Source organism: Cornus florida, unplaced genomic scaffold, assembly GCF_030987335.1.
Source record: "Cornus florida cultivar Cherokee Brave unplaced genomic scaffold, ASM3098733v1 CherokeeBrave_3.0.0_Hap2_Chr11, whole genome shotgun sequence".
Classification (NCBI taxonomy): domain Eukaryota; kingdom Viridiplantae; phylum Streptophyta; class Magnoliopsida; order Cornales; family Cornaceae; genus Cornus; species Cornus florida.
The window spans coordinates 61976472-62048560 of NW_026775581.1; the positions used below are offsets into that span (position 1 = coordinate 61976472).

General features: G+C 37.0%; 3 protein-coding genes across 4 annotated transcripts in view; 2 read left to right on the forward strand and 1 right to left on the reverse strand.

Moving 5' to 3' along the window:
* LOC132285975 (O-fucosyltransferase 37) overlaps positions 1–235 on the forward strand; it is a 3490-nt gene extending 3255 nt beyond the window's left edge. The window contains exon 6 of the mRNA XM_059788219.1: positions 1–235. This exon is cut by the window's left edge and continues 90 nt beyond it. Coding sequence (XP_059644202.1) covers positions 1–126 — 126 coding nt within the window. The 3' untranslated portion in view covers positions 127–235.
* Positions 236–1082: 847 nt separating this feature from the next.
* On the reverse strand, positions 1083–4430 carry LOC132285974 (probable L-type lectin-domain containing receptor kinase VII.2). Its single transcript, XM_059788217.1, has one exon. The coding sequence runs from the start codon at positions 4328–4330 to the stop codon at positions 2288–2290; it is 2043 nt and encodes a 680-aa protein (XP_059644200.1). The 5' UTR covers positions 4331–4430; the 3' UTR covers positions 1083–2287.
* A 14640-nt stretch (positions 4431–19070) lies between these two features.
* Positions 19071–29744, forward strand: LOC132284504 (mitochondrial pyruvate carrier 1-like). 2 transcript variants are annotated; one of them, XM_059786615.1, is made up of 5 exons: positions 19071–19228; positions 28021–28144; positions 28276–28330; positions 28463–28598; positions 29462–29744. In XM_059786615.1, exons 2-5 carry the CDS (start codon positions 28055–28057, stop codon positions 29499–29501), a joined length of 321 nt encoding a protein of 106 aa, XP_059642598.1. In that variant the 5' UTR covers positions 19071–19228; positions 28021–28054; the 3' UTR covers positions 29502–29744. The 2 variants fall into 2 exon arrangements, with proteins under 2 accessions (XP_059642598.1, XP_059642599.1); XM_059786616.1 differs by having other exon boundaries at positions 19087–19228; positions 28030–28144.
* Positions 29745–72089: the final 42345 nt, after the last annotated feature.

Sequence of the window (72089 nt, forward strand, 5' to 3'; positions counted from 1 at the left end):
GAAGAATTCAGCAGCATCATGAGGAAGCTGCACAGGAAATCTCAGGGGCAGCCTGAGCTGAGGACTAACAAGAGAGATCGGGATGTGATTGCGTATCCAGTATCTGAGTGCATGTGTAAGTACTAAGCAAGACAAAACACATTTGTAATCAATCAAAAGAGCTGACTGAGGCTTTTGTAAGCCGTTCGAGAGGATTTGCCTATTCTTCAAGGCCTCTCCTCGACTCTTGTATGTGTAGCATTTTGTTCATATTGTATTGAAAAATTTTCTGTTTATAGAACCCCATGCCACAATTGATCTCTCCCTTGCAGCTTTTGGATCATAGCTTTAATTCCTTATGGTATACATAGACACAATAAGCATTAACTTCGATTCTGTGAGAACTATGGGGAGGATTGCAAGCCTCAAGAGAGTGGTATTAAAATATCAGCTGAAAAATTGATTTGAAATTTGTTTAGAAAAGATGAGCACAGAATATACCAGTAGTTTAAAGAAAATAAAAATAATGATAATCATCATAGAATGAATTTATAGACAAACTAAAGTTGTGAATACTAATCGAAGTTAAAAGTCAAGTTCAGCAGGCTTCAAATAGTGATTTAGCATTCATAGACTTGAGTTGCATATGTATATTGTCATCCTTGACAGATTTTACTACTGAAATAACTTGGATGCAAGCTAGACTACTTTGAATTAAGAATGAAGAAGCAGCATTTGCTTGACAGATTAAATTCACAACGAAGAGCGAGATGGAAAGAGAGAGACATACTCGTGCAGTTTGATTTTATTTGGAACAGAAACATAATGCTGCTAGACATGTATGGTCCTAAGAGGAACAATGAATGATACCCTCGAACTTCCACTTGTAGGCTGGCCAAACCCACACTTAAAGACCCGGAGATATCAAAACAATTGAGTAATAAATGAACACAGAATACAAGAGGAAATAAAATAGAATAAATAACAATGCTGAAAGAAAACTAAATTAATAAATATTATAATATCTTATACAAAATTTCCAAATGATAAATAATGCATCTCCAACATACAACTTGGGAATCCAAATATCATGGACCCCTATAAATCTCGTATTGAAAATGCCTATATTGAACACAATATTAGCAGTGTCCGTGTGACGTCCTTTTGTTTAGAAATTTGAAGCGTTCGGCATATAACATAGCGTTGGAGAGAAGCAATACATTTTCTCTTATATCTTTAATGGACATTTTTTCACATAAGTACATAACAATTACTGGCATAGACATGCATTCATGAGAATGTATTTGCATTCATATGTCTTAAAATATAACAACCAAAATAATCTGTTTTTACAGCAAATGAATATATTGTGTATCCAAAACTAGAGTAAATACTCTTGTTTGGCCACGCATGATTACATAATGAAGCATCATCAAAAAGAGAGAATGGGGACAACCTTTCAAATATATTCCGCCCTCCTCAAGAAACAAGGATCTTCTGAAGAGAGGACCTGAGAATTAACAAACCGTTCAAATGGTGCAACTGTGACATGGAGGTCACGGGTTTGAATTACGGAAACAGCCTCTTCGCATATGGGGATAAGGCTGCATACATCTAACCCTCTCTAGACCCCACAATGGCGGGTGCCTTGTGCACTGGATTAGCCCCTTTTTGGCCTAATGGACCAATTCATGACAAGCACAATGTGAGTATTTCCAAACCCTGGCCAGTTTTTACTGCTGCGGAGACTATTGAAAGACCTGGTACTCCTCAAGATTTCTAGTAACCAAAGGATAACAAGCTTGACCATTCCCAATAGATGAACAACTACTAAAGCAGTTGCAGTTTTTATCCTCTGATTCAGTGAGGCTAATTGCAAATGCATGCAGAGTGGAAATGCCAAAGCTTATGCCAGATGAAGAACCCACATAATGTAGGAAACACAAACAATGCTCTCAAGTCAAACTGGCATTAAAATTAATGTTTCTCCTCCTGTTAGAGAATTTGTGCTTGCAGATTTTCAATGCTGACAGTTCTTCAGGTTTAATAGTCCTCAACTAAGCTCGAGTCCTAGCAAACCGTATGACTTCCATTCTACAATCCTTCAAAAATGTGGGTTGCAGTGCAGATTGAACATAATGCACAAAGTTGCCTCTTTGCAAGCATTCCAACCCAAGCAGGGGGATAATCAAACAGTTGTTACCAATATCATTATCATAAAGGCCTATTCAACAGAGTGAATTCTCATCAAAATTTATAAACCACCCCATCTAATGTAATCACGAAAACCGCAACTAACACAGTGCTATCAACCCTCTGAAAGGATATCTGATACGGAGAGACACATGCTAAAAGAGTGAGCCTTCTTAATTTCCTCATATGTAGGGTATCCTCTGCCAATGTCCTGACGATAATTAGACCACATTGTTGTTGTTTTCATTCTATCAAGCAAACTTGCCTCCATTGCTTCACCCTCAGACTCAGTCCCCTCATTTGTTCCCTCCAACGCCTTCAATATTTGCCTCATTGTAGGCCTACTACTGGGATCTGGATATACACATAACAATCCCAAATGAAGCACCCTCTCAACTTCTTCTTCACTGTACCCACCCTTGGCCTTTAGCCGCTCATCCAGAGCACTAATCAATTCCCCTCTCTCCATCAGCCCTGACACCAAATCAATCAACCCCGGCTTCCCTTCTTGGATGGGACCTCGTCCACACACTACCTCTAGAACCAAGATCCCAAAACCGTACACATCAGTTTGAACCGAGGCACGCCCTGTTCGAACAAATTCCGGTGACGTGTACCCCACAGTGCCAACCACTTGTGTCGTGCTAGGCAATTCTCCCCAATTGTGCATTCGGGCGAATCCAAAATCCCCTAACCTGGCATTCATATCCTTATCGAGTAACACATTGCTTGCCTTAATATCTCTATGCAAGACCCTTGATTCCCATCCCTCATGCAAATACAATACCCCACAAGCCACGTCTTTTAATACCTTAATCCTCTCTTCCCAACTCAACACCATACTATCTTCACACCCAAAAAGCCTCTTATCCAAACTCCCATTTTCCATATAATCATACACCAAAATTAAGCTTCTTTTCTCTCTCTTACACCAACCCCTCAATCCTACCAAGTTTCTATGCTTCAACCTGCCTAAACTTGAAACCTCGGCCAAGAATTCTCTCATCCCATGCTCATTTTCGAGTGAAATACACTTTATGGCCACTTCAACTCCTCCCACCAAAACCCCTCTAAAGACTTTTCCATTCCCGCCACACCCAATTACACTTTTTTCTGAAAACCCATTAGTTGCTTTGTAAATCTCTTGATAATCCATCCGATGAGGCCAATACTCCAACTCCCAATCTTCCAATTTCACTCCCGCTTTCCTTTTCTTTCTCTTGAGCAAAACCACAAACACCACAGCTGCAAATCCAATAACAAACACACTACCAACACTAACCCCCACAATGAACCCTTTCGAACGAAAAACCGAACCATTCCAAGCAACAAACGATGGCAAATTCTTCGTAACCAAAGCGTCACCAATGGAGAAATTCGAATTGCTAAAGCTCCATGACAAAATCATATGAGCTTCAACCCATTTCCCAGTGGCAGCAGAAAACCCAACATACATTTGATCCAAGAAAACATCAGAAAGATCAAGAAACACATTTACCAAAGGCCTTTTAGGCTTTCTCAAGCCCGCCCGAGCCATAGTAACGTTAAGATTCGAATCAAAATAATCAATCCACACTTGATAGTTCTCACCATTGTTGAGCATCACTGTCCGAAACTCTGAACTATCATCATCCCCAACCCAGAACCCAGCTTCATGAGCTGCCTTAGAAGATAGAGAATTCACGTTGACCCCAACATGATTGCCACTAGGATCATTGAATTCTTGGTTCTTGAACACGTCGAACTCGACGGCGAACAAATGGTTATCTGGGTCGTCATTATTGGTGAAATTGAGGAGGCCCAGAAACTGAGCTGAGCCTGCGCCTTGGATTCCGGTAGTGGGTACGAAAATGAAGGCGAAGCCATGGGCGGGGACGCGGTGAGGATAGGGAGAGATGGAGAAAATGAAGGACGTTGAGAAGGGAAGGAGGTGAGATGAGTTTGGGGGTCTAGTGGGTATTGGGTGTGGGTACAGAGATCGGCCTATAGAGTAGGTGGTGTCGTTGGTGAGAGTGAGGATAGAAGATTGGATTAAGGCGTCGCCTAAGAGGTGGAGGATGGACGAATTGAAGCTGTTGAATGTGAAATCGATGCCTGAAACTGAGTAGAAGAAGACGAAGGAGGTAAAAAGAAGGAAGGGGAATGTTTGAGGAGACATTGGAGGACTGAGGAGAAAAGAGCATCCGGACGCCCACCTAGGTAGCAATGTAGCATGGACGAGTAAAATTCAGAAAACACGCGCAACACAACATGGACACTGTAATGTTTGGCAGCACGAACGAAATTGCACCTTGGAGGTTTTTTTAAAAAAATTATTACAAATTTTGAATTAAAATTCCTCTAATATTAAATTTATGGCATCAGTGATGTGACTATGTAAAATGTTAAATTGGTTATATTATAAAAATAGTATATTGAACTTTTTAAATGAATCACTTATTTTGGAATGAAGAAAAATAAAAAGTTGAACCTTTATTTTGAAATGAAGAAAATATTATATAAAATTTGTATTAAATAGTGCAAGTGTTTTGCCCAAATGATAGGAAAATTTTCTATATAAGAGTGTCCATATTTGAGTCTTCTTTAATCATCAATTCTTAACATTTAAAATAAATAAATAAATGTGTTAGAGCATTTGGTACGGGACCATTAATAGAGAAAAAGTGTGAAAAGTAAAGAGGGCCCGGGGTGGGGGGTATTTTGTGGCCGCATAAGTAGAGTATCATTTTCGTGGCCCCATAGAGTCTTCTTTATGCTCTTCTCCATAAACACATAAGTGTTTGTATATGATCTATCATTTTATTTTAATATTTTATTGGCAGCTTCTATCTCTTCAAGTTGATATTTTTATATGTTTTGAAACGGTTCTTTTATTTATTAAATAACTATTTTAATAAATACTAATTCTCATCCTCAATCATTCTTATTTTCAATAATTCTCTTTCTGTGAGCAACTTGTTGGAATTAATTAAAAATTATAAATGCCACTCTATAAATATTAATTGACAACTTCAATAATTCTCTTTATGTGAGCAACTTGTTTGAATTAATTAAAAATTATGAATGCATCCATTTGTGAAACATTTATGGAGTGTCGTCGTGTCCAACACAGTACGTAAGGAAAAGTATATTGGACTCTCCGCACACTTCTGTTGAACAGATTTCTCTTATTCAAATTATATTTTTTCTCCCTTCAAAGTTTAAGTCAAAGTCAAAGTCAAATAATTGAAAAAAGAATCAAATATCTTTTGATATTTGAGCAACTTATAATCAGATTATGAAATTTCCACTTGCCCTGACCGCTAATCTCCCGAGCACGGGAGGAGATTCATTTGTGCTCTTTTCTCTTCCCAAGCCCACTTTTCTCTTCCCAAGCCGTCGCTCCTCGCCTTCCTCCATCTGATTCCTCCCCAGTTTTTATTGTGGGAGCGGGGAAGTGTCGTTCGCTGCTACTCACTGATTAATAATCTCGACATGATGTAAATAGTTTTCTCGGTGGATAATTTCACTCCGTTTTTTGTTAGTTTTCCTTACTATCGTCGAAATTTCACTATGAGCAACGTCTCTCATGTTTCATCGTGAGTTTGTAGATGTAGTATGGCACATAGTGATTTTCTTGCCGGGACAAAAAAAAAATAATAATAAATAAATAAATCTACCGAGCACGGATATTTTTAGGAATGAGTTGTACTTGTATCATATTTGTGATGGACATGCACTCTTTGAACAAATATTTCATATATATGTCCATAAACAAAAATTAAATTTTATTATTTTGGACATTTAACTAACATTTTGGCACACTTCGTTAACTTTTCGGACACTTACATCGATGCATTATACTTCTTCCGTCCCATATTAAAAGTTCACTTCGAGAATTATAACTCACAAATCCGAAGTTGACTTTTAATATGAGACAGAGGTAGTAACATTTAACATTTCTAATATAAGTCTATCAGATAATCTTGAAAATAATATGAACACGTTATGAAATGTTCAACTTTTTTCTTTAAAAAAAAAAAAAAAATAGTATTATACACATGATCACAAGTGAATTATAAAATGATATTTATGTTGGTAAAATATATGTTTCATGTAACTTTTAAGATATAATAACCTTTATACTAATATGATATGAGATAATTAACAATATGCTAAGAAATGATTAATTAAATATACAATTATATATTTAATTAAATATGCAAAATGAAACAATAAATTAATAAATAGTAAATAAAGAACATGTACCGAAGCAAGTATTGAATACTATGTCCTTAAGACAGATTCGCCCCACTATGGTGTTAACAGACTCAGTGGTGTCTATCTCCCAGGATACAATGGTCTACATCCACCAGTAGTAGTACTACAAACTCATGGATACGGCAAACTTCCTTCGTGTAATACTCTCTCTGACTTAAAAATGTATCTATACTATATAAATACTGAATTGGGCCGAACCAAATGGTTCAGACCAATCTTAATATGGCTCAATGAAATTGGATTAGGGTCTAAGTGGTTCGAACCAATTAACCTATGGTTTGAACCCACTTGGGTTGAGTTCAAGTTTAGAGAGGGAGATAGAAGAAAATGAAAATGAATGATTTGCTAATAATCCAAAGGGGGGTATTTATAGACAACAAGGTGCCTTTTTGGGTTGGGTGCAACCCTTTGGAAAAAACTAAAAAATAGTTTTTAATTAAGGTACCTTTTTCGATTGGATGTGTCTTTTCATTATTGGACACAACCATTTATATGTGTCTTTTCACACTGACACATGCACTCCAATTGATTGCAATGGTTCACATGATGTCTGTTCACCAATAGACACATCCACTCCAATAGGTTGCAATGGTTCACATGATATCTATTCACCAATAGACACATCCACTCCAACAAGTTGCAATGGTTCACATGAATAGTTATGTCTGTTGGTTTTGAGTTGCATCTTTTCATCCCATAACCAACCAGTAATCGCACCTGTTCAGTCAAATGAATCTATTGATGACTAATCAAACAATTTTCATTCACAATTTCTAACAATTTATTCATTTGAAATAAAAACACTATTATGGTAAAGTAGTAGAATAACAATATTTATGATATAAGAGTCATTACAATAATGATATAATTTCATTTTCTAAATAATTTCAAAGCCACTCTTAGTATAAAAATCTTAGTATAAATCATAAATGAATTAATTTTTTATAATACCTTTACTCAATAAAGTACAGAAAATCTCTCTCAATTTGTAACATTTTCCAGTAAACCCTCATCTAATTTTTCACTAAAGAACCCCCCTCGACTTGTAGTCATTTGCAATAAATCCCTCTTTTCTAATGTTTTACCAAATAACCCCCCTTAACTATCTAAGAGGGTAAAAGTGTTGATATTTGGACCAAAATGCCCTTTTATTTAAATCTTAATTTTTTTGAACTTCAAAAATTCATATCTCGCAATCCATACATCCAAATATTACAAATAATATACGCACAAAAAGCTTATAAAACAAGAATTTCATAAATATAAGATTTGTTTAACAAAACTTCATAACCAGAGACAAAATAGACAATCTAAAAATCTACTATAACAATCTTATTTTATTTTATTTTTTATAAAATACTCGGGTTATTTGCAAGAAATTTTTTAGAATTATTTATTTTTATATGGAGCCTAACATATGAAAAAATTATCCCCAATGGAGATCGAATATTTATTTTTATTTATTTTTTAAATGGTGAGTTTATAAAAGAATAAAAACACTTTGACACAAAATAAAAAACACTTTGACACTTTTATATATTTTGCTCCGTATGTAAATGAATAATTCTGAATTTTTTTTTTTTTTTTTTTTTTTTTTTTTTTTTTTTTTTTTTTGCAAATATCTCAAGTATTTTATTTTTTTTAAAATAAAATAAGATTGTTGGAGTAGATTTTTAGATTGTTGGAGTAAATAAAATAACCCCACTCGACTTGTAGTACTTTCCAATAAATCTCCCTATTCTATCTTTTTACCAAAGAACCCCCCCTCAACTATCTAAGGGGGTAAAAGAGTATATTTGGACCAAAATGTCTTTTTATTTAAATCTTTTTTTTTTTTTTTAATTTCAAAGATTCATATCTCACAAACCGTACATCCAAATATTACAAATAATATATGCACATAAATTTTATAAATTAAGGATTCCAGAAATATAAGATTTGTTTAACAAAACTTCATAACCAGAGAGAAATAGACAATCTAAAAATCTACTGCAACAATCTTATTTTATTTTATTTTTTATAAAATACTGGGGTTATTTGCAAGAAATTATTTAGAATTATTCATTTTTATATGAAGTCTAACATATAAAAGAATTAGCCCCAATAGAGACCGAATATTCATTTTTATTTATTTTTTAAATGGTGAGTTTATAAAAGAATAAAAATATTTTGACGCAAAATATGATATTTCATTAAATCAATCTCTGTTGGGGCTAAATTTTTTTTATATATTTGGCTCCATATGTAACTAAATAATTCACCTATTTATCTTTAGTTATGAAGGTTTGTTGTTAAAATCTTATATTTTTGGAATTCTTATTTTATAAGGTTTTCGTGCATATATTATTTACAATTTTTAAATGTACGGTTTGTGAGATGTGAATTTTTAAAGTCGGGGAGAATTAAAATTTAAACAAAAGGGTATTTTGGTCCAAATATCAATTTTTTTACCCACTTTAGATAGTTGAGGGAGGGTTCTTTGAAAAAAAAATTAGACAAGTGGGATTTATTAGAAAAAAAATTACAAGTTGAGGGGGGTTATTTGGTAAAAAAATAGACAAGGGGGATTTACTAAAAAATTCTACAAGTTGAGAGGAGTTTTTTTTTGTACTTTACCCCAATAGATATATATAAATAAAAATTTCATATTTATATATAATCGTGTCCTTGTCGTACCCGTATCTTAATTTTTTAAAAATTTGACATGTTGGCATGGCTATGTCGTGACGTGTCCATGCTACATAGCTACTAATTTTTTCTCCCTCTAAAATATCCTAGTTAGGGAATGGAGTTTTTCAAAAATCATTTGAGGGTTTTTCATTCCAAAACCTTGGTTCAAGTGTAGGGACTTGAACATTAGAGAGATGTACGTTAGAGATAGAAAACTCATAAGGAGACTTGAGTAAGTCTCAAATCACTCCACCAAGGATTTGTACAAACTAATGAAGGTCCTTTACCTCTTTCTTCTTCCTTGGAGCCTCACATTTGCTTTTTTAGTTTTGCTTTTAGGAATCACCCATATGACCTCCATTGATGACCTTGGAAGGAGATGAGAAAACCAAACCTTAATGTAGAGAGAAAAAATGTTATTTTCTTGTATCACACTAATAGTGCTCAAAAGCTTATCCCCAATGAAATGCCTTTATATATATAGGCACTTGTCTTGGAAATTTTAATTCTCAATCTCTATAAGAAAAGTGTTATCTCCAATCTCATGGGTCTCCACACCAGTTGTAGGGTATGTGTGAGAATCCATTGGGCTTACTAACCTTTTAATTCTAATAAATTAATAATTGACCGGGTTCAACTACCATAGACCCAATTCAATTAATTGATAAATAATTTCTACCCCACTAAAAGAAATTAATTGCATTCCAGTCGGATAGTAAAAAAATCAGCAAGTTAATATTGCAACTTGACCCCTCTATGTATAATTAACTATCGGATAATTAAAGTCACCAATCTAACCACTAATTAATATATTCATTTTGGTCCGTTGATTATTTTCAATTCGATCACAATAAAACATTTGTTTGACAAAAATAATAATTTTGTAAATAAATACATAAAAAACTATGTTTGTTCAAAACATATTAAGGCCTTCGAGTTTATTTTGTGATCAACAACAATCAATACAAAATAATTACAAGTAGCACCGATGCAAATATTGAGAATATAATACTCTAACTATTAATTAACAAATTACCCAAAGAGTCGCTCATAGGATTTCAAAGGTTCCACCGATCAAATAAAGTAATTATTAATTACTAAAAGATTTTATACATCTCGCGTGCTTGAGAGTCAAATGTCATGATTGTGAAATAGAGCAATTGTATACGACGGCTTTCATAATATACTTCAACTTATCGCGGATCCGGTTCATATCTTAATTAATAAAAGAATCCATCATTTATTACAGACTATAAACCATTTATAATTATTATTTATATACTTGTATTAAATACCATAATATATATATAAATCTCTTGGGCAATTAAGTTGACAACATCAATTCTATAATAAATCGAAACATAATACATTACATTCACCAATTGTATAAATTATTAATATAAATTCGGATAAACAAGAAACATATGTCTCTACAACCTAAATAAAATTTGTTATGCCAAGTCATACAAATAACAACAATCCTATCTCATAAACCCTTAGTTGATGATCAAATCATTTGGACTCACAACCCATGAGGAATTTTCTCCTTTATATCAATATCCCACGCCACTCACCCAATAATTTTTTTTGTAGCTTATTGTCACGCCCTGTAATACCCCTAATTTTAAAAGGGACAGTCCTGGAATTTAATAAATTGTTTAAATAGTATTTTTATTTAATTAATTGTTTAAATTGTATTTTATGTAATCAATTGGTTAAATTGCATTTGTTTATTTCTTTGGTGTGGTTTAATTGTTTTAAATTGTTTTAGGGCATTTAATTATTTATTTGCTTTAATTTAATTATTTTATTTATTTATCTGAATTTAGGGTTTTATGTTTCTAGTTTAGCCGACACTGTTTTAAACCTAGAATATTCAATGGGCCAAGTTATTTATCGATTAGGGTTAATGTTTAAGTCTATAAATATAATCGCATGTGGGTTTAGGGTTTTAGAAAATTCAATAAAACCTATTTACGTAACAAAGTTCTACAAAGAATAGTGAGATACAGAGAGAGAAAAGAGAGGAGGTTTAGACCAAGGTTGGACCAAGAAGGAGGAAGGAGAGGTGTTTTTGGGGTTGAACCAAGGCATTGGAGGAGCAGACTTGCAGTATAGGACACGAACATAGCTTACAGAGACGGTGAATTAGAATTTCAAATCTGAAATTCAAAGGCAAGTTTTGTTATTCTCTCTCCCGTTAATTCGTGTTCTGTGCATGACTAGTTGGACTCCAGCGGTTAAATAAAGGTTAAAACAGATTTAAACCAACATAGTAACATGTTTTATGCATGCATGAATTTAGTTTAATCTTTGAATTAACATCATGAATTATCTGCTTTGAATAATTTTTTTTGATGTTTTGCTATTTGTATCATGTATAGGGGATGTTTCAGTTTTGTTGCGGTTGGGATTAGTGATGTGATTAGATGTCTTGTAATCACTCTAAGACTGAGTTTGAACTCTAGAACAAGTGTTTAGAACAATATTGAATTGCACTAAATTAAACTGAAGTAAATTCTGTTGCTCTTGTTTAAAATTGGATAACAGAGGTTTTGTAATCATAGCTTTTAAGCTTGTGTTCCATGCATGTTTTAGTTGAATATCAGTGGTTTAATATATGCCTAGGACTGAGTTTGAACTTGAACAAAGATTTAAAAACATCTCAGAGACTCTGTAATCACCGGAGTTGGAGCAGACGAAGCTGGATCAGGCAACAGTTGCAAAGGGGAAAGGAGCAGGCTCTAAATTACCAATAGAGCCGGCTCAAAGTGGATGGAGCCGGCTCTATAAAGGACTTGGAGCCGGCTCAATGTTGAAGGAGCCGGCTCTAAGTGAATTTTAGAGTAGGCTCAATGTTTTTGTTGAGCCTGCTCTATTCTTGCCTCGCACAGTAGTGTTTTAAGGGGCTGTTTGGGTTTTCTGGGTTCTACACTTCATTTTAATTGTTTTAAGTGATGTATGGGACTATATAAGACTGGTATTATGATGGAAAAATATAAATTCATAATTGGTTTGAAGGATAGAGCAAGGAGAACCTAAGAGGAAACGGGTAGCTTGAACACTGTCTAGTTGGTTTTAATTACTGTAACTTGGCAAAGATATTTTATATAATTTAATTATATATAATCATATATTTTTTACAGTGTTATGAATACGGTAAATTAATTACATTTAACTATACTTAGCTTGGATTTAAATTGATATTTAATTTGTATCAATTTATTGGCTGTTTTGGAGGATTTAAATGTTATGTCTTATTCTAGCTATTTAAATGATTGGAGCATGATATTTAGATTCTGTAGTGAATACCTAATATTGATATATGTATGAATTTATACAAATGCATATACTAAAGGATGGTTGTTGATTATATAGTGTTGTTTTAATAACTATGCTATATGGAGAATTTGTATGTACCGGTATGGGACGGTGACATATTAGGTATGGATTAGTCAAACACTAAATCCTACCTAATTTGGATTAAGGTATGGATTAACCCTATGAGTTAAGTCCATCACCTACTTGTGTCATATCAATCAAATAATTGAATGACTTAATATGGTTTCAGGATGGATTTGCTTTACATTTATCAAACCACTTTTCAGATGGTTGATATTTTGTAATAGGAGGACACGGACTTTATATATTTATTATATGTGCCATGGTATGAGCTTGAGTCTCAGGACCATGGTTAGGGTGCGTATATTGCCTAGGATGGATAGCTGGACAGAGGTGTTGTTCCCTGGTAGGTCTAGATACACATGATCACAGTATGTGCGATTTGCATGGTATCTCTATTCAGGCTGAGACAGACCTTTTTGGACTAGTGAGCGTCCTATAGTATGTACTTATACATATATGGACTACTCTAGATATTGTTGAGTCTTTCTAGTATGTATCTGCGTATCGGATTCCTGTTTGGATTGTAGTAGATCAGGACTTGCATGTGGGCCTGACCCACCCTTATATTTTTCAGGTACTCGTCAGTTCCAGGGTTAGAGTTTGATCGTGCAGAGCAGATACAGACTTCTATTCTACCAACAACGTAGGACTTCTTTCCAGATATTAGATTTGGATTTTATCTTCAGTTTTCTTCCATGCAGTTTGGGATTTTATTAGGGGTCCACTAGAGATGGATTCCCGAGTTGTTAAACTTATGGAGTTTGGATTGTCAAGGTTTAAATATTTATATTTGAGGATTTATTTTAGTTTCTTTCAGCTTAAATTTTATCTCTTTAATCACTTTTGTATTCCGTGTTCGTTTTAAAATAGTAATTGTTTGATATCCCTCGGATTTGGGCCTGAGCCTGATCAACCTGTGTCTCGGATCCGAGGGGTATCACACGCCCCGCCTATGGAGGTTGTACCACGCAGGCGACACGTAGACGCTGAGGAGGACGCTGCATGGCAAGTGGAGTTTCTAGAGTCTTCCGGAATAGTCTAGAGTTGTGTGAAAGATTCTAGATATGTGTAGTATATTCTAGAAGTGTGTGGAAGGTTCTAGAATTCTCCAGAATTGTGTGGAGTAGTATGGAGGGTTCTAGAATGTTGTAGATATGTATGGAGATGTGTAGAAGGTGGAAGAAGATTCTAGAGAATCAATCTCCACCGTTGGTTAGAATGCATCCTAGCCATCCATTAGGGATGGGGATGCCTATAAATAGGAGTGGGACTTCATTTTGCAACCAACAAGTCCTAGAGTGAGTCTTGAGAGCCTTGTAGAGAGTTTGAGTGCTAGCCTTGTACAAAGCATTCTTTGAAGTAATAGAAGTGTTCTTTCCTTGCTAACTTAAGTGCCTTAGTGTGTGCTAGTGTGCAAGCCAAGTGAAGAGAGGACGAGGGCCACTACAACACTAGTAAGCGCACGAGGGGAGTGTGTTAGCTAAGGTGTGCACGAGAGTTAGGCTGACCAAGTATTTGCGAGAGTGGAAGCAACGTCTTGGTGCCGTACGGGAGCAGCTAGAGTGGTGCTGAAACTCTAAGCCCGTGACAGTTGGTATCAGAGCCAGGTTCGTCAAGGGAGCTTTGTTGGAGTAGACATGGCTAGCGGAGGAAACCACCAAGTCCACATCTTAGAGCAGAGCTTGGAGGAGAAGCTTGCCACACACTTGGTCTACACGGAGACCAAGTTTAATAGGCTCGAGAGAAGAATGGCGGAGCTCTACGAGCTGATTGATGGCATCGCCAACAAGGCGCAAGAGAAAGAAAGGGACTTACATGATCGGGTAGACGACTTGCGTATGGAGATTGTCGAGTATAAGAAGGAGCTCTCCCAGGCGCGCGAGGTCGTGGTGAAGCCAAGGAAGAAGAAGTCGCCGGAGCCCAAGGAGTATGATGGGAAAAGGAATGCGCGCTAGATTGACAACTTCTTCTGGCACATGGAGCAGTACTTCGAGTGCATGGAGATCGAAGATGATGAGAAGAAGGTGCAGACAGGCACTATGTACCTCACAGACACCGCCGCTCTATGGTGGAGGCAGCGCTTCACCGGTAGGGGCGCAAGAGCAGTTGATACATGGGAGGAGTTCAAGAGGCAGCTCAAGAGGCAGTTCTACCTTGAGTGCGTTGAGGACCTCGCCATAATCAACCTAAGGCGCCTGAAGCAGAAGGGCAGCATAAGGGAGTATGTGAAGGAGTACTCCAACTTGATGCTGGAGATCCCAGAGATGCCGGAGCGGCAACGCGTGTGCTTGTTCATTGATGGGTTGCAGTCTTGGGTAGCCACAGAGCTGAGAAGGAGGGAGCCTAGAGACTTGGCATCCGCAATGGCTATAGCGGAGCGCCTTGAAGACTTTAGGCGCGATGACAAGAGGGCCACATCTCCTAGGAGGGACCACGGCAAAGGTGGGGGAGACCGTCGCTTCAAGAAAAGGGGCTCGCCCAAGTCAAGTGATGATGAGCACAGCGATGAGGAGAGACGCCCACGCCATGATAAGGGCAAGGACCATGGAGAGAGGTCTAAGGCTAGTGGCAAAGGGGAGCCCCATGATAAGGGCAAGTGGGAGCCGAAGTGCTACTTGTGCGAAGGGCCGCACATATTGCGACACTGCCCCAACAAGAAGACCATGAGCGCCCTTATGAAGGATAAGGGTAAAGGCAAGGCGGAGGACGATGCGGACAGCGATGAAGACAGGTACATGGGGGCTATGCAGATGCTGAGTAGCATGACGCATGACACCAAGAAGAAGGGCAAGGTGAAGAAGGTAGCCGGGGTGCGCTATGTGGATGCGCAAGTTGGTGGCAAAGCCGTGCAAGCGTTGGTGGACACGGGCGCCACACACAACTTCATTACCCTGGAGGAGGCGCAACGACTTGGCTTGGAGATGCGCAAGACGGAGGGCTGGATCAAGGCCGGCAACTCCGAGGAGGCACGCGTGAGTAGAGTGTGCAAGGAGGTGAAGCTATGCATGCAAGGATGGAAGGGCAAGGCCGACTTCCAGGTTGCGGAGATGGACGACCACGACATGGTGCTGGGGCTAGAGTTCATGGATAGGAACAACGCCGCGCCACTACCATGCCTTGGTGCGTTGATGATACTTGGAGGTGAGGAAGGCAAGGCCGCATGCATGGTGCCGCTCGTGGGCAGGAAGGAGAGTCCAGAGGTGGCAATCAACACGATGGAGCTCGTGAGGACCTCACATCTCCCGAAGGGCGCGCGTACGTTTGGGCCAAGGACATATGCGCAAGTGCTGATGACCTGCGAGAGGCTAGGTCAGCTGAAGAAACCGTGACGAGGGCGTCACGGAAATGGGTGGGGGAGAATGTCACGCCCCGCCTATGGAGGTTGTACCACGCAGGCGACACGTAGACGCTGAGGAGGACGCTGCATGGCAACTGCATGGCAAGTGGAGTTTCTAGAGTCTTCAGGAATAGTCTAGAGTTGTGTGGAAGATTCTAAACATGTGTAGTATATTCTAGAAGTGTGTGGAAGGTTCTAGAATTCTCCAGAATTGTGTGGAGTAGTATGGAGGGTTCTAAAATGTTGTAGATATGTATGGAGATGTGTAGAAGGTGGAAGAAGATTCTAAAGAATCAATCTCCACCGTTGGTTAGAATGCATCCTAGCCATCCATTAGGGATGGGGATGCCTATAAATAGGAGTGGGACTTCATTTTGCAACCAACAAGTCTTAGAGTGAGTCTTGAGAGCCTTGTAGAGAGTTTGAGTGCTAGCCTTGTACAAAGTATTCTTTGAAGTAATAGAAGTGTTCTTTTCTTGCTAACTTAAGTGCCTTAGTGTGTGCTAGTGTGCAAGCCAAGTGAAGATAGGGCGAGGGCCACTACAACACTAGTAAGCGCACGAGGGGAATGTGTTAGCTAAGGTGTGCACGAGAGTTAGGCTGACCAAGTACTTGCGAGAGTGGAAACAACGTCTTGGTGCCGTACGAGAGCAGCCAGAGTGGTGCTGAAACTCTAAGCCGGTGGCATTATGCCCCTCAAATAGGATATCTCATTCTTACATGTTATTTGCTTGAACTTTTTCTTCCCCTGTATGGCACTTTATCCAACAACGATGTAAATCGATCACAGGAATCACAACCTGGAGTGGAATTATTGATTGGGCAGTCACCACTGGAAGTCCCAACAAGCCTCAATTCACGATCTGCAAGATGGCCCTAGCATCAACTGTGTACAATCTATGGAAGGAGAGGAATGATCGATTATTTGCTGGGAAGACCTCATCTCAAAACATGGTCCTTGATCGGATCACCTCTTCGATATCCTCCAAGCTATCAACTGGCATTCTCAAGGACTCTGAATCCTCTTGAAGCCTTCTTATTGACCATCGAATACCATAAGTTGAGCTCTCGACCGAGCTCTTGCCATCGTCCACTGGATGATTGTATATCCATTGTTAATGGAGACCAGGGGTGTCAATTCAAGTCTTCAATCGCCCAAATTCATCCACAAAATTTTAAGTGAGCAGATCACTAACAGGTAAAAAGTTGATAACCCATTACAATTAAGGGTCGTTAAGAGTGACTACCTGTCTTAATTGCTCAAACAAAACTCTTCTTTTTTTTTTTTTTTTTTTTTTTTTTTTAATCTACTGTAAGAATGAACAATTTTTTTTCTGGTATTCAACAACCATAATAGTAATCTTATTAATATTGCTGGAGTTCTAATATTATTAATATTAATATTTTTTGTTATATTAATATTTTATTTACATTTTCTGTTTCTATTTCTCTCAATTCTCGTTTTTATCTCTTCTACCTTTTATCTCTCCTTCTGTTTCTCTTTCCTCCAATTTTTTTTTTTTTAAGTTGTATAGTGACTTTTTCTAAAATAGAAAATAAAATAAAATAAATAAATTGTAACGCGTGAGATTGGAGACCTTCATTACCAATGGCTAACTAAAGATTCTATATTTACGCTCTAAACAGAGATACGGGATATATTTTTGCTTCCTTTGTGAGCCTTCAATGCTTATTTGGGTTGGCCCAATGTTTATTTTGTCCTCGCTGTTTCGGCCATGGCATGTTTGCCTTGGGCCCTATTGGGCAGGGTTGTTTGGCTTCTGTAGCCCTTTCTGTAATTATTTTAAACATGTATACATTGCTTGAATTTCCGGGAAAAAAAGAAGCAGAACGTTACGTTCGTTTAAGGGTTATACTGGGTAGCTGTCTAAAATATTTTTTAAAAAATATATTTTTATTTTTTTGGTACTCGGTTGTCTGCAAAATATTTATGAAAACGATATACTCGATCTCAATCTCGACATAAATCTTTGTCAAACATCGATAAAATAAAAATAAAAATAAAAAAATATTTTTATTAAAAAAAAATTACTTTTAAAAAAATTATTTTACGTCCAAACTGTGTGAAGGTGTAAGATTTTCAATCAAACTAGCCTCTAATCATGGGAAAAAATTTCAATGCTCTTGAGTCTGGAATACTTATTATATACAGTAGTAGTTGGCCAATTAAAACTTCCCATTACGTTGGAAATAACAATTCTCTCCTCGTTGCAAATACTTCAGTAGGATGTAACAATTCTTTCCTGGTGATCGCATTAAATCGGTTCTGATTCATTTTTATTGTACTTTATATTTTGATAAATTTTGGGACACTACGTGTAATTCTACGAGTTGTACTATTTGGCCTGATAAATACAAAACCGATTTCAAGTGACAGAAAAAAAAAAAAAAATAGATCATTTAAAATCAAAATATAAGATGCCTTCCGAAAAACCACTCTTTAAAATAAATCAACAAAAACAACTTTATTTACTAACCAAAAAGAAAAAAAATAAAAAATAAAAATAACACCCAAAAAAAGTAACAATTAAAAATTTAACAAAATAATAACGAAAGAAAACACAAACAAATCAATAAACTAAGAATTTAAGTTCTTCAATCATCGATTCGTTTTAATTTTCAAAAAATTATATGAAATTTTGCTCCTCTATATTTTGTAGAAATAATATTTTTTATAGATATCTTATAAAAGCATTCCAATACATTCAGATATGCGAACCCAATTTGAAAAAATGAAAATATATATATATATATATATATATATATATATATATATATATATATATAAAGACTTTGTTTTTCTATTGTTCTAAATACAGAAAAGAAAAAAAGATCAAAAGAAATTATGCATGAGATGAAATTTTAAAATAATTGAATTATGAAAATAATTATATTTAAATTGGAAGAATTTTAGGATTATTATGTTATTAAAATAATTATATTTGAGTTAAAATTTTAAGTTAATTGCCGTCATATTTTGATATAAGTCTATTTTTATCGTGGTAATTGTCAATCATATTATTTTTCATAATTAATACTTACGTGATACATCTGCAACATTTAAAAATTTCTCGTTATTTGAGAGGGATCCCGTGCATTTAGTATTTACAAATTCTCGTGATTTGACGGGAGTAAGATCTGAATGGTCTTAAACTATTGGATATAAGTCTTGCCACGTAAGCAGTGAGTGTCAAAGGCAGCTATCTCCCATGGTCTCAACCGTACCTAATCATCCCTCCTCTCTCTCAGACCCAACGACTCCTCTTCCTCTTTGCCGCGACTATAAACAGTCGATTTAGGGCCTGTCTAAGCATAAATCCAGTCATCGTCCTATCTTCCCCGGCCACAGATCTCCGATCAAAGGTAAGACCTTTTATAAAGATATGTTATTCATATACAAATTCATACAAATACACGCATATATACGCACGTTGATTGTTTAATGGACTACTATGTGATTTGACTAATTTTGCTGCTGTTGTTGGTACTGTTATGAGTTGGAATTAGAATTAACAAATGAAATTCATGAAGTGAGTAATAAATTAGTGCTAAATTAGGTGAGAAACGTATGTGAATTCTAACTTGATCTGTATTAATTTTTACAATAAAATCGTCCGGTGCTCTTTTCTGAGATTTTAGTCCTTGCTACTTGGGGACCGATTAGTGTTCTTCAAAACGCTTTTTTTTTTTTTTTCCTTTTGAATTGGTAATTTTGCTTTCATTTTTTTGCTTAGTGATGCAAAGTAAAAGTAAGTTCTTACTGAAATGTTTGATTTTATATATATATTGATGTAACAAGTTGATTTTTTTGAGTCAACAATGGTGATGTAACAATTTGATTGAGTGTATTTATTTCTATATATTGTGAATTCCTAGTCAACAAATTGGGCTTTTGCCTTTTATTTTTTATTTGACAGCTTTCCTATGGTGTAAATGGAGGAACAATAAATGATTAAATTTTTTGTAGATGGATTTGACTTTATACAATTTGTTTGGCATTTTTTTTTTCTTTTTTTTCTTTTGTGTTTAGCGGATGTGTGCCAGTGGAAATACTTTGTTAAAAGTATGTTCCATCACATATTAAATATGCATGCCACATTTTTATGCCAATATCTCATTTTCCATACTGAGTTTGTTTGATTTCCGTAGTGGTTAAAGAATCAGTTATTAAGATTGAGTATGTCTGATGCTTTGTGTCAAAGTACGAAGTTGTATCGGTCATTCAGCTCATTCCATTGTTTTTTTTGTTTGTTTGTTAATGTCTTTCTTCGCTGATATGATTTGATTTTCTTTTTTCTTTTTTTTAAAAAAGAAGAAATTCATTTGGAAAAAGGGGATGCTATAAATGAATATTACTTTAAGTGGCAGTTAAGTTTGTGTTGAGAATTCAACAGACTATCTGCACTAAGAGTTTAAAAACTGCCAATTTGGTATCCTTGGTTGAAATGTCAATCCCAAGGTGTTATGCCATCATGCTACCTGATATGCAATTATGCATTTTCATGATGCTCCAGAGGGAATTCAAAATTAATAAATTCATTATCTAAATATATAGATGAGCTGTGATAGGCTCTCCGAAAATCCAAAACCGAACATGAGAAGGGGCTGGTGGATCTAACCGCATCACTGTGATGGGGCCACCAGCACCATATTTTGTTCGGTTTCAGATTTTTGGAGAGTAAGGCATTCCCCTATATTGATTAATATGTTCAGTTTCTAATTTATTGGGCTATTGTGTCAACCTCATTTCGTGTAAAACTTAAACATGGCCTTAAACATCTTTAAAATGGTCTGCATTTTTTAACGTGTGTTCTATGTGAACTTTTCTTCATCTAATAATTAAATTTTAGGGCATGCCTTTTGTTTATTAATAACATGAGAAGGGGCTGGTGGGTCCCACCACATCACTGTGATGGGCCCACCAGCATCCTCTTTTGTTCTGTTTCGGGTTTTCGGAGAGTGAGGCATTCCCCTATATTGATTAATATGTTCAGTTTCTAATTTATTGGGCTATTGTGTCTACCTCATTTCATGGTCTTAAACATCTTAAAAATGGTCTGCATTTTTTAACGTGTGTTCTATGTGAGAGTTTCTTCATCTAATAATAAAATTTTAGGGCATGTCTTTGGTCTATTAATAACAGTAAGGAAGAAGTATTTGCTGTTAACTTGAGCAGTATATTCCATCAACCCTGAAGAGGCGAGAGAGAGAAGAAAAGAAAATATAAAAAACAAATTTCCTTTTATTTTTACTGGGTTTTATTGAGTTGTTTGTAAAACGGGCATCAAAATTATTAATTATTTGTTATTTGTTTGTCTTTTTTCCGTAAAGAAGAGATTGTTATTTCCTTGTCTGGTATTGTTTTACAGGACATCATTCATGTTACATTTTAGGCATTATTTCAGAAAAGTTTAATTTGATCAAGCAGTGCAACAGCTGACGCTTGTACATTTTTTATCTAATATGACATGTTTTCTCTGTGGATTTAGCTTTTGATGTCGGAAAACCGGGTCTACATAGTAGAAGAAAAATTCTATCCCCATTAGTTCTTGTGAATCAATCTAAGAGAGAGAGAGAATAATTCATCACCTTTAGGCAACTTGTAGATTGCCAACTATAAGAAATTCGTTAAAATCTTTAAACTCTTCCTCTCCAACACCAAGCTTTGAGGATCCTCTTCAATAGCTTCTTCTCAAATCTGTGGGCTAACCTTTAGTGGCTTCTTCAACCCCAAATCTTCACTCCTATGACCTTGAATGGAATTCACAAGTTATAGAAGAGTGAGCTCCAGAGGATAGTTGAGATACTTGGAGAGGAAATATGTCGTGTTGTAAAAAGGCTAGGTCTTACATATGTTATTGAGTGCAAGTATACAAGACCACAATACACATATATAGAGTGAGGAGAGAGGTGCGCCACCCCTCTTCTTCTCTTGCTCTCTCCCATTCTCATCCAACTACCTTGCTTGCTTTCCAAGATAGGCTGGGAGTGGGATTTAGATGGGCCTATTCAATACTTGGCTTCCAATGGGCCTCTTAAAAGACTAGCCAACCCCATGACTCAATTAATTAGCCATCAACTTTTAAATTACATGCACTCCAAATAATGAATAAATAAAGGCTCATTGTGTTAAATTACAAGATTACCCCTCTATTCAAAATTAGCTATTAGATATGTAAAACCATCTGTCCAATTACTTATTTATCCTTTATTATTGTCTTCTTGATTAATACCATATGATCACATAAAATATTTATTTTTAAAAATAATATATTTAATAAATTAATATATAATAAAACATTTAATCAAAATCAGTACGTCCAATTTTTTTTTTATTATTTTATTATTATTATTTTTTTTTTAATCAAACTTAATCAAGTCAATCATAGATCCAATCTTGAGAATGCATGTTTCAATGTCTATAATTAATGATTACCTAAAATACCTAGATTTTAGACCCTAGGGCTCATTAAAACAAATCAAAATAACCACTAATCAAGACAAAAGTTCATTACTCTCTCAAACTTAAGAGGAACTTGTTATAACACTGTTAGAGTTTATTTTTTATTATTAAGGACATTAGTGTAATTTTGCTTATTTAATATAAGTAGGAGAGGTGGTGTGTAGAACCTAAAACACACATCAGATTCTCCTTTCTTCTTGTCCTCTTCTCTTCTTCTTCTTCTTCTTCTTCTTCTTTTCCTTCTCCTCCCTAACCCTAAAACCCACTATTATTCACTTTAACTTGGTATTAGAGCCAGACTATGGATCCAGGAACACGTCCAGAGAAAGTTTCAGTAAATCAGCACGTTGATAGTCAAAGTCCAGATGCTGTCAGCATTTACAGGTTGAGAACCATATGGGGTGGCTTGCCTGAATTTTCTGATAATTATGGTGGTGTTTGTTCTCCATTATGAGAGTTGACTTTCCATTTTTTGAAATTTTTCCTGGATTTCGGACAATTTTTTGTCGATATGTTTTGGTTGCTTCATTTGCTTCAATCCAACACAGAGGGATGCGTCTTGGCTATTTGGAACATTGTATAAAACTTGGTTGCAAGATTCAAGGTGTTGCATAGATTTTTAGCAAATCTAGACTGCCACCGGATGTTTTTTTTTTGTTTTTTCAGCACTGTTCATGTGAAGCTTCATCTCATTTGATGTGTTTGGACTGGGAAAGGCTCTAGTTGTTGATTCTTGGATTATGTATTGAATATGGAACAATTTATGTTGCTCTAAAGGTCAGTTGAATAGGTCTTCCGTGGTTCCAAAATCGAATCTACGCTGTTTTTCTTGCTTCTGAGATTTTTCATTGGAATTTCAATTCAGCTTCATTGTTGGCTTTTGATTTGAATCTGGACCAGTACTTTTGCTAAGGCAGTTTGTTTTCAATCCTGTTCACAATTGTTCACGACATACTGGGCCTAAATTGTCACAATTTGCACTTGGACCTGCAATTTTTTTGGCTTTGGAATTCTTGTTTATCCCCTTTTTTTATCCAAATTTTGTTCATGGCTGAAAATAAACCACAATCTTATTTTCGGGCTGGTTATCGTGTTTTTCGTGGTGGTGGCATTCCTAGTAGACAACATAACAGGAAGTCTCAATCACTGCAGCCTTGTGTTTCGGGACATGTAGCTTCTGATTCTAGTTCTCGTGTTTCACTCATTACTCAACTTAGTAGCCTTATTCAGACTTTGCAAACTACTCTTCCATCCACTTCCACTGCTACCACTGCTACCTTGGCTAATACAGGTAATATTGCATATGTGGCTAAATCCTCTCTATCCTCGGTCATTTACTCTGGAGGTAGCTCACATATGTCAGGTACATCATCTCTTTTCTCTTATTTAAATCCTATTAATCATCACATTGTTTTAGCTGATGGTTCTTCTTGACCCGTCCTTGGAAAAGGTGTCCTTCACCCTTTCAATTCGTTATCACTATCTTCCGGTCTCTATGTTCCTAATTTTTCTTTTAATTTGCTTTGTGTAAGTCAATTGACTAAAATATTAAACTATTCCATAACTTATTCTCCCACTTCATGTGTCTTTCAAGACCTTAGGACAAACAAGGTGATTGGTTCGGGACATGAGAAAGACGGGTTATATTAGCTGGATTATGGTAGATCTCGGCTTGTCTTGTCATCAGAATTAAGTGCTACAGTCTCTCTTCTTTAGTGGAACCTTCGTTTGGGTCATCCATCTTTAGCAAAGTTACGATTAGCTATTCCTACGGTGAGTCATATCTTTATTATAGAGTGTGAAGCTTGTCAGTTGGGTAAGCATTATTGTAGTTGTGTGAAGCTTGTCAGTTGGGTAAGCATTATTGTAGTTCTTTCCCGCGTCGTAGTCATAGACGTTTGGTTGAGTCCATTGATTTAGTCCACACGAACATCTGGGTCCTTCTAGAACTGACAGTTTGAACGGATTCCTTTATTTGGTATCTTTGTTGATGATTTTTCTTGAATGACATGGTTATTTTTTACGAAAGAGAGATTTGAGTTACCTCGTACTGTTGCTAAATTTTACAATGAGATGTGTTATGACAAACGCAACGAATCCAAGTTGAATCGAGAATAACGACAGAAAAGTAAACACGCCACACAAAGAACATAAATATTTATATGTGGTTCGGCAACAGCCTACGTCATGGTTGGGATCTAGCGAAAGTTTTCACTATGTATCAAATCGAAGATTACAAGTTTTCAACCCATCGCTTTGTTTCTGTATGAATTTTAGAGTCTCTCTCTTTCACCACTCCAAACCCCAAGCGCTCTTATATGTTGGGCTACAAGAGACTAATTAGGGTCTACGACCCATGAGCAAAAAACGGGTCAAAAAATTTGCCAAGCGGGTCGCAACGCGACCCGACACCAAAATCAGGCCACAATATCACAAAATGCTTACTCACTTGGGTAAGCGTATTAAAAATTTTCGATCTTATAATGCCTTAATACACATTCTATCATGATTTCCTTTTGTGTTGATCGTGGTATTATTCATCAGACTAGTTGTGCCCACACTTCTCAACAGAATGGTGTTGTTAAGCGAAACCATCGCCATCTGTTGGATGTTGCTCGTACTTTGTTATTCAATATGAAAGTGCCAAAACATTTTTGGGTTGACCGCTAATGCGGGTCTTACTACTTGTTATCTCATTAACAGTATGCCCTCTACTTTAGTGAATATCCCATGCTTCCTTTTCATCATCTGGTGAGCATTTGTTACTAGATCTCATATCTACTCGTGAGGGGTGGTCTTCCTTATCTTCTCCTATCCTTCCAATGCGATTGAATCCACATTCTAATCCTCCTTTGCAGGTTTATCAACAATCTCGATCTCGTCCCGTTGTTTTTTATAGTCCGGACACGACATTTTCTTAACTAGAGGTTCTTATTCCTCCATCTTCCACTTCTGCTACTGATGATTTACCACTTGCGTCATCTTCTCAACTAGAGGTTCTTGTTCCTCCATCTTCCACTTCTGCTGCGGATGATTTACCACTTGCATTACGTTGAGGTAAACGTACTTGTACTAAACATCCCATTGCTAATTTTGTATCTTATGATTGTGTTTCCACCTTCTTGCAGTCTTTTGCTTTTACCTTGTCCTCTATCTTTGTTCCCTCGTCTTATGAACATGCTTTATCTATGTCTGGATGGAAACATGCTATGGATGAGGAAATGAGTGTGCTCTTCATAAGAATCAGACTTAGTAGCTTACTGTTCTTCCTTTTGGGAAACAAATTGTTGGTTGTCGTTGGGTTTACACTGTTAAGTATCTTCCTGATGGTTTTGTTAAGTGTTTTAAGGCGCGTTTGGTTGTCAAAGGGTATGAGCAGACTTATGGGGTTGATTATTTAGAGACTTTTACTATGACGGTTATCATAATTTCTACAACTCCTTCTTGATCCTGTTAAATGTGTCGTACACATCAGCATGTACGGTTCTTCTATTCATAATGACTGAGATAAGTTGAGCGTTTTTAATTTTTATACAATTTTACTTGTCAAAAAAAAAATAAAAAAAATAAAAATAAATAAAAGTCATTCTACAAGTAGAAACCTACATGTTACATTCTTACAGATAGAGTGTCCAATTCTATCATGAATGCAAATTAATTTATGAAGATGTAATTTATGTGATTTATATATCCTATGCACATCTCTTTTAGATGCACAAATTATATTACAAAATCAATCGACAATATTAACTCAACTCTAGAGTCAACCAATACAAAGCATTTACCATATATGTATGTAAAGCATGTAAGCTAGAAATAATAAATTCGTTTTTGGGAGGATGTTTGGTGTAGTGACTACTCTTTGGCATGCACCTTTCCCAATCTTTTTCGGGTAGCCCGGGATAGACGAGCCATGGGTTATCAACTACTATCGGCTTGATAGCAATAGGACGACTTGGGATGTGCGGTTCTCTTAACATTTCCAGGATTGGGAGTTGGAGGATGCCTTGGGGCTCTTGGAATTTGTGTATAGTCAGCAGGTGGTGGGTGACGAGTCGGGATTGCAGAGTTTGGGTCCCCTCTTCCCAGTAAGGGTGGCAAAGGGTGGCAAAATTCGACACGATCCGTCAACACGACTCAAACACGATATGAAGCTAAAAGGTTTGGGTTGACCTTAATTGTGTTTTTGTCATAATCGTGTCAACCCGATTAGATCCATTTAATTTATCGTGTTCGCGTTTGTGTTTTGGACCTTAACCCGTTTAACTCAATTAGACCCATATAATTAATCGTGTCAAGTCAACTTGATTACTATTCCTGACAAACCCGACCGCTTCATCGCTTTGGGGTACGGGAATTGTGCTATGGTTCACCGTGTGACCTGTTAAGAGAAATAAGGAAGCATGTGCGGACGGATCAAGAAAGCATCTTTCTCTCCACCAGTTGTTTGAACTTCATGGCTGCCATATAAACCGTAACCTGTTTTAACTCAATTACCATGAACATTTCTATTATTTCCATATAAATTCAATATGGCTATTGCATTAGACTTTTTTGTAATTCTATTGTCCAAATTATTCTCAAATTTTGTTTTCTATTATCTCAAAATTTTCATTGTGTTTTTATTATTTATACTTAAAATAAACGGGTAACATGACTCATTTAAAATAAAAGGGTTATATAGGTTAGCGGTGTAACCTGTTTAATAAAGAGGTCGTGTTCGGATTGACTTATTTAGGAGAATACTCATAAGTTGACACGACATGATTATGACCCATGACCACGAATTGCCACCCCTACTTCCCCAGGAAATTTGACATTCACTCTCTCTATAGATGCCTTTCGGATGGGTCGGGGCCTTCTTTCCCTTGGAAGGCAGTTTGGCGTACAAATTCCTCTCTTAAGGTGGTCTTCTTTACGTGGATGATAGATTTAGGAAGGATTATGACGCTGGATAACCTGAGGAGGAGGAGACAGGTTGTTGTCAACTGGTGTTGTGTGTGTAAGAGGGATAAGGAGTTGGTTGATCATCTTTTGTTGCATTGCCTGGTGGCCTGGGACAGCTGGGTTTGCTTTTGGGCCTGTTCGATGTTTATTGGGTTATGCCTTGTTCTTTGAGAGGCATGATTGAGGTTTGGAGAGGCTGGTATAGTGGGTTTCCAAGCCCAGGATTTTTGGAGGGTGGCACCTTGTGTGTTTGGTGGTGCTTGTGGAAGTAATGGAATAGGAGATCCTTTGATGGTAAGGAGTCTCCTATCGGGGAGCTGATATTCTCTCTTCTTCTCCTTTTTGTTGGGTTTTGGGGAAAAACTGTAAATCCATGGGGGAGGTAGTAGATTTTTTTTGGACAGTTTGAGTGTTTAGTGGCCCCATGTGGCCCTTGTGTTGCTTTGCGGGATGCGTTCCCCGTTTGAATGCTTTCTAATACAATCTCACTTATCAAAATAAGTAAATATACTGTCAAATACAATCATAAATTGGCTTGAAGGACACACTCAACCCCAACACTTGACACCCTGTATTTCTGTGACATTTGTAAAAGCATGTTATACCTTTTTTAATTGTTAAGTTTTAATCTTCATTTCAAGATGTTCGTCTGTGTTTGTTCTTGTGTTTGTTTATTATCTAGCTTTTCTACTTTTGTACATTTCCATATTTCTTTGCTTTCAAGGGTCTGACTTCATGTTTATAGTCATTGCAGAGGTATCTGAGCAGCAGTATCACATATGGCCTTCCGATCATTCTTGAACAGTCCAGTTGGCCCCAAAACAACTCATTTTTGGGGTCCTATCGCTAACTGGGGATTTGTCGCTGCTGTATGCATCCCTACTATAGAATTATGATATTTTCATGTAGCATAACAATTCACTTCAGAGCTTATGAAATCTTAATTGGGCAATCTGTGGCTCATTTTTCTGTTTTAAGTTATTATTGGTGGATTTGGCAGGGATTGGTAGATACACAGAAACCCCCGGAAATGATATCTGGCAACATGACTGGAGGTTAAAACTGTTATTTTATTTCTTTATTATTCTGTTGTGGCTATGCGAGGATAAAAATTTATGATTGAAATGACGTAGATTATTTGCGGTTATTCTTGGGATTCTAAATATAGTTTTTATATGATTCTGTAGTAATGTGCATATACTCAGCATTGTTCATGAGGTTTGCATGGATGGTACAGCCTCGCAACTATCTACTTCTAGTCTGTCATGTCTCAAATGAGTCGGTGCAGCTCTATCAACTTTCTCGCTGGGCTAAGAGCCAGGGGTAAGTACTTAATGATGTTAAATGCTTAAATTCAGTTATACATGGTTCTCCCTGCCTATTTCACTTCACACTATGGGTCATCCTTCTGTATATGCCTCCTTCCTCCCCTGACCCCGTGGCAGACCCGAATCGAAACTCCAAACTAAGCTTCAGTTTCACATTATATATTATATGAGCAATATGATGCCCTTGTATGACTGCAAAACTGACTATGAACGATCCAATGGTTGTACTAACTAAAAAGGTTTGCCTGGCTCACTAAGCATGGAATTTGACTTGTTCTGATCTACCTGTCCTGATTATTGAAAAGAGAGTTGTTGGATTGGGGAGGACAAAAAAAAAAAAAAAACCTATTACCTAGTGTTGGTCCCGCGGCTTCTGCCTATGTGGTGTGATAAAAGAGTGATATTGGGAATATAGACCGAACCTTTGTTATTATTAGCATGAAGTGGCACTCTACGGAAGGGTATACCAATAAATAAAAATAAGACAATGGATGCAAAAAAAAAAAAAAAATGCGAAAGAAATTTTTTTGCTTCTTATTATATATATATATATATATAAAACTAAACAGTATCATTTGCTGATCGTTCATGCTCTGCTAAATCAACAAGTGCCGCTAAATATAACCTGAAACATGCATGCATGACCGTGTGAGAACACCGACTTTGTTTCAAATGATTTTTCGTATTTGAAAGTTATCATTTAAATTAAGACTTTTGTATTTATATCTAGAGCACGATATTGGCCCTTTAGGATAATCCCTACCCATTGTTTTAAGTACCCTAAAAAGGATAATAGATGCATAGTTTGTAAATACTGCACTTTCCATTAGTTTTAATATCCTTTCCTACTTATGATAGGTACTTGACGCAGAAGAAAGACGAAGCTGCATCTCAGTAACTTGTGGTGTTTGCATCTCCTTTTACTTCTGCTGGTTTTGTTGATCTTATGGTGGTTCCTGCAGATTGTGTGTGTGAAATCTTAAAGCAGTTTGTACTTTATGAAATTCCAAGAAGGTCGTGATTTATTGTTTGTATGCACCAATTGTCCATTCATATGGGATTAAGGCAAGAATGATGATGATGACAATTGCACGATCAACTATTAGAAATGACCAGCAACAGGGTTAAGAAATTTGAGCCATATGATGTGATTAAATATCATTCACTAATTTTTTAATTGTTTGTGATCTAGAATTTCCAATAGCACACTACTCTTTCAGCTTTACTATAATTGTTGTTTGGAAAGCCTCTTTTCTTAAGCTTTATTACTAACTTAAACAGTTGATAATCATAAACAAACTCATAATCACCATTTCCACCAATCAATATTATCTTCTATGTTCATAATTTGAACTTCCTTATTGGGCAGACTATTCGATTTTTTCTTGATTTCTCTTGAACACTTCCTCTCTCTGTGTGTATTTGAACACTTGTTGTCAAACCACCCATGACATTTACCTGCTCTTCAAGTTATCTCACAAGTGTCTTACCATCGAGTTTTTGAATGCAAGTTGCACTAGTAGTCTAACTGCACATTTGGACGAGTAGACTTTTTAACCTGCTTTTAAGTTCTCTCACAGCTTAAGACACTCAAATTGGACTTGCTTGTGCAGATTAGTTTGTAATACCATTCTTTCCACTTTTGTTTTCGTAGGAAATACATATAATATAATTTGTGTTATCTTCACTGTTAATTGTTTATATTGGTGACATTGTTTAAAATTTGTGAAATATATTGATTACTGGCTAAAGTCAATAGCACTTTGACAATGTAATAATCTACATAAACCTCCCACTGTAACTATCAAGCACTTATAATCTATACTCAGCAAATGTTTATTGTCCAGACAACTTGTCTCTGATGTAGTGTATTATCAGCATGATTATGATTGAACACTGTTTAATGATGGCATGCATGTGTTTCATGGTGAATCAGATAAACGATCTTTTGGAAGGACTTAGGTTCTCAATTGGGATTTGAATCCTCTCCTGCGCTCGTGAGGGTTTTGTGCTCCACCGAGAGTGGAAATTGCATCATCAAGTGATAATAAGAGTGGACCATCATAGGTGACACTTGGGAGTAGTTCAATCTCCGTCCTTGATGGAGGACAATCTCTGTCCATGTTGTTGGACGTGACTCTCAAATGCTAAAGAGGATCCTTACTCCTTCAACTGACCGAAATTCCATTAGGTTCGGAAAAAGTTATTAGACAACCTGACTTTGTGTTTTGAACGTTTTTATTATTTTTTGGTGAATATTACTATTAATATCAAAATATTAATTGTGTATCATGACTTTTGTTTATTTTTTATTTTTTATATACTAAGTTGTATTTAGATCGTTAAAATATTTCTCATAATGTTTAGATTATAAATATAGATTTTCTCCTTTTTTCAATCTGTTTCGTTCTTTTTAAGGTTTTTGCCCAAGTGACCAACTCAAATCTAGCCAGACTCGATACATAAGTTCGAGCCTCTTTATCAGGTTTTAATCAAAGAGTCTTAGGTTCAAATTTTTTAAATAATTTTCAAAAGTTTAAAAGTAAAAAATTATTTTCAAAGAATTATAAAATAAAATTATTCATAATTAAAATTTTGAAGTAGACCGAAAACCGAACCAACCTTCCATGTAAGCAGGCATATCCAGGGCGCAAATCCTCTGCTGTAGATTTTCATGCTGTCTCCTGCTATAAGTTTTTATGTGGTTTTTGTTTGGCCACGTCATTCACCACTATTCGACAATTGAGACCGTGTTTGGCAATTTCACCACTATTTATAAGTAACATTTCACCACCATGTATAAGTAACATCACATGATCTAAAAAGTAACATCACGGGAGTTTAAAAGTAACATCACCATTTATGTTCATACCTTAATTTAAGGATGAAGATACTTATAAATGGTGGTGAAATGTTACTTATAAATGGTGGTGAATTCAGTTACGTTTGTATGTAACATTACTTAGGAAATGGTGGTGATGTTACTTTTTAGACTATGTGATATTACTTTTAGTGTCCATTAAGTGGAGTAAAACGTGGCCAAACCAAGGCCACTAATTACTCACAGTAAGAAACTGCATGGGAAGTGCACTGTAGAGAATTTGCGCCCGGCATATCCAATCTAGAAGTCGACTTTACCTTTGAATCAAATTGCAAAATGGATCCGATATGAATGTTCTAGGGAAGAGCAGTAAGCATACACGGGTTGGGTTATACGTGAACACAACAAAATTGATTTGGGTTTTAAACAAAACCCAATATACGATCCAGAATGAGTTTATTTCGTATGGATTGAATATTAATATGGAATACATGTATCAATGGCCCATTTACTAACGGCCTTAGCTTCCCGGAGGCCCATGATAAACCACTGTATATCCTTGTTCTATATATATATTCACTATTACAGTGGGTGTAATACTGTGTACATATATACATAGACCTGAACGGGGCGCTCAATACTGTGTACATATATATAGACCTGAACGGGGCGCTCTCTCTCTCTCTCTCTCTCCCCGTTTCTTTATTGGAGTAAGATTTTCTACTTTTTTTTTTTCTACTTTTAAATTTTATATATATATATATATATATATATATATATATATATATAAAGCAGCGAAAGGGAATAGCAGATTAAAAGATCAAAAACCAACATCAATGGCGAAAAAGGCAAAACCTTCATCTTCTAATACATACGCAGAATACAAGGTAAGTCATGCTTTCATATAGGCGCGCTTGTATATCTGATTGTGATTGTGTATGTATATGTGTTTATCTAAGGAGTATAATTTATGTATTTTATGTCCAAGTTGAAACTTTTGAAAATAGATACCGACATGGTTCACTTCATCGGTGAAGAAGAAATTTTATTCACACAAATCATTAATAAATTCAATATAATGATCTCATCCCAAACCAACTCCTATCTTTTCTTAAACCAGGTTTGTGTCAGCACTTTTAAAAGAAAATTGATGGGTAGCACCAAAATTTTGAAAATTTAAAAATTCAATCAACCCAATTTTGGGTACATTATGTCTTAGAACATACTCACGATAAGCCCTTTAATTTAACTTTTCAGATTATGCTAATTGAATCAGTTCTTCTCTTCCACAAAATATAATAAATTAATGCACCTACACAAATTAATGGCTTTATTTTTCAGATTATGCTAATTGGTTTTTTTTTCCTCGGCATGGCGGGTATATTATTATGAGGGTGTCTATCAGTAGGACACTTTCACTTGAGAGACTAACCTCGCAACTCAATGGTCAAAGTAGCCTAGTGAGAGCACTCACATAAATAACTTTTTCCTTATAACCTAAAAATTAGGATAAAACAACTTAAATAAATAAGAGGAAGAAACTAATATGGAAAGACAATGAAAAGAGAGAGAGAGAGCATACTTTCACCTGATAAATGAGACTGTCATGTTTGAACATCCCTTTTTCCTCTCTCGAATTCGTATGGATAATAGGTATTATATATATATATATTTGAATGTAGCATTGATATGTTGTAGTAAGAACTGTCACTATCATAGAATTATTTAGAGGCATTTGGATTTTTGAGTGTTTTCATTTCTTTCACTAGATTTGAATTTTGTAAAGCAAGAATAGAAGGTTTTAATGAATTTTTGAAGAGTCACATGTAATTTTTTAAAACTCAACATTAATAATTATTAAGAGACCTACAAACAAGATTTTTCAAAAAAAAAATTAAAAATTGGGGGGTCATGGCCCCTCCTAGTCTCCCTAGACTAGATGTTTGTTGATTTTGTTTTCTCAAATTTTATATTATTTTTCTAATTAACTCATAATATATATTAAATTGCATTGAATCTTATTCTTCGAAATAATAATAATAATAATTACAAAACAACCTCATCTTTTGAAAGTGTTCAAATGTGTCCAAGTGTATGATACCGCCACGGTAAATCAGGATAAGTGTTTGTTCTTCCTAGCTTTGAGTACGTGACACTTTTGTTTACTTTGTTTGTTCCCAATGATTCATGTGAAAAGAAAAACTTGTATTTGCAGGATTGGATTAGCATATTACCAGATGAAATTCTTATAAAGATGTTGTCTCTATTGACATTGAAAGAAGCTGCAAAAACTAGTGTCCTTTCGCGTAGATGGAAAGATCTGTGGAGATTTAGCAGTGGTAGTTTGGATTTTGATGGTTCACAAGTGTCAGGGGACGTGCATTTTGAAACTAGTTTACTTGCAATCGAAAGGTCTAAGTACGTGAGTTGGGTGAATCAAGTCTTGAAAACCCATCAAGGTCCAACCATAAAGGAATTCAAATTTTGCTTTTCTTTGAATGGTACAACTTCTAGGACTTATATTGATAGTTGGATCAAATTTGCAATGGAAAAAAGAGTTCAAAGGCTTGAGTTGGACTTTAAACCCAATTGGCAATTCCCTCCAGCTGAGCATTATATTTTTCCATCGCGATTTCTCGGTTCTTGCAGCTTTAGTTCCTTAACATCTCTGTCTTTGAGAGACGTAGAAGTGACTGCAGAAGTAGTTGAACACCTCTTGTCTAATTGTCCATCTCTTGAAAGGTTGTGTTTGGCTAAGTCCTCAAGTCTTGGAAATCTCAAAGTTTCTGGTCCGTCACTTAAATTGAAGTACTTAGAGATATATTCCTGCAGCAACTTGAGAAATCTTGAGGTTCATGCGGCAAATCTTGTGTCACTTAAATACAGTGGAGGGCATTTGAATATGCTTCTTGAACATGTTCCTAATCTTGTTGAGGTTTCTTTTGAGGGAGGTTATTGTGAATCTTTTCTTTGTGATCAGAATGAAGTTCGCCGGTCACTCTTGAGCTCTCTCTCTCAGCTAGAGAAGATCACTTTCAACATGCCTGTTAGGGTTAGCATATTTAATCAAGTCCCCTTTGTAAGTTTGCTTGTTTTTTATTTATTTTTTATATTTACAATGATGGAGATGATTAATAAATGTGTCTAATTTCACCCTTTACTTTGTTGGGTTGTCAGGATTTTGTAATTGAAATGTTCCTCCCGTTCCCTAAATTCCCCGAATTAAGCAATCTTCAGCAACTGGAATTGCAAGTACCTATAGGCACTGGAGATGCTCTCTTTCGTTGGACTTCCCTGTTAAGTGCAGCTCCTATATTGAACAGATTGAGACTGAAGGTGAATTAATTTATATGAGTTTCGATTTTGTTGAAGTTAATATTGTATGCTTGACTGATGCAATTTGTATAAGGTTTAATTTGTATGAGGTTTAATTCTGACAAAGAGAAAGAAGAATAAAAGACAATATTTATGTGAATTCTGTATATCTGTTCTTATGCATGCATATTACTAGCATTTGCATCTATTATAATGTTTAATAGAAATGATCTAGCAAAACCCAATGACAATGTATATTAGGTCAAATTTCACCGAATTTAGAGATTGAACATTTTTACAAAAAATGGAAGTGAGTTAGCTGCTTTTTCTTTTTATGCCATTTCGCTCCAACAAACCATTTTGTATTGGAGCATGAAGAGCAGCGCAAGTCACCATCATAATTTTCAATTATGAAGTTGTTTGTTGAATTCTTTAGTAAATTTTTATTATTCGCATATTGAAAAATAAGTTTGGTTAAAACTAATGTTACAAGAATAAGCTCTTTCGAGTCCTATGTAAAACGCAATGAACTCATATGGTATTCATGACACATTCAGTTTCCCGATTACTTGCATCTTTTGTCGTTATCTTTTATTTGACTGATTGCAGCGTCGATTTTGTGTTTCTTACTATTATTTTAAGGCTGCGTTTGTCAAATATTTTCTTGTCACTGCACAATTAAACAAGCATGGTTTAACTGTTCTATTTTGTTTTTCTTCTCCAATGGAGCAGTTAGTATGGGAACATCCACTAGAAAAAAAGAGACACAGAAGATTCAAGAATATCCGACACAAATGCCTCAAGGTGGTGGAACTGGCTGAATTTGATGGGTGTTCAGCTTATGTTGACATTATTAGGTACTTCCTCAAGGTTGTTGTCTCGCTTGAGAAGATTATCATTGATCCTCGCAGTCCATCTAAATTTTCCAGTAGGGGCATCACAGAAGGGAGTATGAGAGCAGCAGCCAAAAAGCGTGCGAGATTCTTGGAACCAAAGGTGCCTCCCGGGGTTGAGTTAGTGATCCTTTAATCGAAAAATCTTATGAACTATTACATCAAGTTACGTTTCAATGGTGTTAAAGGGCTCAGCAATTGATCTAAAGTTCGCCAAGAAGTTCATTCAGTTAGTTTTTCTTCCCCTTTTCTTTTTCTTTAAACTCTGTTCGGTTTGCAGAATGTACAGTGAGAAAAATCAAAAACAAAGAAGATGAAGAGGGAATTCAATTTTCCTCATATATACCTCCTATATCATATGTTAAAAGTCTCGGAAATTGAATAGGAAGAGCGAAAATCAAAGGATAATGACATATTTCTTCTTTTTCTTTATATTTTTTTGTTAAATATTCTATACATTCATGTTGTATGGCTCAGTAGTTTGCTTTTGTTTCCATCCCTTGTGTGATGGGGAACGCACTATAATGATTTTCATGGATGATGAGTGGCACATGTTTTAATTTTAAGGATATTTTAGGATTTTATTATCTAGGGTTTTGTTATTATTTTGCCTATATAAAGGCTCCCTTGTAATATGATAATTCAGTTTGAGTAATTGAATATGATAATTCAGTTTGAGTAATTGAATATTATTGTTGAGTTTCCGAACTCCCTTTGTGTCTTTCTCCCTCTTGTTCTTGTTGTCCTTTCTGTGGGGTTACAGCCTTAGAGACGGCCCAGCCCAGTCAGCCAAAAAAAAAAACACAAACGGAAAAAAAAAAACTCCAGCAGACCCATATTTGGATCAAATCTGTTTTGCCCAATTTAGTTTTGCTCCAGCCCAGCCCAACCCAGAATCAATTAGTCCAATTCCAGCCAAGAACCAGTTCAACAATCTTCAACAGTAACCCAGTTCACACAGAGATAGGATCAGATTGGTTTAGCCCAGTCCAGTAATTGCTCGAACCCAATCCAAGAGTGACCCGGATACAGTCAGCCCAATTCATTATCATTTTAGGTCCAACCCATCTAAGGAAGCTGCAGATTGTTACGATAACAGAATCAGCCCAATCTCAGATATGGTCCAGAACTGACCCAGTTATTTGCAAATCTAGTCTAGAACAGATTTTGTAATTATTCGGGAAGCTTCCATTATTTGCTTCATTGATGTCGGTAAGGTCACACATGCTTCCTTGAAAATTGTTCTCTCTCAGATATTTTAAGAACGATTATCCTTATACTAGTTCGCAATATTCACATGATTATTTTTATTTGCATTTTTGCTTCTTGTGTGAGAATTGCATTAATTATAATTTGGTTTATAATTTGGTTTACTTAAATTTAATTTGAGTCCTATATCGGCATTGGGACAAATGAGAGAGACAAAATTTAGGTAATTTCAAACCAATGATCTTATGAAAACTTCGACTATTCAATCATGTCAAGTCTTAGAGTGTAGGTATCCTCCACCTAAGTACTTAGATGTTGTGAATAAAACTGAACCGTTCCCTAGCCATGTGAGAAATTGGAAAGAAGATGAGACCTATAACAATGTCTTGACGCGCCTTGCATCAGTTCTATTAAAGAAGATGATTGCAGACGCACCCATCTATTCCATATATACGCGCCTCCAACGCGGAGATAAAGTTTGTAAAATCATCATTGATAAAGGAAGTTCAATAAATGTTTTGTCAAATTTAGGGGTCGATAGAATGAAGCTTCAACCTGAACCTCATCCACAGCCAAATAGAGTGGCTTGGGTAAAAGAAACTTCCTTGCTTGTCTCTGATAGGTGCTTAGTTCCAATTCAAATGGGTGACTACTCTGGCATGATTTGGTGTGATGTCCTATGAAAGTAATCCATGCACTTCTTGGTTGCCTATGGATACGTTTGTAAAGAGAATACGCATACCTTCAAGTATAATGGCAAAAATATCAAGTTAAATCCCACAAAGCCATTAGAAAGTGACTCTTAAGGCACAATATAGGCCCTCTCCTCATCCTTTGTGTTGATGAACTCGTGTTAACAAGACAAATGGAAAAAGAAGTTTTACAGATTCCATCTAAAAAAGTGTTTAAATGTCAACCACTTGAATCTAATGTCCCACGTCATCCCATTCTATATAATCATGTCGAGGATGTTAGAATTTATGACTCACGCACTTCCATTGTTTCAGGTAGGGACGTTAAGTATGCAGGCTATTTTTGGAAAACACTTTGGGCATCTTTGGGCACTCGTTTGAAATTTTCCTTGGCATTTTGTCCTGACACTAGTTTGAAACACTTTGGGCATCTTTGGGCACTAGTTTGAAACACTTTGGGCATCGTTTTTTTTTTTCTTCCCCTTGATTTTTATACATTCTACTCCCAAATTTCAGCCTGGTTGTTTGAACTTTCAGCCGCTGAATTTTTTTTAAGTTTTAGCCATTTAAGGTTGCTTTTGAAGTCCTACATTTCGGTTGGGTGAATGCATTGTGTATATTTTGTTCACAAGGAAGAAGTTCGCCAGCCGCTTTGGACATGGTTACTATGGTGGCTTTTTTTATTATTATTATTTTTTTATTTATGCAAATTAATATATGCAAGATGGATCGATAGATTATAATAAATATGCAAATCAATAAACAGACTTACAGAAAACTTTCTTTATTGAATGCTTCCAAGCTATTACAGAGAAATATTACAAAAGGGAGAAAAGGAAATTGAAAGATACATTGAAGGGAAACATTGCCTTCTATTTATACATAAAATGGATTTAAAATTAACATTTTGAAGTCCGCATAGTGCATGGGATCGTGTGCTAGAATAATGCAGTCGGTCGGCCCACCACTAAGTGCTGTCTCCTTATCTGATGGAAAGTAGACATCTGATGAAGGAAATACTGTTGAATCAAAGACTTTTGGGAAAAGTTCTTTGTCTTCTTCTGTCGGCAGGATAAGAGGAATCTTTACTTTTTGGGTGGATTCATCTTGTCCTTCAAATGTCCTGTGAGAGAGTCCCAATAATCTGCTATTGAAATCTCGTCTTCGGAATTAAGATCTTCATTGGGATCTTGAGCATAACCTGCGAGACAGGAAAACTGATTTCCGTCTTGACTGGTCTGGCTAGAGACTGACACCATGGATGCATCATCTCTTACTATGGGAGTGGAGGATTCAAAGGATTTAACAAATTTGTTCCTCATAAAATCCATGCATTTAACCATTAAATCAGCTTCGGTAATTAATGGTTATTGTTTTCTGATCATATCTTTAACAAGTTCAAATGGGTTAAAGATTTCGGGTTCTGGAATAGTTAACTTTGGAATCTTATCCATATATTCCATTGTTTTTTTTCTGATCTGATGGAGGAGGGCTTGAATAGGTTCTTGAGTCATGCCTGACCACCACCTGTAATAAAAGATCCTCTGGAGGACTGGTAACTTGTCAGTGGTATAACCACATTGGAAATCCCATTTCCAAATCCAAGGGATTCCAAATTCAGTAAAGAACAATAGGGTGGATTTCCCTACAGGAATATTATCCTGTCCTCTTAATTGAGGATGAAATTGTTGCCATGGCAAATATAATTGACTGATTGATTCTGGCAACATATCCAGATCAGGGCCAAATATAGCCCACCAGGGTATAACCCAGTTGGGGAAATCAGTCTTAACTGATTGAGGGCATATCTTGAGGAACCAAGAATGCTTATGCTTCGGATTTTGATAAAAGAACGAATATGTCCATGCTGAGATATAATCCCAATAATTGTAGTTGTGACCATAGGATATTTTCCTTGGCAAATTGGGATTTAATCCCCAGTCACTAGGCCGTATAAGCCTCTTAAAGATAGCTTTACTATAAGTAAGAGGACTATCTTTGGAATTCGGAAATTGCTTCGTGTGGTTAATCTCCACAGAGGAAGTTTCAGTAAGGATGGCTTCATAGATATATCTATGGCGACCATCTGGTGCAGCATATTGTTGAGTTTGGAAATATCTGGATTTTACTTCCCAAGGATCTGGCATCCATTGCTCATCTTGAGAATCCAGTACCAATACTGTTTGAATATACCTTTGATTAGGTATCCATGGAGTTTCTTATTCAAGAACCTCTTTCATGGTTGGTTTCTGTTGTTGTTGCTGGGAACTACTACTTCCTTTAGAAGGAGTTTTGAGCAGATCAGCAACATGCTCCAAATATGGAAACTGATCATCAGTGAGTGGTATAACCACTTTGGCCTTAGCCTTGTTTTTACCACGAGCCTTTGGAGTATTACCCCGGCCCTGCCCATGGGGCTGATTCATGAACCCTGCAAAAATTCACGAGTTAGAAAATCAGGTAAAGAATTAGAACTGCCTTTAATATATTCAATAGAAAAATCAAAAGCAGATAAATCAGCTTGCCAACCAGCAAATATCTGTTTGGAAACTAAATTCTTGACATCTTTTTCCAGTACTTGTTTAGCAGCACTACAATCAATGCGTAACAAGAATTTCTGATTGATTAAATCATCTTGGAATTTATAAATGCATTTAACCAAAGAAAGAATTTCCTTTTTTATGGTTGAATAATTTAATTGTGCATTTTTCCAAGTTCCTGAAGTGAAGCGAACAAGCTCCTCTGTTCCTGTATTTGGATTTTTCTGTTTAAGAATACCACCGTATCCAATATTGGAGGCATCTGTTTCCACAATTTTGAACCATGAAGAATTGGCTAGAGCTAAGCAAGGAATTTGTTTGGCTCTAAGTTTAATCTTCTGGACTGCCTTGGTATGATCCAAAGTCCATGGGGAAGGAGATTTCCTTAACCTGGTGTACAAAATTGCTGTGTCCTGTGCAAGATTTTTGTAGTGGCTTCGAATATAATTCAAGCTACCCAGAAACCTTTGAAGTTGAGTTTTATCCTTGATTTCATCTGGAAATTTAGAAGCGAACTCAATACTGCGATCAATAGGCCTAATTTTCCCATCACAAATTTCATGACCAAGAAATCTGACCTTAGTTAAAAACAGTTTTAGTTTAGGAGCAGAAACTACTAAACCACTTCGGTAAATGACATCTTTGAAAATTTTCAAGTGTTTATAATGCTGATCAATTGATTTTGAGAATATGAGAATATCATCAATATAAACAATAGAAAATTCAGTAAAAGGATTAAATATGTCATTCAAAATATGTTGAAATTCTGAAGGGGCATTTTTTAATCCAAATGGCATCACTGTCCATTCATACTGTCCAAAAGGTACGCAAAAGGCTGTTTTGTACCTATCTTCTTCTGTAATTTGTACCTGGTAATATCCAGATTTAAGATCAAATTTAGAAAAGATCACAGCGGATTGTAACCTATCTAAAAGATCTTTGATGTTGGGAATTGGGTATCGGATCCAACTTAAAGTAAGATTAAGTGGCCGATAATCAATAACCAATCGAGGAATTCCTCGTTCTTTTTCAGCATTTTTATTGACATAAAAAGCTCTGCAACTCCAGGGGGAGTAGCTAGTAGTGACAAGCTTCTTAGCCATTAAAGAGCTGATTTCAGTTTTACATAATTCCAAGTAGTCAGCTTTCATGTGGCTGGGACTAGCTTTAGAAGGAATCATGCTATCGGTAAACCCCTTTGCATAGGGTAAAGAAACAATATGCTTCTTTCTGGCCCAAAAAGCATTAGGAATCTCACTACAGATTTCCTTTAGAAAGTGTTGTCGTAATGACTCAATTTTCTGTTGCTCAGTGGGTTGTACCAATCTTTGATTAATTGCTAAGGAGGATACCTCCTTTTGCAAATAATTCAGTTACTTTTCCTTAAAGATAATGTTATCTTTAAGAGCATTGATATGCTTATTTACTGGTGGGGTCAAGAACTGGAAAGTAATTGACTGGCCATGTAAAGTAGAGCATATTCCATGAGAATCAATTTTCTCAATTGGCATAATCAAAGCTAAAAAGGGAGTGCCCAAAATAACTTGTTGTGCCATGTTTCTGATGAGTAAGAAAGTAGATGGTAGACAAATACCTTCTTTACAAATGAAAACATGATTAAGTTTATACTTAATCTGCATCTTACCTCCATCCAGATCTACATCATCTAAAGGAAGTCATTTTCCTTATCATGTTTCTTGTCCTCCTTCTCGACATTCGATCTCATCAGATTACCGAAAGGAAGGACTCCCTGAAGCAATTGATTCCAAGCTCAAGCTGAAAGGAATACAACAATCTCAGAATCAGATTCCACGAGGAGTATACGAGAAAGCACCAATAGGTATGTCTCGTCGCCAATTTGGAATTGAATTCAGCCCAACTCCATCTGAAATGGGAATCGGAAATGAATCTGTCAAGGATCAGTTTGAAGATCCCACAGATATCAATGACCCTCATGAATATTAGTTTTAATGGATTTTGTCCCTGATAGAATTGCCATTAATACTGAATTTCAACAGGATCAATATAAAGAATTCAGAAATTGGTATTTCAAAAGTTTTGACCCACATCAATTACAACTTTTTAAAACCCAATTTTATGACTTTCTACAAGAACGCAAAATGGTTATACCTTTTGTTTCTTGGTTCTACATGACCAATCATTCTCTTGTTAATATCAACATATTGGATGATTTCCTCAAACCATGGACCACATCTGAAGATAAGGTTTTCCACTCTGTCCATCCTCCCCCTGAACATTTAATTCTGAAAAGAATTGACCCTGACAGTGGTTCTAAAGTGGAAACCAAGGCTTATAGCCAACCGAGAGTAATTGATCCATCCTGTAATGCTACTAAGAAGGACATTACTCATGTTTACAGGCAGAACAATTATACTAATGTTTGCCTACAAACGATAGTGTCCCAGCTTGGGAGAATTGAAACGGGAATAGACACGGTATTAAATACAATTAGTACTTAGTGTATTTCTGTGAAAACTTCTCCTCCAGAAGCTTCCTTATCCAAAGCATTGGTAAAACCTGCAATTGAAGTTCAAGGCTTCAATCTGACACATCCTAAGAAGAATGAAGAATTTCTTACTCTTCTTACTCAGAAAATTCAAGGACTCAAAATTCAGACTTTATCTCATGATGAATCTGAAATTGGTTCTGATTCTGAAAAAGTGTTACCTCATATTGAGGTATTCCAAAATGATTTTACTCAGCTGCCTGAGTTCAACAGAATTGTCTATGATAAGAATATCCACTCTAATACAGCCCCTGCTCCGAGTCGATATTATTATCCCAGACCCACACCTCAAGATATCTTGTATGAAGAAGATTATTTTCATACACAGAAATCTTTTCATGGCAAGACCATTTATGAATGGAACATAGATGGCAAATCTGATTACCAGATTTACGAGGTTATTCATCAAATATTGATGTATAGCCAAGTTTGTAAAATCAACCACAATACTGACCCAACCATTGCTAAGTTTGTCGTTGCTGGTTTTACAGGAATCCTTAAAGGATGGTGGGATAATGTTCTCACTGACATTCAGAAAGCTGAAATCTTTGCTGCCACCAAGATTGTTAAAGATGAAGCTACGCAACAATCAGGCCCTGCTCCTGATGCGGTTTACACACTCATTACCACTATTATCCAACATTTTGTTGGCCCTGAAGGTGCTAATAGTGAACGGAGTCGTGAACTTCTACAAAACCTAAGATGTCCATCTTTAACTCATTTCCGATGGTATAAAGATGTCTTCTTGGCAAAGGTTCTCCAACTCAATGATGCAAATCATGAGCACTGGAAAGCCAAATTTGTAGATGGTTTACCAACCTTCTTTGCTGAAAGAATCAGGAAAAAGCTTAGAGATATGAATAATGGTATCTCTATCCCTTACAGAAACTATACCTATGGTGGATTAGTCAACATTGTAATCCAGGAAGGTCTAGCTCTCTGTAATGATCTGAAGTTACAATCCCAGTTAAAATCCCAAAGATTAACTGGTCGAAAGGAAGTAGGTGAATTTTGTGATCAATTTGCCTACCAGACTCCCTTATCTTATCCTAAACCTAGGAAAAGAAATAAGGTTGAAAAACCTTATAAAAGGAAGTATTCCAAACGAAAGAATTATTCAAAGGAAAAGGATAATTCTAGACAGTATACTAAGCCTAAAAGGAAATATACTCCTAAAGCAAAGGGTAAAGGAAAGCCCAAAGTTGAGGCTAAATGTTTCAAATGTGGACGTATTGGCCACTATGCAAACAAATGCAGAACTAAGGAGAAGCTCAGTAGTCTTCACATAGAAGTGGAACTGCGACTTCAATTAAGTAAATTGTTACTTAATACTAGTTCTTCTGAACCAGAATCATCAAGTGATTACGGAGATGTTGTCATGGAATTACAGTCTTCTTCTTCCTCTGAAGCAGAGATTGAAAACCCTAGATGTTCCTGTAATCCTTCGCATGATGATTATTATAAGGCAATTGTTGAGATGAATGGGTTAAGCTTAAATGTTTTGACTTCGACTCAACAATCCTTATTGGATCTTATAGATCATATCCAGGATCCTCACATCAAGATGAAAGTCTTTGAAATAGGTTCTGCTCTGGCAAGATCTAATGAGGATACGGATAATCCAGATTTTCTGCGAGCAGAAAATCATTACAGCATGAAAGAAGTTCTAAGCAGATTAGAACACCAAGGACAAACTTCTCGTCCTGCTAATCTCCCTGATCTTAGAATGGAGATTAATCTTTTAAAAGAAGAAATTCGTCAATTAAAGTCTCGTCAGACTACGATGGATTTGGAAATTACTCTTTTAAAAGCAAAATCTGCAATTCCATCTTCATCATCCAATGATGAAGTTCCTCAATCAGAAGGTACTAATTATCTTCAACTCTTGAATCAAGTTACTTACCAAAAATGGTATATTTCTATCAATTTGGTAATTAATCAGGAGTACACAATCACTAATGCCATTGCCTTAGTTGATAGTGGTGCAGACATGAACTGCATTCAGGAAGGATTGGTTCCTACTCAATATTTTGAGAAAACCACTCAAGGTCTTACCAGTGCAAGTGGAGGTAAGATGCAGATTAAGTATAAACTTAATCTGCATCTTACCTCCACTTGCACTGGTAAGACCTTGAGAAAACCATTCATTTTTTATGTTTTTCTTGTTATATTTTTACTAGGATACAGATGATTAATGTGGTTGTTTCAACTTTGTTAGAATTTGTATGGGTTCCTTATGTTTCCTACATAAGCAATAGTATGGAATACCTATAATCATATGTAGGGTTACAATTTGGGTGGGCCCAACCCGAATTAACCCAAGCCAAGCTAAACTCGGGTGGGCCTAATGCAGTTTAACCCGAGCCCTGATTGAATTTTTTTGAAATTGGGCTGTGTGAATTGCAATTCGGTTTGGGTTGAAAAATAAGAATTCGATTTCATTTCGTGCCAGGCTTGGATTACTGTGTCAGGCAACCCAAAACTCAACTTGAGCCCGTCCTGAATTCAAAACCAGACATGTATATATAATATTATATATGTGTTTATATATATATATATATTTGTGTTTGTTGTATGTGATTATTGATTTATTTAGTGGGTTTAATTATTTTTAATATATATATGACATATTCAACATATTAACTTTTGCTCCATTTGTTATTATGTCGTGTTAATAGTTTCAATTATTTTAGTTGTGAAAAAATTAATGTTATTTCATTTGTTATTACCACACTTTAAATTTTTACTCTTGAGTTGGAAGCTTCAATTCAACTGAAAATTCTAGCCCGATTTGCAAGGTCAAATTCAATTGGAACTTAAAAAATTAAGATTGGGTTGGGCTCTTCGCTCAAGTTGAGTAAGTTTAGAAAATTAGAATTGAAGATTTCATATCTCGTGATATTTTCTTTTCTTTCGCAGTAGAAGATATTATTATATGTTGATGTATATGTCAATATATGATTGTTATTTATGCCTCTATTAAGTTTTTTTTTTTTTTTTTTCATAAAATGTTGAAAATTTGGGTACTGAGTGACACTCGTTGACATATTCATGAAAACTATAACGCAAACTCTGATCATGACTACCCAAGTCAAATTTCAAGCTTAGCAAACAAAGACAAAGATATATATATCCACACACACACACATATATGTTGATCCTACGGATTTGTTAACAGATCCTTGGTGTGAGAATCAGTCACTAATTCAGAAATATAGTGCTGCTATTTTACGACAAGTTGACAGAAATCTCATGGTAGCAGACATTATTACTGATGGTAGATGGGATGTTCCTGATTATTTGCCTTTGGAACTCAAAGATGTGGTGCAAAGGATTACAATTAATCCTGGGACAGATTTGATTTCTTGGAAACACTCTCAATTTTCTTTGAAAGTAGCTTGGACTGCATGTAGGTATTCAGGACCAGTTCAGAAATGGAGTGACTTAGTTTGGAAAAATTGTAGACCTAGAGTTGCTGTGGTGGTCTCTATCATTCTACATAACAGGAATCTCACTTTGGTGAATTTGCAGAAACGTGGAATGGTGTTGACATCAATTTGTCATAATTGTTGGTTGAGTTTGGATACAAATGATCATCTTTCTATAAATGTAAGTATGCTCAGGCTATTTGGCAAGATCTTTTCAGTTTGATGCAAATGGAATTGCCATTGCATGACACTTTGATGCAAGTTGTGGACTGGTTTTGTCTGCAAACTTCTACTAAAACTACTCAGACAAAGGTTTTGAGTGCAATATTTGCAACTACTATTTGGAAGATATGGAATGTCAGAAATAATGTGCTTCATGAAGGAAATAAAGATCAAGCTTCGGTTGTTGCTAAGACTATTGTTTGGGAAGTTTTGTCCTATCTCAAACTTAGTTTAGAAGATTTTTTACTTGTGTTCTAATTGTTTTATGTTTCAAGTATTTTTGATTTCTCCAGTATGTACTGGAAAAGGGCTTTCTGTAGCTCTTAAATTGTAAAAGGAGGTTTGCCTCCTTATGCACTTGTACTTAATTCTTTTGTATATAATACCATCCTATTCAGGAAAAAAAGATCCTACGGATTTCTCTTAAGGGTAATCCAGTACTTTTGATGATAACAAACCATTCATGGTGTTCAATGTATTAATGTTTACATTGAGCTTAATTTTAGATAAAAAAAAAAGAACACTATGAAAAAGGAAGGAAAAGTCAAACACAAGATCACTTCAAGGACATTGAAGCTGCAATCATTTTGGATCATGTCACCAAAACAACTCACAATTGGCACAAGGAAGTCTAGGAAGCCTCCAAGAACAACAATGCTCACTTATGGGGTAGAAAGGTTGGTGAGAGAATTAGGAACTCAGTGTAAAGAATCCATGAAACCAGTTGAAGCTCATTGTAGGATTATGCATCACTTACACACCACAATCCATCACAATCATGCTATTTGAGATGCTAATCATTCATATAATATCTGTCATTAAGCATCTAAACACATAGGTATCATAGAGCAGCAAGAAAATAGTACAAACCTCAACTAAGCCGACTTATTTACCAATCTAGCCGACTCAGTCTTCAACTGAGCCGACTCCTTCAAAAACTAAGTCGACTTGTTTGGCCGAGGGTTATTATTTTCAAGACCTTGAAAAGAGACAATTGAGTTGACTCAATTATCAATCCAGTTGACTCAATCTTTAATTGAGCCGATTCCTTCTAAAAACCTAGTCGACTCGTTTGGGCCGAGAGACATCATTTTCAATGAGAATAGATAACTCAGCCGACTTAGTTATCAACTGAGTCGACTCGTTCTTGAACTGAGCCGTCTTAGTTCTTAACTGAGTCGACTTCTTTGGTGAGTCAAATAAAACTGCTACAGACTTTTTTGTCTTTTGGTCCAAGTGTCACTTTATGCTTTTGTAGTTTCTTTCACATGTGTGTATTGACATGTTGACTATTCTCTAGTTGTGTTAATGTTTTTGACTTGAAGTTAACAGCTATATTGTCTATAAAAGAGCCAAATACATAATTCCAAATTAGATGTTTACCAAAGCACAGAAGCTTTTTTGCCAAATGAAGTATTGAGTGTTTTAGTCTGGAAGGGTTTTACAATGGCTATTTGACCAAGGAGTTCTTTATATGCTGATAAGAGATATCTGCATTGGCATGCCTGAGCCTCAATATATAGAGATTCATTCTAATCTTCTCACACAACAAAATTTAGACATTTATCATTCTTATTCTAAGATGTACTTTTGATATTTATTTCTCTCATATTCACATCATATAGAGAGTGAGCTTCACTTGTATCATTTGATTCTCTAGAGAGTGTTCACTGTAATTTCAAGTTGAGAGAGTGAGATATTTGTAAAAACACTTCTATATTCCATTGTAAGCCTAAGAGAAGGAGTTCTCTTAGCAAAGATGTTGTAAGGGTTGGTATGGCCTCAAAGTAAGACTAAGAGAGTTTGTCTCTTAGTAAGGAGAAGCAAGGAATTGCTTTTAATCAAGGTTTGCTCTCCACCCGTAAGGAGGAGCCTTATTGGATTGAGAAATCTCAAAAGGGGTCTTGAGCCGAGGAGTAGGAGTTTTCAAATCTCGCTAAAATCGTTGTGTCTATGTTTGCAATCTCTATAACTATTCTCTTTACAATTCTGTTTTCAATTGCTGCCATTTACTGAATTTGCTTAAGTATTAATCTGTGAAATTGAAATTGCTTATAACTTGCTTAATTAGTTTTAAATTATGTCATAATTGGATAAGAACTCTATTCACCCCCCTCTAGAGTCCATTCTTGGGCAACAAGTGGTATCAGAGCCTAAATTCTATCTAAACGACTTAACTGTCTTAGAATACGATCATGTCTGACATTGGCTCATTGTCTTCTCTAGAAAGTTAGTCCATCAGTAGACCTCCCTTATTTGATGATAATGATTTTAACTATTGAAAAAATAGGATGAGAGTTTTTCTAGAAAATGTAGATATTGAAGTGTGGGATGTTGTTGAAGTTGGAAACAATGTTCCAACCAAAACAGTAGAAGGACAGGTTGTACCCAAACCAAAATCAGAATGGGATGCTAATGACCGTAGACAAGTTCAATGTAACTCCAAGGCCAAAAACAATCTCTATTGTGCATTAAGTAAAGATGAGTACAATAAAATTTGTGATTATGACACGGCCAAAGAAATTTGGGACAAACTCATAGTCACTTATGAAAGAACTAGTCAAGTCAAAAATACTAAAATTCATAGACTTGAGCATCAATATGAACTTTTCAGCGTAAATGAAAATGTAATACTCCTAATTTTAAAAAGGATATTCCTGGTATTTAATGGTATTTAATTTATTATTTAAGTGCATTTTATTTGATTATGTGTCATTATTTTTTTATTAGGTGCTTAATTGTTTTCTTTTGTGGTGATTTAATTTATTTAAATGATATTTATTTTTAGTTATTTGATTGGAATTACTTGTTAGTGTTTTAGTTATTTAATTGGCATTAATGGTTTAAATGTAATTGGTTTAGTTATTTGATTGGAATTACTTGTTAGTGTTTTAATTATTTAAGTGGCATTAATGGTTTAAGTGTAATTGGTTTAGTTATTTGATTGGAATTACTTGTTAGTGTTTTAATTATTTAATTGGCATTAATGGTTTAAGTGTAATTGGTTTAGTTATTTGATTGGAATTACTTGTTAGTGTTTTAATTATTTAATTGGCATTAATGGTTTAAGTGTAATTGGTTTAATTATTCTATGTGTGTCTTATTTGGTTTAATTGGGTTTACTAATTATTATTTTATTCAATTAGATTATTGGTTAAGTATTTAATGGTGAATATGGTAATTAGGTAAATACATCTAACTAGGGTTTTAATTACAGTATAAATTAGGGTTTTATATTATAGCCGTCGTAGGTTTCTACGTTAATTGGATGGGCCGGTTAGGATTGTGAGTTGGACTTAAATGAACCTAGGGTTTAGGAAAACTCTATAAGTATAAGGTAGACGTCTGTGTAGGTTTTTTTAAACAAAGCACATGTTTTGTGGAAGTGGAGAAGGAAAAACATAGTTTTTCACATTCTGCCAGGGTTTGAATAAAGCTCCGATCCCGCTTCGTCCGTGGTTCGATCGAGCTAAATTTTGGAAGAGAGGTTCACGACTCAGTGACGCACAATCTGAACGGTGAAGATCAGAGTTTGACCTCGGGAACAGTGATTCGTACTCGTGAACAGTAACTGGGTCGCACAGGTTTTTTTCCATTCTGCCCAGATTTAATCAAACATCCGATCCCGCTTTGTCCGTGGTCCGATCGAGCTGAATTTTGGAGGAAAGGTTCACGACTTAGTGACGCACAATCTGAATGGTGGAGATTAGAGTTTGACCTCGGGAACAGTGTTTCGTACCCATGAACAGTAACCGGGTTTTGGAACTCGCCGGGATTTTTTAAGAAGACGATGTTGAAACTTTGAACAAAAGTTTCTGAGGCAAGATTCTATCCTTACTCTTTCCCTTAGGCCTCATACTCTTTGCACTCTTAAATGATTCCAGGATTAATGAAGATTAAACCAAATTAAAATGATATCTGTTTTGCTATGAAACTGGTAATTACAGTAGTGTTGTATGCTTGTTCAACCTAGACTAAGCATGTTTGTGGATGCATTGTGGTTCTGTGGTTCACGTTTTTCCTTACCACTACTAGTATAAATTATTGGAAGGATGGGTCTAGATGATAGCTATCTTAACTTCTGTAATAGCAACTGTTGGAACTTAAATACTAGGAGGATTTGAGTTTAACACTAGATCGGTTTTGTGGAACACTATAATTTAAGCATGTCTACATACATACTGTGAATATTGTTTTGATGCTTACATTATCACAGTTAGTATCAACTGTGGAGGTTAGGATTTTGTGATACATACCCTACATATCCGTATGTCATTTGTAAGGTGTTAAATGGAAGTTTTAATTGATTCTGTCTTTATATCAGACTAAAGGGAACAACTTAAATTGGGCATGTATATGTTGTTGTTGTGACCCTGTTTATCAATGCTTATTTTATCACTGCTAACATTGAATGTTGGATGTTGGAATTTAGTTAATATATACTTGATTTATTGGTATTATTGACTACTGGAGGATTGGAAGTAGGCATCGGTATGGGACGGTGGCATACTAAGGATGGGTTTGGTTTTTAAATCAATACCGTTACCCACCTACTTGGAATAAGAATGGGATTAACTAAAAGTTAAGTCCCGTGGATTTGTATTGTCATGGCAACTACTTGTTGAGTGGCAATACCAGGGATTTTGGATGGATTTTATATATGTACTGTTATGGTGCCTCGGTATGAGCTTGAGTCTCAGGACCGATGGCTAGGGAGCGTATATGCATCGGGATGTGTAGCTGGCTGCGATGGTTGGAGGTGTACCCTGTTTAGGTATAGGTACATATGCCCACTTCGTGTGCGTTTTAGCATGTTACCTCCATTCAGGTTGAGATCGGCCTGTAGTCCAGTGAGAGTCCTTTAGTGTGACTATATATATATTACGGACTATTAGCTATTGTTGAATTGTTTAGGATGTACATGCGTATCGGGCCTCTGTTTGGATTGTAGTAGTATAGAACTTGCGCGTGGGCCTGACCCACTTCTATTTTTCAGGTACACGACAGTTCCAGGCTTAGACATGTTCGTGCTGAGCAGAGGTCTCTATTCACTCTTCCAACAATGTAGGGCTCTCTCTATAGTTTTATTTCTGGACGTTTATTACATTTGTTCTATCTTCCGTTTTGATGTTTAATAGGGGTCCACTAGAGATAGATTCCCAAGTTGTAAACTGATAGAGTTTTGGAGTTTGGGTTTGATGGATTTTAATAATTATAATATTTTGCGGATTCTATTTTTAGTTCCTTCCAGCTTTAATTACATTTCTTAATTTATTTTTTTTTCCTTCCAGCTTTAATTTCATTTCTTAATTTATTTTGTATTCCGTGTTCATTATAAAATATTAATTGTTTGATATTCCCTCGGGTTTGGGCCTGGGCCTGATCAACCCGTGTCTCGGATCCGAGGGGTATCTCAGTTGGTATCAGAGCCTGACCCAGCCAGAAGTGTGCCGACGTGGACGTAGGGCCTCCAAGGGGGGTGGATTGTGATGACCTTGTGGGCGGGTGTGCCGTGGGCGGGTGCGAGAGACACTGTCAGGCTACCACACTGGCGAGCTACGGGTGCACAGTCCCACATCGCCTGGGTAGAGGAAAGGTGAAGTACTTATATATAAGTGTGTCATCTCCAATTGGTATGAGGCCTTTTGGGGTGAAACCCAAGAGCAAAACCGTGCGGGCTCAGGCCTAAAGCGGACAATATCATACCATGTGGTGGAGTGGTCATTACAGTTGGTATCAGAGCACTCCAGGTTCAAGTGTCTCTAGGATGTTTCGTATTAAGTCTTCCGCGTAGCGTTTTCTCTTGAATAGAGCTTAAGTTAGGATTCATTGTATTCCTTATGGTTCGTATAGAAAGGGTACTGACGTCTGTCTTTTCGTGTTAACAGATGGTTAACGCTAGAAATGGACAGAACATGCAAGGAACTAGGAAGGAAAGGAGAACGGCACGTAGGCAACAATATCTCCTACGGCGTCAGCAAATGGAGGAAGAGCAGCAAAGGCTTGGGTTTCAAGATGACATGGATCAGTTTCAGGAGGAACAGGAGAATGTTCAACATACTCTGGACCAGGTCAGAGATCCAGAGATTCCTCCTCACCTCAATGACCTCGTTGCTTGGGCTATAGAGGCTGGGGTAATAGCTGCACTTCGGAATTAGCCTCAGGTACAGCCGGCACCTGTACCAGCACCAGTGGTTCAGACGGATTCTTGGGGAAAGGCTAGGAGCTCTTTCACAAAGGGGAGTCCACCTGTGTTCTCAGGCTCAACTGATGCGAGAGCAGCTCACCAGTGGAAACAAGACATTGAGCGTCATCTTCGTTTGGTTCAGTGCATAGAGGTTCAGAAGCAGATGTTTGCTACTTTCAAGCTAGTTGGGGATGCACTACAGTGGTGGGAGTCAGTTACCACCTCAGAGGAGAGGATGACATTGTCTTATGATGAGTTCAGTGCTCGCTTTAATGAGAAATATTTTCCCTATGCAGTCAGGGCAGCTATGAAGACCGAGTTTCTAAGTCTGCAGCAGGGAAACATGACAGTGGCGGAGTATGAGCAGCAGTTCACACGCTTGACTCTCTTTGCACCGGAGGAGGTGGATACAGAGGAGAAGAAGCGCAACAGTTTTGTCAAGGGACTGATGTGGTCTATCAAGAGAGCTATTACAGGTAGTCCAGCCTATACTACCTATGCTCAGGTGGTAGACGCCGCTCTACAATAGTATTAGTTGACTGTGGACATCAGACAGGCTCGTGGTGAGAAGCAGGGAGATAAAGACTCTACTAATCAGTCAGCTGAAAAGGGGAATGGCAATGGTCACCGGCAGAATGACAAAGGCAAGTTCCAAGGACAACAGCCTTGGAAGAAGCACAAAGGTGGTTCAGATGCTCACCAGAATGGGGCACCTATTCAGAGGCAACAGAATGGGGGACCATAGGCAGGACAGGGTCAGCCACAGGCTAACCGACAGAGGAGGCCATTTGGTACTTTCCAGGGTAGTTGTTACACTTGTGGAGAGTATGGTCATACCAACAGGCAATGTCCTAAAACAGGACAAGGACAGGGACAGAGACAGTATGTGCAGCAGGGACAGAGGGCGCCAGTGCCTCTACCAGCTCCACAGGTTCCACGGATTTAGGGACAGACACATCTGGCTTTACCGGCACCGCCGCAGACTCAGGGACAGGCACCACAGTAGTTGCACTATGACAGGGTGTATAACCCCAAGCCACAGGATGTTCGGGCACCTCAGACTATTGAGGGTAAGTTTCTTATTCATGGTTTGCATGGACGTGTTTTATTTGATACGGGTGCTACACACTCATTTGTAGCTAGGACTTTTATTGCTTTGTCTGGGATGAGGACAAGGGTATGCACTAGACCTCAGGGTATTTCTACACCATTGGGTGATACAGCTATTATACATGAGAGTGATGGGCCTGTGACACTAGATATTGGCAGACTCAGATTTCTAGCCAATCTATTGGTCCAGGACATGCACACTTATGATGTGATACTTGGGATGGATTGGTTGTCTCACTACCATGCCCAAGTTGTTTGTTTTGATAGATCTATTATTTTTACCATACCTGGTCAGGATATGTATGTAGTAGCTATGCCACGTTCTAAAGGGGGCGGTAGCACCTATTTGTTCCATGTGGAGGAGGAAAATGAGGAGGGGATTACTGTGTCATTGGATAACATACCGATTGTATAGGATTTCCCGGATGTATTTCAGGAGATTCCAGGGTTGCCACCTAGTCGCGAGATCAATTTTGTGATAGACTTAGCTCCAGGCACTGCGCCTATTGCTAGGGCACCCTATAGGATGGCACCGGTAGAGATGAGAGAGCTGAGGGATCAGATTCAGCAGTTACTCAGCTAGGGTTTTATTCGTAGGAGTACATCACCTTGGGGAGCACCGGTTCTGTTTGTAAAGAAGAAGGATAGTTCGCTTCGTCTGTGTATAGATTACAGGGAGTTGAACAAGGTTACGATTCGTAACAAGTATCCTTTGCCCAGGATTGATGACTTGTTTGATCAGTTAAGGGGAGCCATATATTTCTCCAAGATAGATCTGCGTTTTGGGTATCATCAGCTGAGGGTCAGGGAGCAGGATGTTCCTAAGACCGCATTTCTCACGCGATATGGTTCTTATGAGTTTCGAGTTATGCTGTTTGGGACGACTAATGCACCTGCAGTATTCATGGACTTAATGAATAGAGTCTTCCGGGCTTATTTGGATCAGTTTGTTATTGTCTTTATTGATGACATCTTGATCTATTCTCGGTCGGAGGACGATCATGCTAGACATCTTCGCATAATCTTGCAGATGCTTCGTGAGCACCAGTTATATGCCAAGTTCGAGAAGTGTGAATTTTGGCAGCGGGAGGTGAAATTTCTGGGTCACGTGGTGTCAGAAAAGGGGATAGCAGTGGATCCGGCCAAGGTTTCAGCGGTGGTTGAGTGGGGACAGCCGACATCACCTACTGAGATTCAGAGTTTTCTCGGTCTGACAGGATATTAGAGGAGATTCATCCAGGGGTTCTCCAAGATAGCAGGACCACTCACTCATCTGACCAAGAAGGGTGTACAGTTCGTGTGGGATGAACACTGTCAGGGAGCTTTTGATGAGCTGAAAAGGAAGCTGACTTCTGCACCGGTTCTGGCTACTCCGCAGAGCGGGATAGAGTATCTTGTTTACACGGATGCTTCGTTGCAGGGTCTTGGATGTGTATTGATGCAGGAGGAGCGACCGATTTCTAATGGATCTCAGAAACTTAAGCCTCATGAGCTTAATTATCTAACACATGATTTGGAGTTGGCAGCAGTGGTCTTTGCCTTGCGTATTTGGAGGCATTATCTGTTGGGTGAGTCCTTCAGATTATTCAGTGATCACAAGAGTCTGCAGTACTTGTTCACTCAGCGGGAGCTAAATATGAGACAACGCAGGTGGTTGGAGTTTGTAAAAGACTATTATTTTTCTATACAGTACCATCCAGGGAAAGCGAATGTAGTGGCGGATGCACTCAGTCGTCGACCTGTTGGTAGTCTTTCTGCTCTATTCACTACTGAGTGGAATGCTTTAAAGAGTGTGGATGAGTTATCGGATGCTTTTATGGCTTGCATGGTGGTTACACCTTCCATCATTCGCAGGGTTTTACAAGCACAACTCACCGATCAGCAGTGTGTCGACAAGGTCGCAGAGATAGCTTCCGGAGAGGTTCCATTCTACTATGTTGGGGCTGATGGAGGTTTAAGGTACAAGGGACGGTTAGTGGTACCTTCTGCTGATAATTTGAGGAAGGATGTGATGACTGAGACTCATCACTCTGAGTTCTTTATTCATCCAGGAGGCGATAAGATGTATCAAGATATGAAGCGGCGGTTTTGGTGGGCAGGTACGAAGAGGGACATTGCTCTTTTTGTTTCTCAATGTAGTACTTGTCAGATGGTTAAGATTGATCATCAGAGGCCGCCAGGAGCTCTACAGCCACTACCAATTTCGGAGTGGAAATAGGAGAGCATATCTATGGATTTTGTGGAAGGGTTGCCAAATTCTTTCAAGGGGCATAATTCCATATGGGTCATTATGGATAGGTTAACCAAGTGAGCTCATTTCTTGCCTATTTGCACTGACTACACTTCGGAGCAGTTGGTGAGGCTTTACATTTCAGAGATTGTGAAGCTACATGGCATTCCATTGTCTATTATATCGGACAGGGATTCGAGCTTTGTATCTGGATTTTGGAAGAGATTTCAGCAGGCTTTAAGTACGGAGTTACACCTTAGTATTGCTTATCATCCTCAGACTAACGGATAGACTGAGAGGGTGAATCAGATTATGGAAGATATGCTTCGGTCGTGTGTTCTGGATTTCAAGGGCCACTGCGAGGAATATTTGCCACTTGTGGAGTTTGCTTATAACAATATTTTTCAGAAGACTATTGGTATGGCACCATTTGAGGCATTGTACGGTCGACCGTGTCGGTCACATGTTTGTTGGATGGAGGTTGGAGAGAATCGATTCTTAGGTCCTGAGTTCATCAAGGATACCTCTGAAAAGATTGCTCTTATTCGAGATCGCATGCGTACTGCCCAAAGTAGGCAGAAGAGCTATGCTGATCATCGTACTCGGGCTTTGGATTTTTAGGTTGGGGATCAGGTTCTACTCAAAGTGTCTCCTATGAAGGGTGTTATGCGCTTTGGGAAGAAAGGGAAGTTGTCACCGCGATTTGTTGGTCCATTCATGATTACGGATCGCATTGGAGCTGTTGCTTATCGGTTGGCACTTCCGGATACTTTGGATCGCGTCCACAACGTGTTTCATGTTTCCATGTTGCGGAAATTTCTTCGAGATGAGGATCGGTATCAGCATATCGATGTTGGGGAGATTGCGTTGCAGCCGGATGCAACTTATTTAGAGCCACCGTGTCGTATTGTCGACCGACGAGATCAGATTCTTCGTAATAAGGTTATTCCTTTGGTTCGTGTTCAGTGGAGTCATCACAATGAGTCTGAGTCCACTTGGGAATGAGAGGATGTCATTCGCTCACGGTTTCCTGAAATATTGGAAGAAGGTAAGAGTGAATTCCGAGGACGGAATTCCTTTTGTTAGGGGGGAAGAATATAATACCCCTAATTTTAAAAAGAATATTCCTGGTATTTAATGGTATTTAATTTATTATTTAAGTGCATTTTATTTAATTATGTGTCATTATTTTTTTTTATTAGGTGCTTAATTGTTTTCTTTTGTGGTGATTTACTTTATTTAAATGATATTTATTATTAGTTATTTGATTGGAATTACTTGTTAGTGTTTTAATTATTTAATTGGCATTAATGGTTTAAGTGTAATTGGTTTAGTTATTTGATTGGAATTACTTGTCAGTGTTTTAATTATTTAATTGGCATTAATGGTTTAAGTGTAATTGGTTTAGTTATTTGATTGGAATTACTTGTTAGTGTTTTAATTATTTAATTGGCATTAATGGTTTAAGAGTAATTAGTTTAATTATTCTATGTGTGTCTTATTTTATGCGTGTCTTATTTGGTTTAATTGGGTTTACTAATTATTATTTTGTTCAATTAGATTATTTGTTAAGTATTTAATGGTAAATAGGGTAATTAGGTAAATACATCTAACTAGGGTTTTAATTACAGTATAAATTAGGGTTTTATATTATAGCCGTCGTAGGTTTCTACGTTAATTGGATGGGCCGGTTAGGATTGTGAGTTGGACTTAAATGAACCTAGGGTTTAGGAAAACTCTATAAGTATAAGGTAGACGTCTGTGTAGGGTTTTTTTAAACAAAGCACACGTTTTGTGGAAGTGGAGAAGGAAAAACGCAGTTTTTCACATTCTGCCAAGGTTTGATCAAAGCTCCGATTCCGCTTCGTCCGTGGTCCGATCGAGCTGAATTTTGGAGGAGAGGTTCACGACTCAGTGACGCACAATCTGAACGGTAGAGATCAGAGTTTGACCTCGGGAAAAGTGATTCGTACTCGTGAACAGTAACTAGGTCGCATAGTTTTTTTTCCATTCTGCCCAGATTTCATCAAACATCCGATCCCGCTTCGTCCGTGGTCCGATCAAGCTGAAATTGGAAGGATGGGTCTAGATGATAGCTATCTTAACTTCTGTAATAGCAACTGTTGGAACTTAAATACTGGGAGGATTTGAGTTTAACACTAGATCGGTTTTGTGGAACACTATAATTTGAGTATGTCTACATACATACTGTGAATATTGTTTTGATGCTTACATTATCACAGTTAGTATCAACTGTGGAGGTTAGGATTTTGTGATACATACCCTACATATCTGTATGTCATTTGTAAGGTGTTAAATGGAAGTTTTAATTAATTCTGTCTTTATATCAGACTAAAGGGAACAACTTAAATTGGGCATGTATATGTTGTTGCTGTGACCCTGTTTATCAATGCTTATTTTATCACCGCTAACATTGAATGTTGGATGTTGGAATTTAGTTGATATATATTTGATTTATTGGTATTATTGACTACTGGAGGATTGGAAAGTAGGTACCGGTATGGGACGGTGGCATACTAAGGATGGGTTTGGTTTTTAAAACAATACCATTACCCACCTACTTGGAATAAGGATGGGATTAACTAAAAGTTAAGTCCTGTGGATTTGTATTGTCATGGCAACTACTTATTGAGCGGCAATACTAGGGATTTTGGATGGATTTTATATATGTACTGTTACGGTGCCTCGGTATGAGCTTTAGCCTCAGGACCGATGGTTAGGGAGCGTATATGCATCGGGATGTGTAGCTGGCTACGATGGTTGGAGGTATACACTGTTTAGGTATAGGTACATATGCCCACTTCGTGTGCGTTTTAGCATGTTACCTCTATTCAGGTTGAGACCGGCCTGTAGTCCAGTGAAAGTCCTTTAGTGTGACTATATATATATTTATGGACTATCAGCTATTGTTGAATTGTTTAGGATGTACATGCGTATCGGGCCTCTGTTTGGATTGTAGTAGTATAGAACTTGCGCGTGGGCCTGACCCACTTCTATTTTTCAGGTACATGACAGTTCCAGGCTTAGACGTGTTCGTGCTGAGCAGAGGTCTCTATTCACTCTTCCGACGATGTAAGGCTCTCTTTATAGTTTTATTTCTGGACGTTTATTACAGTTGTTCTATCTTCCGTTTGGATGTTTAATAGGGGTCCACTAGAGATGGATTCCCAAGTTGTAAACTGATGGAGTTTTGGAGTTTGGATTTGATAGATTTTAATAATTATAATATTTTGCGGATTCTATTTTTAGTTCCTTCCAGCTTTAATTTCATTTCTTAATTTATTTTGTATTCCGTGTTCATTATAAAATATTAATTGTTTGATATTCCCTCGGGTTTGGGCCTGGGCCTGATCAACCCGTGTCTCGGATCCGAGGGGTATCACATGATGAGCGCTGAAAAGTGCGTATTTTAACCCGTTAAGCTTAGGTATTATAGGACCTATATCTATCTTACTTTTCCGTTTTAAATTGATTTCGTGTTATTTCCATTTTCAGGCACTTATCCCGAAAATAAGCTAACTCAGCCAAATAAAAGCAAAAAGAAAGCAATTCTGGGATTAATCAAAGGAAGGAGCAAAGTGGAGCAAGAGAAGAATTAAAAGAAAAAAAAAAGGTGGATTCAACATTTTCGATCGATCTCAGATCAAGGTTCGATCGATCCAATATGGATCAATCTCAGCACTTCAAGATAGATCTAAACCATGACCCTATGCAGAAACTCCAAAGTTCGATCGATCCAACATCATTCTTCGATCTATCGAACACCCTTATCCTTATTCAAATGATTGATCTTATCCAGTTATACCACCATACCAACCACTTTTGTCCTTTTCCCGAAAATATCTCCAAAATATCTCAGATTTGTTTTTATCCAAAAAGGCGTAACCAAATGGATCGATCCAACCTCAGTTCGATAGATCTCAGCCAAGTTCGATCGATCCAAGTCTAAGGTTAGATCGATCGAACTTCCTCCAGTGCAAAAAAGTTAAAAAGCCAGCTCATTCAAATTGTCCTCTATCCAATCATTGGGGAATATTTTGTGTACAACCCCAGCTTATTTTGGGTGTTATTTTAACCTACCTATATAAGGAATATGATACACTTTTTGAGGGAGCTTTTGAGATTTTTTCTAGAGACAACTTTTAGAGGTTATTCTCAGTGAGGAAGAAAAGATGAGAAGGCTAGAGACACAAGCTTGGAGTTCTTCATCAACCAAGGAGCAAATTTCTTCTATAGAGCTTGCCCTTGAGGGTTTGATGAGCACTACTATGAGTGGCTAGACATCCTCTTGGGGCTAAAGTTAGCCCTAAACATGCTTTCTACATCTTGATTTTGTGTATTTTTTAGGGATTTGTTTTGTAATACATGTTTTGACATTTTGATATATATAGATCTTGTTTATTCAATGATTTGTATGGTTTAATGCTTTCAATTGATCATTTCATTCTATCCATATGTCTATGTATGCTAGAATTGATGTTCATGTGCTTGTCTCTAGATTTTGTGTTATCGATGCATATTTATGTGTGTTGATGCTATGGATCTAGAGATTGTCAAAACATAAGTGCTTAATGGAATGCTCTTGTTATTTGCTTGATGGTTCATACTTATTTCTTGATGGATTGTGCCTCTCTTTAGTTTAATTAGTTTAATTTCATGCTTGTAGTGTAGTGGTAGTGTAGTTGTAGTTGTTAGATGGGAGGACAATCCATGCTTATTGTTTGATGTTCCATGCTTTTGAATACAAGTAACATATGTCTCTAAATTTGTGATGTGTTTGGTTTGTGAGCTTAATGAAAGGATTAATTACTTGCTTTGATATATTGTGTTTTTCACTATGTTGTTTAGACAATATATGTTTAATGGGTCATCCTTGCTAATTGAATCAACCACACACCCACACACACCATTATTACACACATGTTTCCCTCATTAATCACTTGTCAAAAGGTGTTGAAAAGCTATGCTTAGTGGTGATCTCTAAACCCCAAGATCTCTCTCTCTTACTTACTCTTTATTGCATTTCATTGGTTTTATACTTAGTTTAAATTACTCTCTAGTTTAATCAATCAACCAACCAATTGTTTGATCATTCGACCTACTAACCTTAAATGTAATTCCACAACCATAATACGACTCTCTAATCCCTTGGGACAATCCCTACTTGCCCTAACTATATTCTTAGTGAATGGTAGTAATGGCTTTTATAAATGTAAAACTTGGCCCTCGCCTAAATCGCACACTCTCAAGCTTATGGTGTAGTGTGATGAGATCACCATCAATTTTTGGCGCCATTGCCGGGGATTTGGGCAACGTCGTATTTGTGGAATTCTTTAGGGATTAGTACTCCTTTGATCGTGTATTTACTTTGTTTTCATTTTTCTTTTGATTACTTATTATTTTTGTTCTTGTTTGATTAGGTGCATTGAGCTAAAGGAAGTAAGCAAAGGAGCATCCAAGCTAAGGAGCTAAACAAAGCAAAGGAAAAAGTTAAAAATAAAATAAAAAAAATCTTGCTAAGTTAAGCTAAATTTGGAGTTGAAGAGCTAAAGGACCTTTGTGAGCTTTTCTTTACTCAATCCCTTAGTTAAATCGTCGGCCCGCGTGGAGGCTTGTTTTTCAATTCCTAGATAAATCGTGAGCCCGCGTGGAGGCAATTTTATTATTCTTTGCATTGTTTCAAAGCATGGGAGTATGGGATGATTTTTGTTTGTGGAGGAAGTTTGATTGATTTGTTGTGAAGGTGAAGTGTTTGTTCATTCATTTTTTGTTTGTTTTGCATTGTGCATGCATGGTCGTAGATCATTGAGACCAACTCTTATCCCTTTAGATTTGCATCTTGAATCCGTAGTTAGGAATCCTAGGGGAAGAGGAAGTTCTAGTTCTACTCAATCCATTACATCAATGGAAGACCTTAATGGAGATCATGTAGAGGACCTTGGTCACATAAACCAACAAGGCATCCTCCACCCAAATGTGCATCATAAAAACATGCAAGTTCCATTAGGCATGCCTAGGCCATTCATTCCACCACCACAACAAAAAAGGCCAAGTTCCATTGGGAATGCCAAGGCCAATGTATGCTCCACAACCACCCATCATTCAAGGAAATCAGAATCAAGGTACCTATGTTGCACCTCAAATTGCAAATCCTCATCTTGTTTTGAGAGATCACTATGTGCCTAATGAGTATAATGCACCCACATGCATTTAATTGCCACTATTTAGAGCACACCACAATGAAATTAAGCCACAAACCATTCAAATGCTTCCCAACTATCATAGACTTCCTAGTGAAGATCCTTACAAGCATTTGGATGAGTTCCTTGAAGTCACCGTTCGATACACGGACATGCCGGAAGAGGTCTTAAGGCTAAAATTTTTTCCATTCACCCTAAAGGACAAGATAAAATATTGGTTTAACAATCTTACGCCTTTTTCAATCACTTCTTGGGTAGAAATGTAACAAGAATTTTTGAAGAAGTACTATCCGGTTTCTAAGACCAATGCCATGAGAACCACCATTAGAGAGTTCACACATGGGGATGGAGAAACATTTCATGAGGCATGGGAATGCTTCAATGAGTTGTTAAGGAAGTGTCCACATCATGACATGCCCAAATGGCAATTAGTTCAATACTTCTTTAAGAGCTTATCAGACAATCATAAAGGCATGGTTGATGCTTCCATGGGTGGTTCTTACATTGATAGGCATGAGGATGATGTGTGGCGTCTTTATAAAAGCATGAGTGAAAATTCCTTGCATAGAACAGTATCTTCAAAGAATAGTAGAAATACACAAGGTAGGAAGAGTGTTGGCTTGCATCATGTTGACCACTCCAATGAAATAGCCGCCGAGATGAAGTCTTTATCTCAAAGGTTTGATCAATTCTTGATCAACCAAAATTTGGCGAACCAAGTATCTTCCTTTCTTAACCATTCTCATCGTGCATCAAATGAATCATGTATGACTTGTTCAAGTGTTTTACATTTGACTTCCAATTGTCCTCATGGGCATATGCAAAGTAAGCATAATGAACAAGTCAATGCGGCTTTTGTGAACCAAGGGAACAATCCTTATGGTAACCATTACAATCATAGTTGGAGAAATCATCCGAACTTTTCTTAGAAAAACCAAGGGGAGGGCTCAAACCTTTCCCAAGGCAGTTTCCAAGGGAAATACATTCCACCTCCACTACAAAACCAAGGATCCTAAGGTTATAGACCTTATCAATCACAAGAGAATCAATTCTCGAATTCTCATTTTCCCAATCAATCATATTCCCAAGGTAATGCTAGAAGTCCCGCCTTTGAAAAGAAAGTTTTAAATGTTTTAGGCACTCTTGAGGCAAACACACAATTGCTTCACTCCCACTCTCAATCAATTGCAAAGCTAGAAACCCAAGTAAGGCAAATAGTTAGCACTATTAATGCTAGAGAGAAGGGAAAGATGCCAATGAATGCCCCACCTAAGCAACAATGCGTTGTGGAGACTCAATCCTCATCGGAAGGGCACACAATTTAGCATGTTAATGCGGTGACTACCTTGCGGAGTGGTAAGATTGTGGACAACCAAGTGGGTATGTCCAATGAAAAGAGTGAACCGGTGCAACCTCAAGTTGTCACCCGTTCTGTTTCACATTCTATTCCTCCTTCATTGCATATGCATGACTATATGAATGAGAAAGCTCCAAAATGTGATTTGAAAAGTGATTTTGAAAGTGATTTGTCGAAAAAAGATTTGCTGAAAAATAACTTTGAGAATGTTTTGTTAAAAAGTGATTTGAAAATTTTTTGTGTTGAAGAGTCTTTAAAAGAAAATTCTGAAAAATTGTTTGAACCAAAAGCTCCATTTCCGGATGCCCTAAAGGGATCCATTTCAAAAGACAAGCAAAAGGCAAAGACCAATGAAATTATGAAAATGTTTAAGCAAGTGAAAGTTAACCTTCCACTTTTGGATGCAATCAAGCAAATTCTGGCTTATGCCAAATTCTTGAAGGACTTGTGCACCCAAAAGCGGAAGAACAAAAGCCAAGTACCAAGAAAAGTGGTCTTGACCGAACAAGTGAGCTCAATTTTGCAACATAACACTCTACCAAAGTTTAAAGACCCTGGTTCACCTACAACATCATGCATCATTGGTGATCACATCATTAATCGGGCGCTTCTTGACTTAGGGGCTAGTGTTAACCTTCTTCCATACTCGGTTTATGTCAAACTAGGCTTAGGAGAATTGAAACCGACGTCTGTGGTTTTGCAACTTGCCGACCGATCTATTAAGAAGCCTAAGGGTGTCATTGAGGATGTTTTGATTAAAATTGATAAATTCTTCTTCCCGGTTGATTTCGTTGTCATAGACATGGAACCAGTCCCCAATCCTAAGAGCCAAATACCCGTTATCCTTGGCCATCCTTTCTTGGTAACCGCAAATGCCAACATTAATTGTAGGATGGGGATAATGAAGATCTCTTTTGGCCACATGAAAGTGAAGTTGAATATTTTCAATCCGACTCCCAACTCATTTGACAAGTATGAAAAAGAGGTTAATGTTGTGGAAAAATGTCATGATTTCCATTGTGAAGGAGTAGAGCTTTTGTGTAAGACCAATGTTTCAAAAGGACCATCTTCAACCATGTATTCTAACAAAATTGTTTCAAATTCTTGTTGTGAAAGGGCATGGAAGCCCAAAGATTTCATTGACTAAGGACCGAAAATTTCTTTTGAGCCTAATCCAACAAGTTCTTTAAAGAACCATTTGTTGGGTGGAGCTCAAAGTATCTATCACCTCGTCAAGGAGGGGATGCATCATAAGATCTTTGATCTGGGCTAAAAGAGCCCAAGGTCTTACTAGAGACGTTAAAGATTAGCAAAAGCATTTCGTAGGGCGTCAAAACCCTATTCCTCCCTCATTTCTATCTTCAATTTCATTTTCTGTGAAGTCTAGATACTTGTTTTTGGTTCATATGCATTGTAAGGAACTGTGGTTAGGATTTCTTGAGCTTTCATGTCATAATTGAGAATTTTGCATGAGTTCGATTGATCTCAAATGGGATTTCGATCGATCGAACTCCAACTTGCACTCAACACTTAGAAAATTTTTTGACCTGCATCCACCTACATCCAAATCACCTCTCGGTCTCATCGTTCGAATTTGTTTCGAGATCGATCAGAAGACCTTCGATCGATCCAAATCCCAAGTTCGATCGATCTTGAGTTTTGACACTTAGAAAAATTTTGAGCCTGCAAAAACTTGCAGATTTCAGCTCTCTGTCCCATCGATCGAAAACATTTCAAGATCGATCTAAATTTCTTCGATCGATCTAACTTTATCATGGATCGATCTTGAGTTCCAGCACTTAGAAAATATTTGAACCAAAAACCTGCATACTTTTGGCTCTCTGTCATATCGATCAAACATTTTGTTCAGATCGATCTCTGTTCTTCAGTTCACCACTTTGACTTTGGTTTGACTTTATTTCCAATTTTTAATTTTTATATAAATACCAAAAAGATTTTCTTTTACTTTATTTTATTTTGCTTAATTTTTCAGAAATTCAAAAATATTTTCATTTCTAATTTTTAATTTTAGTTTTAATTTTTTTAAATAAAAAAAAAAAATCTCTCAAAAATTCCAAAAATACTTTGAAGAGTGACCATCAAAGTTCGATCGATCTGAAATTTAAGTTCGATCGATCGAACTGGTCGAGGAATGTTTTTAAAAATGCAACCGAGGGTTTCAAGATCGATTACATAGATCGATCTCACCCTCTCTCGTTCTCAAACCCTTGACCCCCATTTCCACCGCCGCTCCATCCATCTTTTCTATCTCCGGCGAGATCTCCGGCAAAGTTCATAGTCTCGAATCTCTCTTTCCTCTCGGATTGCACTACCCTTCGCATCTCATCTCTTCTCTCCTAGATTTGGGTATGATCCTAATCCCACTTTGAGGTTTGAGCTTTTATCTCATGTACTCATGTTTTACATGCTAGATCTAGGTTGTTTACATGATGAAACCTCCATTGTTGAAGCTTTGAAGCACTGTGTTTCCATATTTATACATGTGTGTATGCTTCGTCTATATATTTTCATTTTAATTTGATTTTGGGAGTATGGGCTATGTTATGTGAATAGGATTATTGATTTGTTGTGTTGATGGGCCCACGACCTTTCTCGTGTGGACCCCATGCCATCCATGTCACGAATCTGTGACTGTTTATATTCCTCACACAGTTCGATCGATCGAACTTGATTTTCAGATCGATCTGAAGAGATCAATCTCACTCGGTTTCTCAGATCGATCCAAAAGTTGAGATCGATCTCACACTTTTCTATGATCGATCGAACTTCACAGATCTCATACACACACTTCATCATCTTATCTTGTATTCATGCTATCTCATTTATGCCCAATGCCTGTGATATTCCATATTGGATGCATTTCATACTTATATTGTTTAGCATGATTCACATCCTATCATTTACATAGATTCATGTCTATATGTTTTGTCTATCTTATTTGACATACATGTTTCTATATTGTACTTTTAATTCTTAATTCTGGCACTGACTTCCATTGCGAGTAGTTCTTTTTCTTTTTGTAAACTATGACTCGATTCAAGACTGTTACTAAGAGGCAACACGTACCACAGAGATGAGTCCAGTTTCGTACAAAGGAGTCAGCCGAGCCCTCTGATTTTTAGGAACCAGCATAGGCTACCCCACCTCAGTCACCTTCTCATGAGGCTGAGGCTGAGCATGATACATCTACTTCTCAGGCTCAGCCTGAGTTTACACCATCACCTTCTCTATCTCCACCACCAGCTCAGTTAGCTCCACCAACTCAGCCAGCTCGAGAGCTTGACCGGCCATTGCCCAGATACACACAGATGACAATGGCACATGAGTTCGTTTTTGACATACATTACTTCTCCAGATCGGTGCTGACCCGATCCGCCTATGATAATATTATCCGGAGGGGCCTTGCAGCTATTCTTGCTCCAGTGACTAGCCCTGTGTATCCGAGGCTCGTACGAGTGTTCTTCCAGAACCTCCGACCGTCCCTATGTACCACGGCAGAGCTGATCACCACTATTGATGGCCACCATATCAGTATTTCTGTGACTACATTGGCCCGATCTTGCTGGTGCCCACACTGATGCCTTCCAGAGCTTCAGGAGACATATCCGAGGCTATTCAGGCCTTCTTATGCTGACATGGCAGTTGCTTTGACAAGTCACTATGTCGATGGCGAGACCTTCGCCACCCGCACTTATCTCCCAGATGACCTATGGTTCTTCGATTCCGTTCTTTTTCGGAACATATACATGGCGGGGCATAAGATTCAGAGGAGAGGAGACTATCTGACAGCCCTCTAAGCATTCTATACAGGGCATTGGGTGTCTATTCCCATGCTTATCTGGAGCGTGATAAGGCAGCTATATGATACCTACATTAGCAAGGAGCGGCCTAAAAGGGCCAAGTTCCTTCCTTTTGGCCACCTCATCACCCAGATCTTGCTTGATCAGGGATATCATTTTCAGCCGCAGGAGCGCCCAGAGTAAGGAACCTGTAACTTCCGGAAGAAGGATTGGGACAAGAGCTATAATGCTATCATTGCGAGATTACAGGAGGACGCCGCACAGGCGACAGAGGATTTAGAGGTTGAGGCCGCAACAGTAACAGCAGACCAGGCAGTGGATGACGTACCAATTGATCCGGCTGCCGATCGCATGGATATTGACTTAGAGCGACCAGCAGATGTTGCAGAGCAGCACTCTCCAGTTGGGTCGCCCGTACATGAGGAGGAGCAAACTTAGGATTCTCATTCTTCAGATTCCTATGTACCTGAGGCTCCTAGTCAAACCCCCGGCTTCTGAGAGCGTCTTCAGGCTCTTGAGGATGTAGTGGTTGCTATCAGAGCCAATACTGCTGCTATCCGAGCTGATGCTGTTGCCCACAGAGCTGATTTTGCTGCATTCCATTCAGATATCACGACTATGTTCAGAGACTTATCCAGAGATATCCGCGGAGCTCGACCTGCCCGTCCTGCCTTATCCTCCTAAGCTCTCAGTTCCTTTTATCTTTTTATACTCCATCTCTGTCATTTATACTTCATTTTTATCACTGTACATTATTTTTGTAGCTGGTCTGTCGGCTTTGACATTTTGATGTACGTGTACTTTATTTTCTTATATCCATACTTTATTATGGATGTCATATTTTTATTTTCTCATATTTGTCTATTTGACTTCATCAGGTGCATCACAGTGACTTCAGTGAGAGAATGCTACCCGATTTTCAAGACCACCCTTATACTTCTCTCACTTCTTTATTTGACTATCCCATTTACACTTGCATGTCCACTGTGCACTGATTATCCCTTTTTGTTATCTGATGAGTTTGTCCAAGTGCCATCTTTTCAAGACTACAGTTCATCCCAAGTTTGGGGGGCTATGCCACCCACTTTGGATACTTCAGTCCAGGCCATTATTTGCCTCAGTTGCACTGGTATACTCTTTCCTTTGTTCTCTTTGCACATTGAGGACACTGTGCCATTTAAGTTTAGGGGTAATGGTGCTTTGCAGTGTTTGCTTTTAAATTAAAAAATTTTGAGCATGTCTTGTGTACTTGAGGGATTTTCTATGATTGGTCTATATCTAGCTATGATTTTTTATCTTTTGAGGACTATATTGCTTAAAATTTATAAATTACTTGACTTGAAAGTCCAATACTCCTTCTATGCTTTGTGCAAGCCATTTAGGGGTAAATTTTTCGAAAAATTGATATCTTACTTGCATTTGTGGTCCACATCATCTTGATTTTGTGATTGTTTTGAGATTCATTATAGGATTCTACACTAGCACTGGCGCACACTAGCATTCAATTGTAGGGTACATGCTTTGTTGATTATTGAATTGGTTATATCCCAATTGAGCTAGCAGTGCATTGAAAGCTTTTATTCTTGATAAAGGTGGATAACAACCCCTTTTTCACTAAGTAGCCGGGATTCTTGCCTCATTAAGCATTGAACTTCTCGCGCCGAAAGGTGGAGGGCCCAAACTCTAGGTTAAAAAAAAAAAAAAAAAAAAGGTTGCAAAAGTAATAAAAGGTGAGAAGTAGGAAATGATTAGATGAAGGTTGTCTTAATTTGTAGCCTAGTTGATTTGAGCTTGCAAGTCCGTAGGGGTGTTTGAACACCTAATACCCTAAAGCCGTCTGGTTTAGGAGTCATTGACCTAACACTCGACCTCATGAATCACTAGAAAGCTTAAGAGATTAACACATTGCACCATACTTCCATCTTTGTTCCTAAAAAAAAAAAAGTGTGAAAAGAATAAGCGCACCTAGAACAATAAGCTTTAATAAAAGGTCCACTTTTTGTCTTGATGATTGGTACTAGATTTGTATGGTAGTTTGAGGGTAAGGATGTGATTAATTCTTTAGTTGGCTAAGATAGCAACACACTTGATGCCGGACCACTCAAAAAGGATTCTAGAATTGTTTTGATTTGCATGATCATTTTCTTGATGTGTGGAGGATCATACTTGCTTACTTGATGTTGAGATTTTGGGAGATTGCTTAGAAATGGTTGAAATATTGCATACTTGAGGTAGTTTTCTCCCAATGCTTGTTTGCAATATTGGTGTCTCTTTAGAAAGAATGAGCTTAATGTTTATGGGTATCATTTCTGGAAACCCTCACGAGACTTCACTCGTCCACTAGGGGTAACCTAGGGGTTTAAAAGGTGTGTTGCATGTGCTAAGTGCAATCGTGTTCCCTACGAAAGTGGTGTTATCATTTTATTGCTTTCTAGTTTATACTTGTATAGTTGTTCATTTCATTCCTTTATTTTTTAATTTATTGCTATGGACTAGCAATGTTTAAGTTTGGGGGTGTGATGAGTGCTGAAAAGTGCGCATTTTAACCCGTTAAGCTTAGGTATTATAGGACCTATATCTATCTTACTTTTCCGTTTTAGATTGATTTCGTATTATTTTCATTTTCAGGCACTTATCCCGAAAATAAGCTAACTCAGCTAAATAAGAGTAAAAAAGAATAATCAAAGGAAACAGCAAAGTGGAGTAAGAGAAGAATCAAAAGAAAGAAAAAGGTAGATTCAACATTTTTGATCGATCTCAGATCAAGGTTCGATTGATCCAACATGGATCAATCTCAGCACTTCAAGATAGATCCAAACCATGACCCTATGTAGAAACTCCAAAGTTCGATCGATCCAACATCATTCTTCGATCGATCGAACGCCCTTGTCCTTATTCAAATAATTGATCTTATCCAGTTGTACCACCATACCAACCACTTTTGTCCTTTTCCCAAAAATATCTCCAAAATATCTCAGATTTATTTTTATCCAAAAAGGCGTAACCAAGTAGATCGATCCAACCTCAATTCGATAGATCTCAGCCAAGTTCGATCGATCCAAGTCCAAGGTTCGATCGATCGAACTTCCTCCAGTGCAAAAAAGTTAAAAAGCTAGCTCATTCAAATTGTCCTCTATCCAATCATTGGGAAATATTTTGTGTACAGCCCCAACTTATTTTGGGTGTCATTTTAACCTACCTATATAAGGAATATGATACACTTTTTGAGGGAGCTTTTGAGATTTTTCTAAAGACAACTTTTAGAGGCTATTCTCAGTGAGGAAGAAAAGAGGAGAAGGCTAGAGACACAAGCTTGGAGTTCTTCATCAACCAAGGAGCAGATTTATTCTATGGAGCTTACCCTTGAGGGTTTGATGAGCACTACCATGAGTGGCTAGACATCCTCTTGGGGCTAAAGTTAGCCCTAAGCATACTTTCTACATCTTAATTTTGTGTATTTTTGAGGGATTTGTGTTGTAATACATGTTTTGACATTTTGATATATATAGATCTTGTTTATTCAATGATTTGTATGGTTTAATGCTTTCAATTGATCATTTCATTCTATCCATATGTCTATGTATGCTAGAATTGATGTTCATGTGCTTGTCTCTAGATTTTGTGTAATCCATGCATATTTATGTGTGTTGATGCTATAGATCTAGAGATTGTCAAAACATAAGTACTTAGTGGAATGCTCTTGTTATTTGCTTGATGGTTCATACTTATTTCTTGATGGATTATGCCTCTCTTTAGTTTAATTAGTTTAATTTCATGCTTGTAGTGTAGTGGTAGTATAGTTGTAGTTGTTAGATGGGAGGACAATCCATGCTTATTGTTTGATGTTCCATACTTTTGAATATAAGTAACATATGTCTCTAATTTTGTGATGTGTTTGGTTTGTGAGCTTAATAAAAGGATTAATGACTTGCTTTGATATATTGTGCTTTTCACTATGTTGTTTAGACAATATATGCTTAATGGGTCATCCTTGCTAATTGAATCAACCACACACACACACACATACCATTATTACACACATGTTTCACTCATTAATCACTTGTCAAAAGGTGTTGAAAAGCTATGCTTATTGGTGATCTCTAAATCCCAAGATCTCTCTCTCTTACTTACTCTTTATTGTATTTCATTATTTTTATACTTAGTTTAAATTACTTTCTAGTTTAATCAACCAATCAACCAATTGTTTGATCATTCGACCTACTAACCTTAAGTGTAATTCCATAACCATAATACGACTCTCTAATCCCTTGGGACGATCCCTATTTGCCCTAACTATATTCTTTGTGAAAGGTAGTACTGGCTTTTATAAATGTAAAACTTTGCCCTCGCCTAAATCGCACACTCTCAAGCTTATGGTGTAGTGCGATGAGATCACCATCATGACGTCCCTTTGTTTTACAGATAAACGCTGTCGTTCCTAGTCGTGAGGATTTTCGCATCGACAGATATAAAAAATAAAATAATTTTTCTAAAATTCTTCCACAAATTAGCTTTCATTATGATTTCTTAATAAAATTTAATCTAATTATACAAAGATATATTTAAAGAAAATAAAATAATTTCTATAAAAGTCTATCACAATTTACCTATTTATTTTCAATAAAACTCTATCACAAAGATATATTTAAAGAGTTTCTATAAAAGTCTAACACAAATTACCTATTTATCTATTTATTATGAGGTTTTTAATAAAAGGATATCTAATTAGACAAAAATTATTAATATAAAAAATTATTTATTAATTGATACAAAAGAGGTTTTAAAAGAGTTTCAGTAAAACTCTAACACAAATTACCTATTTATCTATTTATTATGAATTTTTTAATAAAAGGAAATTTGTTTATTTATTTATTATGAGTTTTTTTAATAAAAAAGAATTACTAAAATAAAAA

Excerpts from the sequence above, each read along its gene's own strand:
- LOC132285974 (XM_059788217.1), bottom strand. The coding sequence starts at position 4,330 with ATGTCTCCTCAAACATTCCCCTTCCTTCTTTTTACCTCCTTCGTCTTC.
- LOC132284504 (XM_059786615.1), top strand. The coding sequence starts at position 28,055 with ATGGCCTTCCGATCATTCTTGAACAGTCCAGTTGGCCCCAAAACAACT. Across the intron at positions 28,145-28,275 it reads ACTGGGGATTTGTCGCTGCT|GGATTGGTAGATACACAGAA; the intron begins GTATGCATCCCT and ends TGGATTTGGCAG. Across the intron at positions 28,599-29,461 it reads CGCTGGGCTAAGAGCCAGGG|GTACTTGACGCAGAAGAAAG; the intron begins GTAAGTACTTAA and ends TACTTATGATAG.